The sequence below is a fragment of the Solanum dulcamara genome, chromosome 4, assembly GCF_947179165.1.
Source record: "Solanum dulcamara chromosome 4, daSolDulc1.2, whole genome shotgun sequence".
In the NCBI taxonomy this organism is placed as follows: domain Eukaryota; kingdom Viridiplantae; phylum Streptophyta; class Magnoliopsida; order Solanales; family Solanaceae; genus Solanum; species Solanum dulcamara.
The window spans coordinates 37,667,118-37,739,206 of NC_077240.1; the positions used below are offsets into that span (position 1 = coordinate 37,667,118).

The 72,089-nt window shown below is 35.1% G+C and overlaps 2 protein-coding genes across 2 annotated transcripts; one reads left to right on the forward strand and one right to left on the reverse strand.

The window, feature by feature from the left end:
• The first annotated feature begins 13,636 nt into the window (after window positions 1-13,636).
• Window positions 13,637-17,726, forward strand: LOC129887329 (uncharacterized). The gene is made up of 6 exons (XM_055962393.1): window positions 13,637-14,283; window positions 15,051-15,262; window positions 16,278-16,566; window positions 16,657-16,742; window positions 16,834-16,928; window positions 17,035-17,726. Exons 1-6 carry the CDS (start codon window positions 14,050-14,052, stop codon window positions 17,295-17,297), a joined length of 1,179 nt encoding a protein of 392 aa, XP_055818368.1. The 5' UTR covers window positions 13,637-14,049; the 3' UTR covers window positions 17,298-17,726.
• Window positions 17,727-18,395: 669 nt separating this feature from the next.
• LOC129887330 (protein DEHYDRATION-INDUCED 19 homolog 4-like) lies at window positions 18,396-24,467 on the reverse strand. The gene is made up of 5 exons (XM_055962394.1): window positions 24,203-24,467; window positions 23,308-23,450; window positions 19,760-19,837; window positions 19,316-19,575; window positions 18,396-18,665 (listed from the first exon to the last, which is right to left on the reverse strand). Exons 1-5 carry the CDS (start codon window positions 24,261-24,263, stop codon window positions 18,557-18,559), a joined length of 651 nt encoding a protein of 216 aa, XP_055818369.1. The 5' UTR covers window positions 24,264-24,467; the 3' UTR covers window positions 18,396-18,556.
• Window positions 24,468-72,089: the final 47,622 nt, after the last annotated feature.

Genomic DNA, 72,089 nt, shown 5'->3' on the forward strand with positions numbered 1-72,089 from the left:
CTCAGTTTTTTTGGTACCATTGTTTACATCAGTCTGTTTCTTCTCTAATACCATCTCCTCAGCCTCACAATCATCATCAAACATAACCACCTTATTTACATATCTTTGTGCAAGCTCATCAATCTCAGAAGCTGCATCCTTTGTCTGCTCAGTCTTATAATAATAGGGCCAGAAAGTACCTTACCACTTCTCGTTGTCACTACCATGCATTGCCCATCTTTCCTAGGATTTTGCACCGTGTCGCTAGGTAAAATACCAGTCTTCATTTGATTTAATGCTACTAACGGCTGTCCCATCTAATGCTCCAACTGTTTGATAGAGGTAGAGTGTGAATCCACTAATTGGTTGATATTAGTCATGTTGCCTCGCATATTCCTAACCCCATACTCAGTCGCCTCAGCCTTCTGTAGGACCTTTGTCATTATTTCTTCCAACTTAGAGTTACCATTATTATTTTCATCCTGATATCTGTTCATAAGTGGCACATTTCCACTTTTGTCATTTTTGAAGTTGTCTTTGTTCTGCCAACTTCCTTTATCATGATTTCCGATCGATCATAGTAGTTATCCCTTTGAAAGTTCCAACCTTGGTTCCAGGAGTTGTATGTTTGGAAACCTCCCTTCTATTAAAAAACTTGGTTTTCTCCTCATAATCAAAATCTGGCTCATCATATCGACTTCCAGTAGCGACAACTTTCACCTTCTCCATCCCTCCACCTAACAATCGCTTGGTCAACAGATCCTTTTGCATCCTCATGTGAGCCATGTCTTGATTACACTCCTCTTCCTTTCGCCTTTTCTCTACTTACATCTCAAATGGAAAACCAAAACCTCTCATATCAGTATCTCTAGTGTACCAGGCTCTTTTATTCTTTGCGAGCTGATCCAAAATTATTGTGGCTTCCTGAAATGTCTTCGCCATGAATGAACCTTCACAAAATACATTAATAACTGGCTTAGTCACATAGTTACACGATCTGCAAAACAACTTCTTCAAGTGCTCATTTGTCAGATTGTGAGTTGGGCATTGCTTAAGCTTCTGGCTGATATCTCCCAAGTCTCATGCACAGCTATAATAGGTAGTTGCCTATGAGCATTAATCTCATCCTTGATTTGCAGCTTCTTGGATGGTGGAAAGAACCTCTTCAGAAATACTTCCCTCAGCTCCCTCCAGGTTATGATAGAGTCATGTGAAAGCTCATTCAACCACTTCAATTTCTCCCCAGACAGAAACAATGGAAACAGACGTAGTCATACGGCTGATTGACTAACCCTAGGGATTTCAAATGACTTGCAGGTGGAGATAAAGTTCATCAAGTATTGGTTGGTATCATCACTTGCTGCTCCTCTAAATAATCCTTTTAGGTTTAACATTTGCATCATGGTACCAGTGATAGTGAACTTCACACCTTGAGGTAGTGATGGGAGGACTATAGCTCCAATAGCTCCCGCTCCATCTGTATCAGCATTATCATCAACTAGGAAAAATTTCACAGGTCTTTGATCTCTACCCCTCACTACTTCATTAAGTTCATCCATGTTGCTAGCATCATCCCTAACTTGATTTTCAGTAAGCTCTCTCAGCTTTTGCTCCTCACGCTCTTGCACATTCATTTTTTTGAATTGACTTTTGCAATTTAGGATCATAAAAAATAGTGGTTCACCCTTACTGCGGATGTTTGGCATATTACCTATTCCCTTCAAATATAAAAATAAGAAGCAAAAAATAAAATTAGGAAATAGAACTACAAACTGAAATAATAACTAATAGCATATTTCAAAGTTGTTTCCCCGGCAACGGAACTATTTTTGTTAACGTTCAAGTATACCTCTCGAAAGAAACATAGACGATCATTAGAAATATATTTAACAAACTAAGAGTCGAGGTTGATCCCATAGAAAATAGGTTGAAACAAGTCTATTAGCAATCACTTTTCAGTTGTAATTTCTACTTTCCAAAAACAAAAGTGCACAAAGTAAAATGGAGTTTTGTTGATTGATTTAGTAACACTAAATGATGCAATAGCAAGATAACTAGTAATTAGGTTGTGAACAATGTGAGAATTTAGCTAGGATTGTGTTTCCCATGACGTTTAACTCAGCATACTAATTGTGTTAGTGATAACATTTCAATCAGTTTCATGTAAAATCTAGCAAGTTATATAACATCTAATTCACCTCCCGGTCCTTTTTAGATGCATTTCATTCATCTCCCCTCGGTCTCAAAATGTGTGTTTTACTAATCCTTATTTTGGACCTCAGAGTATTATCCCCTTTCGGGCTCAAGTAACTTAGACAGAGTTTTGTTTCTTTGAATTTCTGTTATGATAATCTTTTCCTAATCACTACCTCCCTCTCAGACAAACAATGAATACGGGCAGGTTCCCAATGTATGCACTCATCAATAAAGACTTTTAAACAAAGAAAATTATAATACAGGTAAGACATCAAACGAAAGTCACCCTACACATTTGCCTACTTCATTTTGTCATGGTTTCCACAACCCTCGTTATGGGCTTAGCTACTCATAAATGTAAGTAAAGGAACAAGAATTTGTGTAGAATTTATGAAGTAATACCTACATTAATGAAGAACTAAACTTTGAATCACACACACGAACCACGAATCAAGAATAAAAATCAAAATTATATTTTAAAAATCAATCTCAAGAAGTAGTGAAATGTGTCTTCTTATGTCGTTCACAATAATCACCAAAAAAATAATAATATTGTGTAACCCTAAAAATATAATAAATTTGGGTATTTATAGAAGTACAAAATCTACTCCTAAACTAACTAGGAAAACTTAAGTAGGGACAATTCACGCCCACGCACTATGGACCGTTCTGATCTTCACAGTCCGTGGTCATGATCTGTGGTATTTGAATAGGCTCCACCATTGTGTGGCCTTCATATCTTCACACGCAAGAACCACACCTCATGGTACTGACTAAGGTCCGTGCTGGAGTTTGTAGTGATTGCCTTTGCAACATTCTCATTCTTTCTCGGCCAGCCTTCACGAGCTATCATCACAGCCCATAGTAAGCTCCATGACCCAGGAAGGGTTCCGTGGAGTTACACTTGGTCAAAATTTCAGCATCAACTTCTTCTTCACATCAGAATACGCGAGCCACCATAGCCCGTGCAAGGCACTATGGTCCGTGGTGAAGCTCGTGGTCCTTAGTCCTCAGTAAAACAACATCTCAAACCCATAAAATCATCCAAACTCATGTGTGACTTAATTTTTCTGCAAAATAAACAAAATACACATCATATTTACAAAAACATGCTTGCAACGCACACTAATTCACCGTTTTAAGCATCAAAAGTATCGTAAATATGCGATACATCAATAGGGAAGAATGTTTCCACAAGCTAACTGCTCACTTCTTGGTTATCAAGAGACTTCCTTTTTCTTCTTTGGTGTATGTGTGAAGGAAGGTTGGAGTTCTTGAAGCACAAATATAGAGGATAAATTTTCAGAAGATAAGGTAAGGCTACTGCCCAATTGTTCCTCTCCTTAAATACAAGTTTGGGAGGAGAATTTTGTATGTATTTGTCAAGATCTCATGGATGGTTAGTGGCTCCTTTATGTGTGTTGTTATTGGGAGCAGCTTTGGTGATATTGACAAAGCGTGTATAAAGTTATGTTGATGTATAGAAAGATGGTGCGGTGATTTACCATTTGTGTAAGGGTTGTATAGACCTACTGTCCGCCAAGTATTTAGATACTATTTGGTGAGGCCAACAATGTGATAAGCTACTAATATTAGTTTCATCATGACTTATATTGTAGATTAACGCCTAAAAGGGAAGCTGAAACGTGATAGTTATATTGATTAGAAAACAAGGTATGTAAGGCTATTTTGATTCCATACTTTTTGGCATGAACCTAATACTTGCAATTACTATTAACAAAGTGAGTTCCTAAGTGTTATTCCTAGTAAAAACTACATAGTGGCAACATACGATCTTCAACGTAGCTAATGATGTCTTCCCATGTCCTTAGGGTGTCGAATTACTTCAATGTGTGTTTATTATTAGAATCTGTCTTTCTACTCTTCCAAGTACTAGTATGAAAAAGGTAGTCTCAACAACAAGCTTTGCGATTTCTCCTCTTGACAGATGAGGTCCATTGTGTCATTAAAGCTCCTAAGTAATTTATTAAAGTTATATTTGATCATTGTGTCATTGTTACTGCCTTAAGTGCATATTCACATGTCTTATATTACGAGTTCATAGTTCCAAATCTCAAAAATGATCATGAACACCATAATAACAATCTCAAAGATTAAAGAACAATATGGAGCAATCTGTATAGTTGCGGGTGACAGTCCAAGGGCAAAAGCCTTGTATCGGTCAATCCCAATCTGTATAGAAGAGTGGCAGTCCAGGGACTAAACCCTAACATGGGTCGATCCTAATTTGTATACGAGGATAGTATCCCAAGGGTTTAAAATGCCTAGCATGGGTCATCCTCTTTTACCGCTGATCAACTGGTCATTTGTATCATATGTCTTACAAGTTTATGAAGTAAAGTAAGAAAAGGAAAGCGAAGAAGTGAATGTAATGTATGTTATCCCACAAGTGTAAGCAAATGTGGTCTTTTATTTTATCTATACACACACATTGATACCTGATTTCATTTGAGCTCTTTGTTTACACATGGTCATTTTATGCCTTACATATTTAGTACATTCTTTCATACTGACATCCCTCACGGGGGGACGCTGCATTCATGTTGTAGGTACAGGTACTCCGGCTAGAAAACCTCCTCAATAGGAGCACACGACACTCAGCTGATTTTGGTGAGCTCCAAATTAATTTAGGGTTGTACTGAGTCTTTAGTAGATGCATTTTGGTATTTTATAGTAGTTAAGGATACGGCGGGGCTATCCCGACCTAGATTAAATTTTTCTATCTTATAGAGGCTTTGTAGATTCATGTATAAAGTGAAAGTATGCTTGGTTCCTTAACAGTTGTGGCCTCAACGGCCAAGTCATGTACATAAGTTTTGTCCCTATGTGTGTTAGTAGTGTATCTTATATATATATATGTCAAGCTTTATGATTTTCATAGTTATACGCATGGTAAGTACAGTTGTAAGTTGGTTCTCTTGGGTCTTGAAGGCATTGGGTGCTTGTCCATCTTAATGGGATTTGAGGCGTAACAAGTCACGCCACCGTAGCTACCCAACCCATTAAAGCGCCTTATTGCCCCACTATACCACCTGAATACCTGTTATAGCGCCTAAACAATTGTCCCACTGTAGAGGGATGACGCTCGCTATAGCGGCTTGCATGGGATCAGAAACTCAGATACCTTATTGACATTCAATTTTGACCCTCCTTTTTTCTAATTCATTGTTTTAGAGCTTCTAAATTAATAACGTATCAAATTATATTATTATTTTATTTTATTTTTCACAGTTATTTTATTACTATGGCTATTTAGGGTTACTAGTGTTATCTTCGTTGTCATATTTCTGTAGTTACAAATAAAATTATATGTTTTATTATTGAAATAACTATTATCTGTTTACACCTCTTTTTTTAAAACAATGAATTGTCGTCATCTTATTTCATGTTTCGTACTTATTAAATTAATTATAAATCGATATTTTGTATTCATATTTTATATTAGCGGAAGGTCGTAATATCAATATTTTATATGTATATTAATTATTAGTTGCCATCATAAAATATATTGTATTTGTATTAAGTTAGAAACTCAAAATAATTTAAAGAGAAGAAAGAAAAAGGCCAAGAAAATTTGACCAAAGCCCAAACGTTTAGGCCCAAACCCATGTCTTATTCATCAGTCAAGTCACCCAAAATCAAAATTAGGTCTTTATATCTTCTCTTTTTGTCAATACTGCTCTTTCCTCCTCCATTTTTGGCGAAACTTCATCTCTCTTTCACCATTGATAGGAGCTCACCTCTCCATTTTCGTGAAAGCCTTGATAACACCATGAGCTCTCTTCTTATTTTACTCTTTGTGGCAGATTTGTCCAAAGAAGAGGACAAAACTTGTACGATTTCTGATGGAGAAGTCCAAAGATTTGATTTTGAAATTCAAACGGCCATTTTTCAATCAAGATCCCGGCCAGAACACAAACCCTAGCTTTATATTGCCTATAAATACTCGCATTCTGCTATCATAAGCATTTTAAAAAGAATATCATATAATGCCGAGAATCCTATTTTATTTTTCATGTGATATTTCGTTGTATAGTTTAAATTTGATGAACTCGAGGATTAGCTAGTTTACGCTTAAAAGACACGTGTTATGATTTAGCTATCTTTTCACAGCGTAGATGCCCTGTTTTCGTTGGATTAACACTTGTTGAAGATCTATCTAAGTCACAGTTTGATGATTTCCTTTAGCTTCAAGTAGAGTTGTTTCTTTGCAATGTAAAAGAGAAACAATAGTGGTTGAAAATGAAAGACATGGAATTTGTATCTTCTTTTCAGTCATCTCTCTTGTGATGCATCCAAATGGAAAGGAAAGGGAAGGGAAGCTTAGGACCCCTCTCGCTCTTGAAGTGAGGAAAGAGGGAAAAGAAAGGACATTTTTAGCTTGTTCTAATAATGGCTAACTTTTTATTTTCTTTACTTGTTTCACTTAAAGATTATTGACCTTACTGCAGAATGGGTTAATTAACATAATTTTCCAGTATGTGTGGAGCTCAAAAATAATTCTCATAAATTAAAAAGAAAATTACTTTTCTAATCGGTTTCCTTTTGCTTTAAATAAGTATTTTTTTTCTTTGATCTAAATCTTTTTAAGATTAATTTCTTAAGGCTAAATCTCTTCTTTTTTTTAAGAGAAAAGACACGAAGTTGTTTCGTTTTTTTAAAAAATATATTTTAATTTTGCGTGCATTTTATTACTTTTTAAAATAGTTTTAAAGTAATACTATTACATTATTTTTTTATCAACCCCATTTTTGAAAAAAAAATAGTAATGTTATGCCTTAGTTATTATGTGACATGTGTAAAAACAATTTTTAAAAAATAATTTAAGCCTTTCTTTATTTTTTTTCTCTCTTGCTTTTTGACTTTTCCACCCTACCCACCCCACATTCCAGCACCTCTCTCAATTTTCTTTCTTTCTTTCTTCTTCAACCCCCACCCCTACGTTCAAGCCCTCCTCCTTTTTTTTCAATCAACTTCCTTTTTTCTTGATGCCACATTAATTAATAAGGTCATATTAATTAATATTATAGATAAAAAAATAGTGAAATAGATCATAAAAATGGAGAAAAAATTTAAAGCATTTGTTATCGAAAAATATTTTTTCGCCGGATAAAATGGTGACTAGTAATGATCATCTCCCTCTTCATTTTTTCCTTTGATGTTTTATTATCTTTTCATCATCTTTATCGAAAAAATTAAACACCAACGACAAAATGTATTACCAATGTAGTGCAAAAAGCATCTTTTTATCGTTAGAAAATAGTTTTTCACCGGATAAAATAGTGATCAATAGTAACCATCTCCCTCTTTATTTTTTCTTGTCATTTTTATTACCTTTTTATCATTCCTATTAAACACGACAACGCGTTGAAGAAGATCAGAAAAACAAAGAATTCAATAGAAAATAAAACTTAAAAAATGAAAGAAAAATAAAATAAAAAAGTAATGAAATGATTGGTTTTGGGAAGAAAAAATGTTGTTCCCGCGCGTTAGCTGCGTGTTAACAAACGCTGGACCATATTGCGTTAAAATATTTTATTTACAAAGGTATTAAATAGTTTTGTGGGGTAAACACAAAATTTAAGATGTCTTTTTGAAAAAACGAAATAACTTCAATTGTGTCTTTATGTCCTTTTTTTTTTTAATAAAGATTCAAAGTTTAGGATGCCTTCAAATGACATTCTCAGGCTTTGCCCATTTTAATTTCAAGTATCCTTTCGAGAGTTTAATTATTTAAAATTTAAAATTTTATTTTCTTTTATTTTCAATTGACATGCAATTTTACCATACAAGTTTTCGACAGAAAATGCATTCGCTTTCGATTTTCAATGATTTTTCAATGCTTAATTAATTAATTTAAGCTGGGCCGATTAACTATTTTTAATGAATTTTAAAGAATGCTTAATCTCTTTCCTTTATGATAACTAGAACCCCTACTTAGAATCACGTAAGGTTTAGTAGACCTTAATTTAGAGGTAATCGAGCATTACCTTAACAAATAGGTGTCCTAATTTACCTTTAAAATATTAGGTAGCGACTCCTTAAGTTAAATAATTTAAGAATCACCAATATGTTGTACACCGTTTGACCTCGAGTTAAAATGGAGGTATAACAAATCTTTTCAAAAGCCTCTATTTTGCAACACACCTTCAATTCTTGATGTTCCAAACCAACGCTTTCACACCAAGTTCGATTTTAGGAGTTTCACTCACCTGAATTCGATTCCAAAAACTCCTATGGACTCTTTAATGTCTTAAATACATGAAAAATCAACCCAAGACTAGAGATTATCCCCAATCCATTCTCGGATTGTCCTAAACCTCACCTTGCTCAGATTTTGTCTAAGACTGGCCTAGCTTAGAATTTTTAAGTCACCACCCAAAAAGTTTCCTGGCCACAATTCTTTCATCATTGGCCTACCCATAATGAACAGAATGGGTCGTTATAGCTTGGATACCACATCTAATACAGGTTACTATATGATTGGCTCGGGTACTACGTCTGGTACATGTTTGATTGTTCTCATGTGTGTTGGTTCCTTGAGTGAATCAGACTTGTTTGTGATCATGTTGGACATGTTTCGTGTAATTGTTAAGTTGGGATTGATGGCTGAGAATCTTGTTATATTGCTGACTTATTTGATGCATGTGTTGTCCTATATTTACTATGTTCTAGTAATGTGTTTGCATTCGTATCTTAGGAGCTAGCCGATGGTCCTATCAATACAGTGTTGTTTTAGTGTACTGATGCTGCACTTGCTCTTTTTTTTTAGTACAGGGCATACTCAGGCGGCTACTACGCGACCTCAACTATGAAACCCACGTTCTCTGAATCCAAGTTGAGCTGCTCTCTTTCGGGCTATTGTGAGTTTATCTCTACCTCTTAGTCCATTTGTTCGGACCTAGATTCTTGTTCATATGTTTGGGGTTGCATCTCCATATTTTAGACTATATAAAATTTTGATACACGACTTTCGGGTACAAGGGGGAGTAATTTTCCGCAAATGTTTTTGGATAATGATTTCCAGTTATGAAACTTGATTTTTTTATTGCTTAGACTGTTATTTTAGTTGCTAGTTATTTACGGATTAACTTGGGTAATTGGTTCTCTCACCGGAGTTTAGTGTGGTGCCTCTCATCATGGTTTAAGTCGTGATATATATATATATATTTTACTATGATACTCATATTAATTGATGTATTGTGTCTTAATGGACTTGAAAAATAATTTAGAATGGACAATCTATATATAATAATAAAGCTGAATATAAAAACGATGACGTGACGTTCTCTAAGAGCTTCAATCATATTTATCTTTTTTATGACTTTTTTGGCCATTTTTCTAATTTTAAAAGACAACAATTCACTAAAATATTTAAGATAGTCATATTTAATTCTTTCTTCATCAATAGCTATATTTAATTATTTTTTACCATTAATGCTATTATTCTCTTTTTCTATAATATTTCTTAATTTCTTCTTTTACTATTTTCTCCTAAATTTAATCATTAATGATATTCATATCATTTCCTTATATTACTTCTTTTCCTTTCTTTCTTTCTTTTTTTTGTTTGTTTTTGTGTTTAATTTACTCAATTCAAGAAATTTATATCTCTATATAATATAAAAGTATTTTTTAAATCTCTTTTTACAATTTTCTTCCCTAAATCTCATCATTAATGATATTTATAACATTTCCTTAAATCACTTTCTTTCCTTTCTTTGTTCTTTAATCACTTTTTTTTTATTCAATTCAGGAAATTTATATCTCTATATAATATAGAGGTAATTATTTTATCTTCTTTATTTGTGTTTTTCCTTCTTTATTTATTTTTAAAGTTTCACCTCCATAACTTATATCTATTAAACTTCTATCTTAATAATATCATTAATTTTATGACTTTTAAGATTTCATATTCATAATCCTAATTTTAAGATACTTTATGATATTTCTCTATTTTTGTCAATATATATTCACAAGTTTTTTGTTTCATGAAATCCCAGCTCAAGATTATTTCTTATATTTCACTAGTGAAACTATCCGCACTTTGCGCGGTTATAAAAAAAATAATTTATAAATTATTGTATTTCATATATATATAATTTCTTATTTTAAATGAAATATTATGTAATATTTATATTTAGGTTAGTAGCAGAGAATACAATATAGATCTTTGTCTTCATTCTGGATATGATAGTTCATTATTTATTTTAACGTACAAATCTTTCATATGTACACAATAAAATAAAAAATTAGAATATATGTGTGGTGAAGTAAATGAAATAATTAGAGGTTATATTTTGAAATAATAATCTACTGTATTAAGTTGAAAATAATATTTTTTATTTTAATTTTCAATATCTTTTGTTGGAGTACTATCCTCTATGCATACACTGATTTGTTAAAAAAAAAACTTTTGAACTTTTACATTATGACTTTATTATTACATATGTTTACTATAGTCTTTTACATATTAAATAAATATTTTTAAAATTTATGAAAATGAAACAATTAGGAGTTATGAATAATATTTAAGAATAGAAGTTATAAAGAAAATAAATATATGAGTTACTAACAACTTGAATGTATAATATTATTAGACATTAAATATATTAATTATTATGCATTAATTTTTTTTGTAAAAATAAATATGAACAACAAAAATAAGAGAGGAAATTAAATAATAATAATAATAATAATAAAAAAAGGATAAACGATTTGACTGCATAAGATGTGTTACATGGCTACAAAAATCACAATTAAATAACACATAGACAGATTTTTATAGTTATGTATATAGTTAAGACATACAAAAAAAAACAATATATCCTATTACATTCATAATGTAATAAAAAGGAAAAAAATAAAGTTATAAATACATTTCAACCAAGAAAAAAAAGTTAAAAAAATAAATTGTTACATACGTAAAAGAATAAATAATGATATTATAGAATAAATTATTTCATCTTTAATTTTCTTCGCGAGAAAAATAAATATAAAACTGATCTTCATAATTCTTTTGGTTGAAATAAGATGATTATATAAATTATGCTTCATAGGATCGTTGAGAATTTAAAAAGTAGTATTGTCAGTAGGTGTAGCTATAATTCTATTACAAGCCAAAACAAAAAAAACTCCAGCAAAAATAATTTTTTATTATGCTTCAAAAAGTTTTCTTCTAGGTCTTCCATTTCAAGTAGATCCACCACCAGGTTTCGCTTCCTGAATTTATATCAAAGTTCTCGTCATATGCTACTACTGAAAGAAATTTAAACTATACAATACATCTGCAAAATAAAAATAAATATCGAGTGTATGATATTTATAATATTTCTATTCTAATATATCAATTCAAAAATAATTATATCAAAAAGGGGAAAGAAATTTAAACTATACAACACATCTGCAAAATAAAAATAAAAATCGAGAGTACTAACAATTCAAAATCATAATCTCTTAAAATCTAACAAATATTATAATCGCTACACTTTATAATTATTAAATTAGTGTTAGACGAAAATTGACTTTTCGACCAACCACACAAAAATGATGCATTAAAAATATCATTGCTATCAAAATTACCTTAGTATGATTGTCGTGAAGATTTTTTTGATCATATATATATATATATATATATATATACTAGCTAGGAGGAGGATAACAAATATATAAATAAGTATATTCTAAAATTAAGAAAGCACAACCAAATACATAAAAATGAAAAGAAAAACTTGAGAATAAAATATTTTTTGTCGTCATATGCCCATTTCTTGTTGTTAATGCTAAACTTATCTCCTCATTACATGGTTGTTAATGCTTTTCAATTTTGAAAGAAATTAGTAAAGGAGAAGACATGGAGTGGGCTTTTCAATTTTTTAATAATTTATACAATAATTAATATAATAACTTATATACAATTAATTAATATGATTGTTAAAAACTTTAATGAAACTTCATAAATAGGATAGAATATGATTAATTCTTTAATTAAAAAATAAAAAAATAGAGGAAAATATCAAAAAAGGAGAAAAAAGATAAATATGAAGGTGGCCTTAGAGAGGTGCCACATCACTTTGTCTACATTTAGCTTTATATTATATATAAATTGTTCTTTGTAGTATTATTTTGTTATCACAAGTTTTTTGTTTCATGAAATTCCAACTCAAGATTATTTTTTATATTTCATTGTTCTTTGTACTATTATTCTGTTATCAAATTCATGCTTTAACTTGACACGATGAAGAAGACTCTTCAATATTGATTAATTTGTCAAAGAGTGCGTCCGCCAAGAGATTCAAAACGTGGGCACTTATTTTATATTCTTATTATTTTTTAATCTATTTTCTTATGATAAAGTCCGAAGAAAGATGTTTGTGTTTGTGTTTTCTCCATGTAACTTCTTTAATTTGAATTTTTATAATTTTTTATTATTGAAGTCTGTATTTTTGTTTAGATGCAAATTAGTTATTGTAACTTTGTGTGTAATAATAATAACTACTAACCAAGATTCATCAATACTATTGTACAGAAAACTACATATTTACTATTTTGTCCTTTCATTTCTTCCGTGAAGAATAAAAATATCTTAAATTAATTGATAGTCATGATATTATTTAGGTATTCATATTGTAGTTCTACAAATAAAGACATTGTAAGATTGTGTAGAAATGATTACATTAGAGTTATTATATTTTTGGTATGTACTTCTTGTATTCATGTTTTAGTTTGACTTGAATAATAAAATAAAAGTTATTGAATGGTGATCGGCTTGTGAAAATGAATGTAGACAAGAGTTTAAAAATTTGTGCCTTAATTTAGTATTTTTTTTCTTTATTTTTTTAATGATTAAGATTATAAAAATGATGTTGCTTAATTTATTTATTTATTTATTGCATGTTCTCTCCATATTCTTTTTTGTTTTATATTTTATATGAATTATTTTTATTATCGTAAGTTTATAATTTTTTGGGGTCCAAATTAACAACTTATGACTTTGTTGGGAGTCATATAACTAGTATCCAAACGTTTTTCTTTATGAAATCAATTATACGTCTATATGTATATATATAAAATATGCATATATTTAATATCTCTTCTATCTATATTATATGTATAATATAATATATAATTATTGACATCTTGTAATCTTTTTTAACCGCGTGAAGTGCAGATAAGTTCACTAGTTCATATAAAAAGCAAAACATGAAGGAAAAAAATCTCTTAATACACTAAATTAAAATTTTATTTTTAGTATAATGGACAAATAGAAATGAATGAATTGAGTAACATTTTATAGGACTTAAAAAAATAATTAGGAGGAGTAATTAGTGTAAAAGGTACAATGTGAGAAAAATTGTTTGAAATGTGAAAGGGAAAATTTATTTTTAATACACAATAGGCAAGTAAAAATGAGATGAGGAAATAACATTTATTATTTGTGATAATAATAATTTGTGTAAATTTTTCTTTGTTCTTGAATTGTGTAGAACGTGGTCCATGAAACTAAAGGTGGACCTTCCTTTTCAACCCTTTTTTCTCTGCCTCGACTCTTCGCGTCTCCTTCTCCCTCCACCATCAACAAACCCAAGCATCCTCTTTTATCTTCAAAAACCCTAAAACTTCATCGCTCAAAATCTCCCTTAAACCCTTTTGGAAAAATCCCTAAACTTTACCCAATTTTTCTAATACAAATTTTAAAAGAAATTGCAAGATACCCACAATCATAGACACTACAGTACTTCATTATACCAAAGACTCAAACGTTCTTGCTGCTATTCCCACTTCTTTAACTTTTAGGATCTTTGCAGATCCATTTTCTTTTTTGGGTCTTTGGAAAATCTTGCCCCCCAAAAAATGGCTGCTAATCGGAGACGGGTTGGAGATGATCGGTTTTATAGCCCGCCGGCGATGAGGAAGCAGCAAAAAATGAAAGCCAAGTCAAGAATTGAAGCGGAGAGTCGAACAGAGTCTGATGATGGGGCATCGTCAACGGCGTCGTTTTCATCGATTCGAATTGAGAATTTGACGAATTTCGATCGGTTCTTGGAGCATACCACTCCTAAGGTTCCCGCTCAAGTTTTTCCCAAGGTATGACTTCTTTTGTTTGTGCATTGATATTTGTTATTCAAGCAAATGGTCACTTATCTTGTTTGCCAATCATTAGCCATCAAATTAGTTTGTATGTCTTATCCCATTGGCATTAAGTTGTAGATGTTGGGGAAACAGGAAACTGTGCCTTGATGTAAAAGTTACTGCATTTTAGGTGTTTGTGAGTGTTTTCAGAGTTTGTATTATGACAATGTCAAAGAACATTAATGAGGAGAACTGTATTATTTAAAGCCTGTAAACGATAATCTGTTTCTCACTGAATCCTGCTTGTACCGACCAGACAATATTCTCAGAAACTGGAACCCTACCATTTTGTAACTAAAGGAAATTTATGGAATTTCACCTAGTTTCATGTGGTTATGACTTATGCACATGCCTTTTTTTTTAGATACTTTGGTTGTATCGTGTGTGTAAACCATCTGCATGAATCAGGTGTTCAAATGAAATGGTTTGTTACTTTCTTCTCCCATTTGCATGGAAGACCTAGTTGTGTATTGTGCTTATGAAATGCCAGATTTCTGTTACTTTTATGCTAATTTCTTCCTTAAATCATACGAGTGAATAATGGCTCAACAATTGTCTCCTTGGCTTGTTTATTTGAATGCCTTCGTGTAATTAAGATCTAATCTCCTCATTTGTTCAGTGGCTTATTCATATTGCAACAAAGCAGCAGTTTGTGGAAAACTAGTTTGAATCCTTTGATCTCCTGATACTCAAGTTAATCCAGTGCATTTGCATATGTGCAGACAATCATGAGAGGGATGAGGAATCTCGACAATGATTCCCATCCATACTTCATCTTGGGTGACCTTTGGGAGTCTTTTGGGGAATGGAGTGCATATGGAGCAGGAGTTCCTCTGGTTTTAAATCAGAGTGATTGTGTTGTGCAGTATTATGTGCCATATTTATCTGGGATTCAACTTTACATAGACCCTTCGAGGCCCTCCATCAAGCAAAGGTAAGCTTATTATGTGCACTTTCTGCCTATTTGCTGATGATAAAAATAGTAACTGTTTGGGCCACAGGGAAAGAAGTGTTGAAGAGTTTCCAGAATAATTTGTCTGATTTCTTCTTATTATTTAATATAAAGATGCATTCTCCATTATGTAATAAATGTTAGCACCTTATCAAAAAATATGTAATAAATGTTACTAGTTCGGGCTGAATCACAATTGTCCTCGTAAATGTTCACTTCAGTTGTGAGGATGGTGATTTTAGTCTAGATTCTGGTTAGCTTGGGATTTGGTTAATGTGTAATTTTATTTTCTTTTATTTTCCAAGATTGAATGTGATTCATTCTGTAAAATCCCAAGGTTAATGAGAAGTGGATACCTGTACCTCATGGCCCTGCCCCTGCCATTGCCATTGCCACTGCCACTGCCACTCAATCAAAGTTGAAGTGTGCACCTTCTTCCATGTGTTATATTATAGGATATAGGTTTTCTATGGTTGGTCATTTAAGGCATATTCTTAATTATAAGTTTTGTTATTGAAGCGCTTCAGGTTTTTCATAAATGAACTCTGAGCTCATGTATTGCAGAAAGAGTGACCTTAAAAAATGTTCGAGTAAACATATTTAACAGGGTTATGATGTCTTCTCTTATTGATATGGCCTTGCACAGGTTCAAGGTGTGGCATCAGATGTGCATGTATTGTCCTTGAAGTTGAATTCTGTTGTTGATTATTTGCTCAGCCTTTACTTCTTTGAAGTTTTTATTTTAATCCTTGCTTGACGACGGAGGTATCAAACTGTCTCAAGGCTTTTAATGTTTTAATTGTGCTGCTCATCTCACCTACAAGTGAAAACTAGGTTGAAGTAAGAGCAATATTCTTTAATAATTGAACCATACAGACTGGTCTGTTTTCTTAAAAGTGAGTTCATTTCAATTGATTAGTGCCTTTGCTTGTGGATAACTGGTATGCATTAGCTGCATTTTCTTTCAAATAACAATCTCGGGCTTAACTTTTTCCAGGAGACCAGGTGAAGAAAGTGATGCTGATTCTCTCAAGGAGACAAGTAGTGATGACAGTAGTGAATATGGGGCTGGAGCTTCAAGGGTAGCCAATAAAGTTCATGGAAGTTGGAATCAGCAGAATATAATTGCATCAACAATTGATGGAATCAAACATCTCTCCCTAAAGAAGGATCCTTTCTTGGAATCTTCCAGTGATGAGAATGAGATGGGGAACTCTCCTGGTCTCCTTGTATTTGAATATTTTGAGCGAAATCAACCATATGGTCGTGAACCTTTAGCTGATAAGGCAAGTATTTTATCTTCAAACAGAAGTTTGTCTGTCTTCCATTTTTTCCCGTGCCATAGCATTTACATTCTTTTGCCCATACAATTGCAGATTTCAGGCCTTGCATCTAAATTTCCTGAACTGAAGACGTATAAGAGCTGTGATCTGACGGCTGCAAGTTGGATTTCTGTGGCTTGGTATGATTTTCTCCTTTCAGCCTTCAGTGAACAAATATCCTTGTAAACTCATGTGTTGATACTAAATAGTCTTCCCCATTCCATTATGAAGGTATCCCATTTATAGGATACCAACAGGACCAACATTGCAAAATCTTGATGCTTGCTTTTTGACTTACCATTCCCTCTCAACACCTTCTGGTGGTGGTATGTCTTTCATCCTATTTCTTCTCTATTTCTGATCAATTCAATGACATGAGCCAGTTGATTGTTTTTGAAATTGCTGACTATCTATTGCTTACACTTTTTGCAGTTGCTAGGACTGACTGGCCTCAACAGCATGGCACAACTACTAGTAAAGGCATCGTCGATGCTGGTATGTCCGCCAAGCTACCTCTCCCAATCTTTGGGCTGGCCTCTTACAAATTCCAAGTATCTTTTTGGTTCCCCGATGGAGTCAATGAATGTCAGAAGGTCAACTCTCTGTTACGAGCTGCTGACAATTGGCTCCGGCTTTTGCAAGTTAATCACCCTGACTATAGTTTTTTTGTGTCTCATAATTCGTATCGAAGGTGAAGCTTGTCTTATTTTCTTTTAAGCATAACATCCTGAGATGCTTGTCCGGTTGTACAAGCTTGTCACTGGGTATAGCAAAACTAAACTTGAAAGTAGCCTTCTGATTACACAATACACGCTTTTGTACTTTTATTAGTTATCCTTAGATGCAAGAGTGGTAAGGTTTGTGGTATGGTCATAAATGACAATGAAGGTTAGCATCTTCACTGTTTCCTATAGCCACCTTGTGTACATTGGAGCTTCCTCAATCAACAGCGAGTTGCTGGATATGATGTTGTGATGACAGTTGCTTTGTCAAGCTAGCTCTATTTTGACTTAAAGTTAACGTTAATTTGAAAACTAGGTTGATTTGCTGTCTGTTGTGCATAAAGAATGGTCTGTAATACCCCCACTAGTATAATATCACCTTACAGTATATGAATTTGTATATAGCTATGTTTTTAGAGTCGGGCTTAGTTTACTAAACTCGACTGATGGGATGTCTATTTTAATTAAACACACTAAATCAGCCCATCTCAGCGTTTCAGCTATACATATTCTCTATGCACTTCTGCTTTGGAATCTAATTCACAGTTTAGATGCTAAAATTTGCTTCAATACTAAAGAATTCTAAACAAGTTGGAGATTTTACAATTTCCTACATATCCAACACAATTAATTACTTAAGTATCTATTCCTCTTTATGTTCATCAATTTATGTGATGCGATTTTTGAAATTTGTAATTTTATACTTGTCTTGGAATGTTTTCAAATACATTCTCTTTGGCAGTAACTAATAGAAAATCATTTCATTTTAAATGAAATAAGGGTGAACTCTTCGTCTGTTAGTAGCCAGCGTATCTTTTATATCACCTATCACACAGTCCCGTACTGATGAAGATTACTGGTGGCCAACAAATGTTGCTGCAAACTTCAGAATGTACAACCTTTCCGTAACTCTGTTTTCCAGAACAGGCCTTTTGCTTATAGTCGCGGAGTCCATACCTATGTAATTTCAGCTGTTCATAGCAGCGATGGTTAGCTAGCTGCTTCAACGCTTGATAATTTTAGTGAAACTAGCTATTTATACTCATATATGTTTTGTGTTGCTCCACACAATTAAATTAGAATATATATTATTAGCATGTTGCTACATTGAAGATGGAAAACAATATACACATAAGTAGGACTTTTACGAGTTCCCTCTTCCCCTAACTATTACACAGAATGGCAGCATCCTCTTCTTTTCTCTATCCATTCTAACATTGTCCTCTTCACCTTTAGACATCGTCTTCAAGAAAGGTAGATAGCAGTAGCCCTTGCACAAACTTACTCTTCCAGGCCTTCTCCTCTTGGTCTTTGTCAGATAGTGGAGATTGCTGAACATTTCTGTTCAAAAGAACAACAAGATCAACCTAAGACACAGGTAAATAGAAACGGGGCCAAACAGGACTTACAGGGAAGTCCGAAGTCCAAAAACAAGCGCTAGTAAACAAAAACTCGCTGCCATATATATTGACGATCATGAGCAGCTTCTACAGCTGACAATCTCCCTTCAACTGCCCTCCCTCCCGGGAAAACAATTGACTTATATGTAACAATAGAGCCTAGCGCAAACAAATGACCATGGCTTCCTTGACAGTTATCATTAGTTTCCTTTTGTCAAGTATCTGCAGGAGTACGTTTAACCCTATTGACAAACAAAACTAGCATACAACGTGTAGATGAGGTATGTATTTTTTAATAGCTCATGAAATTTGCATGTTTAACTTGAAAATAAGCAAAAAAAGTAAAAGGCTGTCCGTCCAGATAAAAAATAATAATTCTACAACTCAATCATGAGACAAAAAGTTTAATCAAGTTAACCAAAGACACATGCGATCAACAAAACAAGGTTTAATCAGGTTTGCCACTCAAACATACAATCAAAGAGATATGAATCAAGAAACCCCAGGGAACTAGGGTAATACACATACGAGTAGGCATTTGAGAGGAAGAAAAAAAAAAGAAATAGAAACAAAAGTAGTGATGCGCCATACCTTTCAGATGAGTTATCAAGAGTGCTTTCTTTTTTTGAACTTTGTTTAATAGAAGAAAAGGGTTGAACATCAAGAATTTTCTTAGCCAAAGGTGTATTGTGAATGAATGAAGATAACAAGGGATCTGGATCTGAAGAGGAGGAAGGAACCAAACGAGATGATCCCCCGAGGATGGACTGCAAACTCCCTTCCCTTAGCTCTCTTCTTAAAATAGAGAGAGCTGAAGTACCACCTCTTCGAAATCTTCTCTTGCGCTGCACCTGTAATGCAGTCAATGATAAATACCATGCATCTGTAGACTAGTAGTTAAACTAAGAGAAGACTGACATTAAAGCTTTAAAGAATTCTGATATACTGCACATTTGGTACTGAAGGAAACCCAAAAAGAGGTCTCAAGATTGAAGCTCATGAAAATCACCGATGAAAGATAACCAAAAAGGATACCTTTAAAATATTTCCATGTTGCTGAGTAATATGACCAACCAAATCCATTCCAACCCTTTTTGCACAAACCGGGCATATCTGCATATACAAACATGTTAATTAGCATCACCAAAAAACTTGACAAAATGGTTTGTGCTCTTCAACACCCTGATAACTTGCCAGAGATGCAACTGACAACCTAGTAGCATAAAGCGTTCAGATTTCCAGATTTTATTCAGAATAGGAAAAAAAAGTTATACAAACATGAAGTGATTTAATTAAATAATCATCAAAAAAAAAATTACTCTCTATTGATTCTAGCCTGTGTAATCAAAATCTAAATTTTTAGTTCTAAGCTTAATATCATATTCTCAAGTTAATGATGCTGAGTCTTTGACTAAAAAAAGGTCACATGTAAAAAGCACAGTATCTTTGTCAATACAGAAGGTAACAAGAATGAAACTAAACATAATTTAGACAACACATGAAATAGATTTTGTTTGTTGAAAAAATATTATTCTGAAACTATTCTGCGTAACTAAACATTTTCAGATACAATCCCTAAAATACAGGAGCTATTATTTGAATTGAGTGACATTTTAAACGAAGTTGCTTAAACCACACTGACTTTTTGGCTAATTTTTTCCCCCCAAAAAAGAGAATTAGAAAAAAAGAATAGTTACTTTGCTGCTTAGCATGTGCTGGCGAAGAATTGGTTATAGATTTGGCAGTTCTTCAAAAGCCATTAAACATTTAGGCAGCCCCCTTTCAGATTCTACAACAGCCGCTATTCAGCACATTTTCAAGAAAGCCGCAAATCATAAGTCACTATCCAAACAAGTAACTTTTTGAACCCTGAGCCACTGACACGCAAAATACACTTTGCATTCTTCGGCGAATGAGCCTTAGAACACCTTAAGTCTCTGCTCACTTAAGTGACTGATTTTTTTTCCATTTTCTGGTTAGTGAACAACACAGTATTTTCAATCCTATTCAGCAGATAAGAAAGGCACTTTTTCATTAGCAGACTCTTATAGTTTTGGAAATTTTATGACATGGACAAGGAAACTAAATTAAACATACTATATTTTAAGCTAAAACTCCATATAATAACACATCAACGAAAAGCCATTACCAGAAACTGGAGATCTGCAAAATTGACAAACAGTAGCAAAGCTACATCATTCTTCTATTTATAATCAAGAAATCTCCAGAGCTATTGTTGCACAGTTTGAAACACAGTGAACACTGAGTCCATCACTCTACCATTCTCCACTTAAATACGAGGCATTTGTATACGGCAAGATTCGGTGCATTTAACCCATACTAGACCAAAGTCCTCGGAGTCACTACTATAATTTTTTCTTTTTTAATTAAAAGAAGGGAGCTAAAGCTGACTGAAGGAGTAAACAAGGGGTATCTAAACATAGTATTCTTTCAAATTTCCCTTTTATTCTTTATCTCGACAAGAGGGTGAATGGTGTGCATAGCCTCCCAAAAGTGAGTAAATCTCCCTTCCCCTCTGTAGGCTATAGCCTCCTCATTCCTTCTATCAACATAATTGCCACCTCTCTTGCGTCAAGAGAGAAAGATGAGGGCTGAGCTTCTGCAGTTCGGAATTGTCAAGGAAAGAAACAAGATAGAATTGAGAACCTTGACTCAGATATGATAATCCTAATGAATAACCTGGATATGGCTCCACTTGCCTTTTCTTTATGAAATGAGCTTCCAAAGTCTCTTCTTATAGCTTGGGAGTAGGAAAAAAAGGTGTAACCATGTTAATACTTTGTATTCATTAAGTTGAGACTAAACATAAGATGTAAACCAAGAGTCATCATCTACCCATCAAACGTCAAGAGAGAAAGATGAGGGCTGAGCTTCTGCAGTTCGGAATTGTCAAGGAAAGAAACAAGATAGAATTGAGAACCTTGACTCAGATATGATAATCCTAATGAATAACCTGGATATGGCTCCACTTGCCTTTTCTTTATGAAATGAGCTTCCAAAGTCTCTTCTTATAGCTTGGGAGTAGGAAAAAAAGGTGTAACCGTGTTAATACTTTGTATTCATTAAGTTGAGACTAAACATAAGATGTAAACCAAGAGTCATCATCTACCCATCAATCGTCAAGAGAGAAAGATGAGGGCTGAGCTTCTGCAGTTCGGAATTGTCAAGGAAAGAAACAAGATAGAATTGAGAACCTTGACTCAGATATGATAATCCTAATGAATAACCTGGATATGGCTCCACTTGCCTTTTCTTTATGAAATGAGCTTCCAAAGTCTCTTCTTATAGCTTGGGAGTAGGAAAAAAAGGTGTAACCATGTTAATACTTTGTATTCATTAAGTTGAGACTAAACATAAGATGTAAACCAAGAGTCATCATCTACCCATCAATCATCATATCCCATAACTTGGGCCCTAAATCCCAAAATTCATCTGGCACTTTAATGTATTGAAAGTGAAGTTGACTATCAACTAACAGAAATAAAACATTCATTTCAAGGTTTGCTGGTAGTCAAACTGTTGCAAGAAGTCAGAAATGCAAAAGGTTAACTTTCCATTCGTTCAATATTACCTCAAACCGGAAGCTCCAAAAGTTGAATGACAGAAATTTAGAAAGGGGTATCATTTGTTTACCTTTTTTTCCCAGAGAAGAAGGTGGTGATGTCTAACAATTGAACAGAAGAAGCGGGAGTCGGGGGAGAAATAAGTAGAGGACCTTTTTATTTTTTTAAAATTCTACTAGTATTGTGTGAACCATCACAATACTAGAAGAATGAAAAGAAACTAGCAGCTCATATTTCAAATATATATTGCTACACCTCACTTTTTTCTACTTTTATATTTGCTGGGAACGTTGTCCAGTGACTATTAGCTTGATTAATTTAAGTGGAACTTTCGCAAGTTTGTGAAGATAGATTCTTATCACTCAGTCTCATGGTTGATCCAGATGTTACAGAATTTTATCTTTAAAGTTGAACAAGGGGAGCAGGTGATCAGCTGAAACCACTGTGCAATGTAGCACCAGAGTTACTTGCACATAATGCTGCTGATATTTTAGCGATATTGTTTGCTTTTGTATGGTATATGAATTACAAATTTATGTATCTCCATAATTTGAGGGAGAGAGAAACCAACACACTATATTTTTTTTAACACACAGACACAGGTAAGGGGAACAGAAAACTATTTCACTTCACTACTTTGGAATTTGAAGTTCAAAGCTTCACACAACCAGTGTGATTCACTGCTGTGAATTTTTAAGTCGAAGCCTCTACAGACATAAACACAGGTAAAGTGTTGAAGGTAAAGGAACATTTCATAAAATGAATGCCATATTGGATTGCCAATGCTTATTCTCACAAACCCATTGGGTTCACAGGAAGAACCGTAAGAGAGAAAACGAAAGAAACCAATTCCTGAACAAGGTCACTGTAAAGATGGCACAACAAATTAGAAAGGTTTTATGACGGTCACCCTGGTTTTTAAAAACTTAAGCATAACCTACATTTGATAACTGATGAAAACAAATTGGGAAAGAAGTACTAGTTCTAGAGATATTGTACCCCATTCTTAGCCTCAACAGCATGCTCTTCATCGATATGACAACATAGTCCAACAATATCAAAATCCTCCGCACAGAAAGGACAGAGAAACTCTGGCCTCAACTCCTCTTCACAATCATACTCCTCTCCTATGTTACGGATTTCTGCAAAACACACCAAAAGTTCACTTCCATCGAACAGGAAAAGCTATGAATTACCATTCCCAACCATGTTTTGAGAAAATGTGAGAAAGGATAACTAGAAATTCAAAGGTAAGTTTTTTCTTCTCCCCGTAGGTATCTTCCAATGGAAAACATACACATCCCCCAAATGACAATGACTGAATGGATAAGAGTTGATAAAATGAAAATATAACCTTCACATTGGGATCATTTTTGAGCAAGGAAGTCCCTCAAAGAACTCAGTGACAGAGCCAAGAATTTGATTAAGGGTGTGCAAGATCAAATGTACACTCATAATAGCTAATATTTCACCTCTGTATACCACACAATTTTCCAGCTACGGATGTGCACCGGACCACCCTTTGCCACCAGGTTAGTTTCCGGGAATGGAAATCAATAAACAACAATTTCTATTTACAATACTGCTACTGAGAAAAAGCAAAACCCAAAAAAGCAAATGTAAATTTCTTCATTTCAGGTAAGGAAATCTACTCCACAAAAACCCCAGCTCAGGATTTTTTTTTTGTTATCTTCATTCATTTCTAGGCAATGAACAACAAATCAAAGTACATTCTAAATAAAACTGCAAGCTATCAAATGCAAATGCAATTTTTTTTCTTTCATTTTCTTGCAAAAACACGTCCCAAATATTTGGGGGAGGAGGGTTGCAATTTTTTTCACCTGAATCCTTCTGGGTAAGCCTAAAAAGTAGATAATAGTACCATAATACTGACCTGATCGAGGTTGGTAACGCCTTGAAGAAGTAAATAGACGAGTCCAAGAATCTGAATCCATTGCACACTTAGAAACAATTTATGATTAAATCTTTAGATGAAACCTTTTTTTTTTTTTGGTATGAAAATAAAAAGGAACACCCAGATTCAGATAATTTAATCAAGACTTAGGACGAAGAAAGGTGAAAAAAGAAGAGGCCAAAAAAGGGGCTGTGAAGTTTCGGAGAAAGAAGAATAGGCAACAAATTTGACGGTGGCAAAGGTGCTTCAAGCTTCTTTTCGTTAAATACATAAGCAAGGCTTAAACTTCAACTTTATTGCAATTTTATTTCACTTTGGACCCACTTATTAGATGTGGTCCATCATAAATGGATTTTTTAAGGGAAAATTACTTATTTGCATATGTTATATTATCATATTTATTAATACTCTCTACTAGTTGAAAAAATATCAAAAATTTCTTTTTTTTTAATTCTCTCACTCTTTCACTTATACATCACTTTTACTTTATATCAATTTTTCTAAATTCTCGCCTATTCTTCAGCCTCATCGCTGACAGTTTCCTTTTTTCAATTTCAGTCCATCTATTACTCAATTTTAAGCTTCTAAGTAAGGTATATTCAAGTTTTTCCTTTACTGGTATCTCACTTTTTTCTCACCTTATTCGATTTCCTCTGTTTTCTTCTGTAATTTTTTTACTCATATTGTTCACTGATACATATGGAATCCGCTCCATCTTTTAGTGTTGGTCTCACTCAATTGAATAAAAATCAAGAAATTCTTGTTTCACCGGATGATGTTAGATCCAAACATCATAACGATTCATCAGTGATGGATAAGCTACGTGAGAAATCGAAGTCGAAATCCCAAGTTCAACATTCGCCCAAAGAAGTCGACAAGAAGATGAAAGGGGTTTCAACACACCCTAATCTCCAAAGGTATGAGTTCATATAAGATGTTTTTTTAATGTTGTTTTTTTATAAATATTTACTGCTTCTGATACATATAATTTTATGTATCAGATTCGTATGTATCAACCTTTAATACTTCTGATACATCGTGGTTTTGTATCAAATGCTCATGTATTAGGATTTACTGCTTCTGATACATCTTATTTATGTATCAGATTCTCATGTATCAAGCTTACATGAGATTCTGATACATCTTGTTTATATTATTTTTTTTAAAATGTCATTTTTCTGAAGATTTACTGATTCTTGATACATCTAGTTTATGTATCAGATTCTTATGTATCAAGCTTTAATGTTCATGATACATCATGTTTTTGTATCAGATTCTCATGTATCAAGCTTTAATGTTTTTGATACATCTTGTTTATGTATCAGATTCTCATGTATCAAGCTATAATGCTTCTGATACTTCCTATTTTTGTATCAAGATTAAGTTATATTTAATCAGTTTCCATGTCAATGCAGGGAATGAAGTACGTCATCAAGAAAATTCCCTCACACTCCTTGAGATTCGGCACTGTTACACCCCACCCTTTTTAAACTCGGAATGTCTCATAAGTTCCTTGGACATTATCATGTGAGTCGGATACGCTACGACACTATCAAACGACTTTAAGGAAGGGAGAATGTGATACCTCATAGTAGAAAAGGTTGGAGATGAAGTCATAAGAATTCGAAAGGAATTGGAGGCCAAGTAATGAGTCGTAGGACTCGATTTACCTACGTAAGGTACTAACTTGGAGGTCTTACATACTTAAGCTATTAGAGTACGTACCAAGCTTGTGTAGCATGGGTTACATAGGCTCTTAAAATAAGACGAGATTACGACTCTACAAGAGGGAGCAAAAAACTAGTTTCCGAACTTACGAAAGTGAAGCAAGCAGGTGACAAGCAAGCACCTCAAGCAAGCAGGTGACAAACAAGCACCTCAAGCAAGCAGGTGACTCACCTGCCTGCTTGGAGGGGGACCCCGCTGCCACATGGCAGCATATGATTGGCCGCATGGGCTGCCACGTGTCACCCTAGGGGTCTGCCACGTGTCACCCTAGGGGTCTGCCACGTGTCACCCTAGGGGCTTCCACGTGGCACCTTCTAAAGGGGTATACATGTATATATTATGATGACTATTAAATCAGTCCTCATCCAAAATTTCAGCAACATAAGAGAGGAAAAACGTGAGGAGAAGAAGGGAGCAGCCATGAGCTTGCTTGGAGAAAATTAAGGTAAGTTTCCAAGTTTTTCTCCGTGAATTAATTATCTAAGGTGTTCCTCAGTCGCGTGGAGGTATATATATGTATATTATGATGACTAATAAGTCATTTATTCACCTGTACACTTATAAAAGTTGGGCAAAAATGTGAGAAAAAGAAGAGAGGAGGGCTACAGCCTAGGGGCTGCCAAGGTATGCCTCCGAGCTTCACTCCATAAATTAATTATCTAAGGTATCATACGATGAATTTAGGGTGTTAATAACATAAATTTACTGGTTGGGGCAGCAAAGAAGTGAAGCAAACAACCCCACCAATTTTCAGCACATCAAGAGAGGTTCTAAGTTGCAATTTGGCAATTTTGGCCAATTTCGAGTAAGATAAGGCTTCTCCTTTCAAATTTGACTTTATGGTATTGTTATGGAGTGTATTATACACCTTGTGTGTGGATGGAAATGTGAAAATAGTATAGGAATGCTTGGTGTTGAAGACAATCCAAAATGTAGTCGTTATAGTCGAATTGTCGTCAAAGTAAGGCGTTGTTCTTGTGAGTTGCTGCTGCAGGGGTGTGATGTGTTGTTGCAAGGCCTAAATATATTCTAATGTGGGTTAGGTTGCTGCTGGTTGAAGCCACATGACCCCCCATTGCGTATAATTAAAGGCGTTACAAAATAAAGGCTAGACACCCTATTGTGATATCATATTTTTGAATAAGTCGTTTGGAGTTTATGTTGTATATTTTTGGTGTGAATTGCTTCAGGTTGTTGGTGTTGGTTGGCTGTAGGTATTAGGGACCTAATTGGAAATTTGGATAGAGCACATTATAGGGGAGGTGCTGCCCAATTTTCAACGACGCCTTTGCAAATAACAGAACTAGTCGGGGAAACGACTAAGGAAATAGATTCCATTAATACTAAGGTGTAACCTAGGGTGTTGGAAAGTTAAGAGGGGTTGATATTCATATTACTTTCATGTTGAATAGGTTCAAAGGACGGCGAGGCAAACAGGATAAGGAATAATTCAGACAAGGTATGTGAAACTTCTCTCGGTATGTTTTTGGTATAGGTATGTAAAGCCTATCTTTTCTCTTTTGGAATGTCTTAGATGTAAGCAGGATATGATATGAGCTTTGGGGGTAATTCCATTCCTAGGTTCTGAATATGACTTCAGGACCCTCACTCACTTTTGAATGTTAAACTTTAAAGTAGTAAGCTGCTATCTTCAAGTCTTCTATATGACTGTATAACAATTGATTCGACTAAGCTCTTGTTTGTAAAAAAAGAAAGGCTCTGAGATAATCTATGCTCGGACTGCTATAAGATATTTTACATTGGTATATGTCTAAGATTTCCAAAAAAACTCCTTTTTACATAGTCCTTAGTGACAGTTAGAGAGTATACGTCAGATACCTTCTGCCCTGATCCCCAGGTGATGGTTCACTTGATGACTTCATTGAGTCTCAGATAATAATTTAAACTGTGTTTTGTTTCTCACTACTCTACTTGTGTATACTGTAACACTTCTTCTCTGAGTCCCGGGTTGGTTAGCAAATTCGTGCAATTCACTGCATTGTTCATCGAGTCCCTCGCTAGAGGGCCGGCATCCGTATGTATATATATGATGATGGTGTGTGGTAATAAGGTGACGATGGCCTGGGGCCTGATACTAATACTATGATGATGTGTTGTAATAAGGCGACGATGGCTTGGGGCCTGATACTGATACTATGATGATATATTGTAATAAGGTGGCGATGGCACGGGGCCTGATACTGATACTATATATATGATTCACCGGACCCCTGACGGGGCCGGCTATATTAAAAATTTGAGCATGCATGTTTTTGTGATTCACAAAGTATTGGTACATGTTTCTGATTTGATAATTGGTTCCCCTGCTTCCCTATTTTGGATATACCTCCAGTTGTACTATGTTACGTTTTACATACTCAGTACATATGTCGTACTGACCCCCTTTCTCGGGCGGCTGCGTTTATGCCCATAGGTATAGATACAGGTTTTGGGAGTCCGTCAGCTTATGATTCCACGCAGCTCAGCTCGAAGAGGCTCCATTGTATCGGGGCCTAGTTTTTGATACTATCCACTGATGTATAACATTGTTTTATCCATTCGGGAATACGACGGGGGCCCTGTCCCGCCATATATTGTCATTTATATTTTTAGAGGTCTGCAGACATGTATATGTGGGTCGTGTATGTCAGTTTGATTCAGCTGAGTCTACCTGATATATGATATACGTGATTATGTTATGGTATCCTTGTCGGCTTGTGTGCCCTGTCATGTTGTGATACAAATGAAAAGGGTTACAAGTTTATAAAAATATTATTGCCCAGTGGGGCTCTGTTACATGATATTGTCTTATTTATGATTCAATGTGACCACAGCTAATAGATATGTGTACGGGAGGTCCAGGTCGGACCCCAGTCGCGGCTTACGGGGTTGGGTCGTGACAGGCACTGCATATACGACTAATTTTATTGATGATTTCAAATCATCAATAGGTGATGAAGCTATACAATTATTTCGACAAACCATATTTGGTCACTATTTAGGTATGCCACAGTGCAATTTTCAAGGGCAAATCATCAAATGCCTCTTACTTCTTGAGGTAGAGCAAAAAAATAAAGAGGAATTGCACAATCATCACATGCAAGGTAATATACTCATATTCACAATAAAAAAATTTGCTATTATTACTGGTTTGCGATGTACCGGTAATATCAATGATTTTTGGTATCCAAATGCACCAACAAGTAGATTATTGTCTAAATATTTCCCTGGTGCAAAAAATGGGGTAAACAAAAGATGTTTTATTCAGCGTTTTCTGATTGGAGGATGGGAAACAAATGAAGACGCTGTTCAGATGTCCATTCTTTACTTCATCCACACTTTTATTTTTTCTCAACTAGGTGATTCACCTATTTCTGTTGATGATTTTAAGATGGTAGAGAATTGTAGGTATGCGCAATACCCATGGGGGAAAATTGCATTTTCCAAATTGATAAAAGGAATTAGGCAGGAGTTTTCAAATGCCAAACAAATGTATCGTTTGGGTGGCATGCCATACGCTCTGAATGCATGTATCTACGAATGTACATCTTAGGTGCCTTTTGAAATTGCTGTAAGAGTGGGCCATCGAATTTCCAAAATTCTTAATTAGCGTGTTATTGCCGTTAAGCCAAAATTTGAGACCTTCATGTCTACCATTTTCAGTGAGGTATATTTCATGAAATCATTTTCATAATTATAACAAATGAACATACCATCTCCTGCTTATTAAATGTACTTAAAGATTACTCATGTATGCACTGACTCATTATACTTAACATTTAAGATACACTCTATAGTCTTACCTTTGATATAATAGAATTTGTTCTGATACATATGATTCCTCTCATGAATTTTTTTGCAATATCAATGCTCCAATATTGTGCCATCTCAAGATGAAATTGAATCACTTGTCATTCCTGGCAGTGAACATCATTATGAAGCTGATACATCAATTGCCAAGGTTAAATTCACAGAACCTCAAGAAGTCCCCGAATTTAAGGACTTTTCAACAAAACCACCCGCAAAATTATTAAGAAAATCCAGTCATGTTGCTTATACATCTTCTCCACCTCCTCCCAAAAGAATGAAGACTACCCCTGATAAAAAATACATTCAAGTAGAAAAAACTAAAATGAATAAGGATGTCATACCACCAAATCCATCAGAAAAGCCTATTTCTACTTCTATAGAACTTGCGGCAAAGTTAGGGGTAGGCGGTGAATCTTCCGGTCATTCAGATCAAATTATTCATGTGGTATTCAAAGCATTAAAGAAGTCTATAAAGAAGTCTCCAAAAAATACGTAAGTTATTACTATAAGAACTAAGACACACAATATACTTTTAATAAGTTGATACATTATGTTTTTTCTTATTATTGTATTAGGGTTGACCGGAAGTTCAAGTGATTAGAGAATAAAATTAATTCAAATCACACTGATATTTTGAAAGCCATGGACAACATAGTGCACCACATGACTGGCACATCATTTCCAATTAAAAAAGTAGATTTTGTTCAACCATTCCATGTGGTGGAAGAACAACAAGCACCTACTGTATTGGAGGAGCATAATGATCCAAATAAATCTGATCTCCCTCCAGCAAATGTCCAATCTCATGTCCAGAAAGATATTAAGGTAGATACATCACGTAATTATTGATATTTATATTTTGTTATACTTTTAAACTATTGGATACATTTCATTTTCATCTATCAGATATTCAATTGTCATTGTATTTATCATTCTCATAAATATATGTTATTATATTTGCAGGAAGCAGAACCATCCAACAAGATACAAGAGGTGGATTATGTATCTGGGCATAACACTGTATCAGATGCTGCAGAATATATTCAACAACATGTTTCAACTGATACATTAAAGGTAATGTATCAAAATCAAACATATTACCAAGCTGATGCTTCATAGCTATTGTACCTGCTAAACCTGTGATGCTATATAGATCTTGATATGTTTCATATTCATATATCATAAGTAAATGTCATTATATTTACAGGAAGTAGAACCATCCAACAAAATACAACAAGTGGATGATGTATCAGAACACAACATTATATTAGATGTTGCAAAATCTCTTGAACATCATGTTTCAACTGATACATTAAAGGTAATGTACCAGAACCAAAGTTATGACTAATCTGATGCTACATAGCTCTTGTATCTGCTAAACATGTGATGCTATATGGATCTTGATACATTTTATACTCATATCTCATAAGTAAATGTTATTATGTTTTGCAGGTAGTTGAACTATCCAATACGATACAAGAGGTGGATGCTGTATCAGAACATAATATTGTATCAGATGTTGCAGAATCTTTTCAACAGCATGCTTCAACTGATACATTGATGGTAATTTATCAAAACCAAAGTTATTAAAGATAATGTATCATTTCAGTAGTCATTTTCTTAAATAATTGTTATTATTACATTTGTAGGAATCAGAACCATCATTTATTCCACAACAATCAGAGGATGTATCAGCACAACAGATGGAACCAACTAGAGCAAATCATTTTCAAGTGATTATTTATTTTGATACATTAAATGTAATGTATCAAATCAATTATTGTGATACATTAAATATTAATAAGTTTAGTACTGACATTATACATTAAATTTAAAATAATGCCATGAAAGACGCGAGAGAGGCTGTTGATAAGACTGATCAATATGAAGAGCATGTTCAACAGATTGATAAAGAAAAAATCAACCCAAGTGTATCAGTAATATTCCTCAATTGTATCTGATTCATTAAATTTAGTATATTTTTTTATACTAAAATCATAACATTTTCATAATTCTTAAAAAATAGGATTCCACAACTTCAACCTCGATATCGTCCGAAACTCGAGAGGTGATAGATTCTCTAATATTCAGACTTTCATTACCGGTCACGCCATTGATTGCCATTAGTCATGATCAAGTAGTTAAGGATGAATGTCTACTATGTGATAGCCAGCTACCTACCACTCTTCCATCAAAACCCAATGTATTTCTAGATGATGCGAAGACACCTCTTCCAAGGAGTAGGCTGGCTTCTAAGATCTTACAATCACCGTATCTAACAAAATTTGAATCGAGTGAAAAGGGTAAGAAAAAAATGACATTTATTAAGCATCAAACACACCCTTTTGAAGGTTTTGGCATAAGCTATCAACCCCCAACCGAGCTCACTTGGGAATACACCAATGGATAGATAAAAAACTATTAAAATTGCATGCCAACAAGTAAGTATGACATTTACAACTTATATCAACACAAGATATTTATTATTTATGTTTTGTCATTTTAATATAAGTTGTCATTCAGGAAACCAAAGGAGGAACATTACAGATCCAAGTTCTCTTCATTTGGATTTGAAAAAATGGACTTTGTAGTGGCATTTCCTCGAGATAAGAATTGGTTCTACCTGATGTCACAGTCGAACAAATGCTGGAATGATGAGGTAATCATTTATTGATAGAGCATCTGTTACATGTCAAACACAATATCTGATACATAAATACTATGTATCAGATATATCCAGTACAACAGTTTCTACTATGTTTAGTGACTATGTATCAGTTGTATGACTAATACTTTCTTAAAATGTGCAACACATTGATGAAATATTTTACTACCTTCGAAAGAAATCTAAGATGCAGTTGGACAATCGGTATCAATACACAACAACAAACTATATTTTCAAAATTTTCATCGAATCTGCTTACACAAGATACTATCACATTCCACCTAATATTTCTACCCAAAAAGATAGGGTAAGGCCTCTGTTGTAGCTCATCACAAGAGATCTGTGAAGAACATAATAAGAGGTTTCTCAATACCCGCAGGATTGCCCTGATATTTAGTAGATGAGGTATACATCCCGGTAAATTGTGATGTGGATTTTCATTGGGTTCTAGTAGTAGTTGTGTTGAAACAGAGGTTGATACGCGTCTATGATTTATCATCTAGAAGAAGAAGTAACAACCCTTCCCCAGAGATTCAAAAGATAACAGTAATGCTACCTACATACCTTCACGATAGTGCTTTTTTTGAGAAGTATGAACGTACTGATTGGTCATCGCTTGATTCATACAAGGACAAATCACCCGGTAACATGCTTGAAACACATCACCCTTTTGGTATTGAATATGTTGAAGGAATTGCGCAACAAGGAAGCGATAGCTTGTGAATATTAATAAATATGCATATTTAAATCATTACTGTGTCAAATTTAAATTTTTTAAAAGTTGTGTATTCATTTTTTTCTAGGGATTGTGGTGTTTTCATCGTTATTTTTGTTGAATATCTTAGTGATGGAATTTTTATTCCAACTACTAGACTACATGCTGAATTCTTCCGTTCAAGATATGCCGCACTATTGTGGAAGTATGGTTGTCGGAAGGCCAAGAATGGTTATGTTAGTGACAACAACAATCCAAAAAAACCTAAGAGAGATTTCATATCTCCTGATCAAGGAGAACCGATCGACGTTGAGTAGTTTTTTTTTAATTTTATAGTAGTAGAATGTTCAATTATGTTTTTGCACCAATAGTAAATATTTTTTTGGCTATTCAATAATTTAGCAGACTTTTAAGTTTTTCTCATATTTATGTATCATATTCTGATTTATCAAACTTGAATGCTTCTGAGACTTCTTATTTATTTATCAGGTTTTCATTTATCAATCTTTAATACTTATGATACATCTTATTTTTGTATCATATTCTCATGTATCAAACTTGATTGCTTCTAATACATCTATTTTATGTATCAGATTGTAATGTATGAAGATTTAATAATTCTGATACATATAGATTTATGTATTAGAATCTCATGCATCAATCTTTACAGCTTCTGATACATATTGTTTATGCATCAGATTGTAATGTATCAAGATTTAATGGTTCTGATACATCTACATTTATGTATCAGCATCTCATGTATCAAGCTTTAGAGCTTCTGATACATCTAGACTATGTTTCAGATTATTATGTATCAAGATATAATGATTCTCATACATCTACATTTATGTACCAATTTATCATGTATCAAGCTTTACAGCTCTTGATACATATATTTTATGTATTAGATTCTCATGTATCAAGCTATAATGCTTCTTCTACATCCACATTTATGTATCAGATTATCATGTTTCAAGATTTACAGCTCTTGATACATCTACTTTATGTATCAGATTCTCATATATCAAGCTATAATGCTTCTTCTACATCCATATTTATGTATCAAATTATCATGTTTCAAGCTTTACAGCTCTTGATATATCTACAACCTATATCAATACAACAATTTATGTATCAACCACAATTCAGTTGAAAACTAATACAATAACCTTTAAAGTATCAATCCTTAATAAGTCGAATGTTTATGTATCCGCTATTCTCATGTATCAGATTCGAAATTACTATCAATACCAAGTAACTTACAATAAAAATAATTACCAACCATTCATGTATCAATTATTGATATTCAATTCATATTCTGATTAATTGATATATGTATCAAATACAACTCTGTAACAACCCCTAAAATGTTGTATGTCGGTATTTCAATTCTCGACGAAAATAATACAGTCTCTGTATTTTGGGCATAACTTTTCATAGGTTGGTCCAAATTAGGTGATTCCAATTTCTGGGTAACCACAACATCCTTACCTACAACTTTCATGAAGAACATATCTTAAGATTCAGAGTATAAGTAGGTCAAATAAATTAATATTTGCAAGATATAGTACTATAACGGAATTGAGTGTTTATAGAAGAAAATTCATATCTCCCTGTAGGTTGCTCCAAATTGGTTGATTCTTGAACGATATAAAACTAGACTTCCATATCTACAATTCTTATGAAGACACCAAATCCTAATAAGGAATTTATCTTATTCAAACGCAGCTCTGAAAAAGAGTATTCTGTTAAAAAGAACTCATCTTACCTACCATGGAAAGATCTAGATACATTTGACATCATTCATGACATAAGTTGTCCTCCATTTAACATCATCCATGACATCAATATATTCCATTAAATTTTCAGATTTTTCTTTATAATTATTTTATTTATTGTTAGGTCACTCTTTCCCACCTATAAATACCCACCTTATTTCTTCATTTTATTCATCAAGCTTTGTTAAGCATTTCTTCTCTCTATATACTTCTTCTCAAATATAGTTTTAGTTTTAGTAGTATAAAAATACTACTCCAATTATTCTTATACTCCGGGTAGTACACAAAATGCTCCGGCGATAAGAAAAGGCTAGGGGTCCAAGAGTGTTCCAATTCGGAGTAAACCTTCGGATTTAAGGTATGTAAGGCTTTCATAGCATTGGATTGAGTTCGTCCATGCGCCCAATATTTAAATTCATTATAATTGCGTTATAATTGAGTTTTATCCAAATCTTGAATTCTAAATAAATTAATTCTTCTTCTATTGAGTTTGATATATTTATGCATTAATATTATTATTGTTATCTCTCATATTATTGGAATTATTATTCATGGCTACTTTCCCATGAATCCTAATTGATTTGATGTTCATGAATATTTTTATACATGTTTCGAGTAAAGATGTTGGCTTTTTATTATTTTTATTGATAAAAAGAAAGTTATATGAATTAATACTATATATGTATTTTATTGAGTTTTGAAAGAGCAAAAGAGTTGAGTTTGAATGAATTTGAGCAAATGATATTTTGAGCAAGATGTTTTGATGAGATATAAATGATGTTTTTGGAAGTATAATGATTGATGAACATGAAATGAGATGAGTTTGATGATTTAAATTAAAGTCCAATGAGACTAGATGATGAGTTTAATATGAGCACATATTTTGGGAGTAGTATTGAGCATCGAGTTGGGTAGGATGGAGGCTATGCCTCTTAAGTCCCAAAAAGAGGACTTTGATGAGTGGATCCAAGATGGTAATGTCCTTTACCCTGGCAAGGTATTGGATGAATGTGGAAACGACATCGCTTCGTTGTATCATCGCTAGCTCATAAGTGATGGTTGTCGGTTAGAGAAACTCCCAACTGAGTAAGCATTACTTATTACTATTATTTTTATTATTATATTTTAAACTTGCATTACATATTGATGTTGAGATGATGTTGAGTTCTGAGCTGAGTTTTATTGAGAGGAGTTTCTTGATATCTGTCCTTACCTTCCTGCCATTTTACATACTCGTACATTCCACGTACTGACGTCATTCGACCTGCATCGTTTTATGATGCAGATACAGGTATTAGAGATCCTCAACAGGCGCATCGTTGAAGATCATTTCTTTTCGACTATTTGGTGAGTCCTTCTTGTATTCGAAGGAACTCCTTATCCTTTTATTATTATTGAGTGTGATGTTTCTTTTGAGGTAGCCATGGACATGTCATTGGCACCTTCTAAGAGTATTAGAGGCTTCATAGACAGAGTCTGATGATGTAATCAGAGTAGTTCTCCTTAGAAACTACTTCTTATAAGAATTATCTATTTTTCCTTTGATTATGACAAGCCCACATTAGTATTCTTAAGTCTTCCACTGATGAATAAATAAGAAATGAGACCAAGTGGTTCTCTCGGAAGCCAGAAATGGTTTCTGAGTGCCGGCCACGCCTAGGGTACCCTCTCGGGGCATGACAAACTTGGTATCAGAGCACAGAGTTCAAGAGTCCTAGGGTGTCTATGAAGCCGTGTCTAGTAGAGTCTTGTTTATAGGTGTGTCATGCACCACACTTATAATCAGGAAGCTATAGGACATTAGGAATTATTTCACTTCTTTCATAATCTGAGTTCGTGCGATAGAGTTTAACTCTATAAAATCTTTCTTTCTAATTCGTGCATTTACACGTTTCAGACATGCATCCTAAACGTTCAGCTAGTCAGAGGGATGCTGCCAGCACTGAGGTTCCACAGTCAGTGATGCCTCTACGGAGAACTAGGGGCCGACCTGCAAGGTCTACTGAGGTACCCCAAGTACCTACTGTTCAGACCACTCCTACTTCTGAGGAAGATTTTCGAGGAGCGATTGCTATGCTCACCCAGTTGGTGGCTGCTCGAAATAGTAGCCAAAGTTCACCAACTCCTAGCTCTAGTTATCAAGAGCCGTCTGCTGCCACGAGGATCAGAGATTTTCTGAGAATGAATCCGCCGGTCTTCATGGGTTCCAACGTTGATGAAGACCCCCAAAATTTCATTGATGAGATGTGGAAGATACTAAAAGCGATGCATGCTACAGAGATCGAGGGGGTTGAGTTGGTGTCTTATCAACTCAAGGATGTGGCAAATGTCTGGTATAACCAGTGGGAAGAAAGTAGAGGTGAGGATGCAGAGCCTGCTCTTTGAGATGAGTTTGAAAGAGCATTTCTTGATAACTTCTTTCCCCAAGAGCTACGTGAAGCAAAAATTGAGGAGTTTGTGAACCTCAAGCAAGAGAGTATGACTGTGAAAGAGTATAGTTTGAAGTTTATTCAATTGTCCAAATATGCCCCAGAAATGATTCCTCATATGAGGTCTAAGATGAGGAAGTTTGTCTCTGGCCTAGGCAAACATGTAAAGAAAGAATGTAAGGCAATGCTAATGATTTCTGACATGGATTTTTCTAGATTGATGGTGTATGCTCAGCAGGTTGAGGATGACAAGAAAAAGGACCAAGAGAAACACCTAAGCAAGAAGGCTAAGTCTGCTGGGCATGAGAATGAGCAGAAGCAAGGGAAGGGTAACAAATCTTTCTTTCAGAAAAGGTCTTCCAATTATGCACCTTCCCCAACAAATGCTTTTACACCTAATACCAGGTATGATCAGAGATCGCTAAGTCACCAAAACTTTCGATCTCAAGGTTCTCAGTCCCAATTAAGTATGGCTCAAGGTTCTAGAGGGAAACCACCATATGATAGATGTGGGAGGCTCCATTTGGGAGAGTGTCATGTGGGCACCAATGCTTGCTACGGATGTGGAAAGACAGGTCACTTCCAGAATGAGTGTCCTTTAAAGAGGCAGGGAGATGGAAGTAGTAGAGCTCAATTTTCTTCTATAGCTCCACAAAATAGAGGTAATCATAGAGGTGCAGCTTCAAGTGCAGGTGGGGGAACCAACCGTCTGTATGCTATGGGTAGTCGACAAGACTAAGAGAATGCACCCGATGTTGTTACTGGTATGCTTCGAGTCCTTTCTTTTGATGTGTATGCATTATTTGATCCGGGTGCTACATTATCTTTTGTGACTCTTTACTTGGCTAGTAAATTTGAGATCCTTCCTGAGTGTCTTCTTGAGCCTTTCAACGTGTCTACTCCAGTTGGTGAGTCTATCTTAGCTGAGAGGGTCTATAGAAATTTTACTGTGTCAATCTATCATAGGGATACCATGGCTGACTTAGTTGAGTTGGACATGGTTGATTTTGATGTGATTCTTGGCATGGACTGACTTTATTCTTGTTATGCTTCAGTTGATTGTAGGACCCGAATTGTCAAGTTTCAATTTCCAAATGAGCCTATCTTAGAGTGGAAGGGGAATTTTGTAGTGCCTAGGGGTAAATTTATTTCCTACCTTAAGGCCAGAAAATTAATCTCTAAGAGATGTATATATCATATAGTCCGAGTCAAAAATATTAATGATCAGACTCCATCTCTTGAGTCAGTTCCCATTGTGAATGAGTTTCCTGAAGTCTTTCCTGAGGATCTACCCGGAATCCCTCCTGATAGAGAGATAGACTTTGGTATTGATGTCCTTCCTGATACACAACCTATCTCCATTCCTCCTTATAGGATGGCTCCTGCTGAGTTGAAAGAGTTGAAAGAACAACTGAAAGACCTCCTAGATAAGGGGTTTATTAGGCCAAGTGTCTCACCTTGGGACGCTCCTGTCCTATTCGTACGAAAGAAAGATGGGTCCCTTAGAATGTGCATTGATTACCGACAACTAAACAAGGTCACCATTAAAAACAAGTACCCTCTTCCCAGAATAGATGATTTATTTGACCAACTTCAGGGTGCCACATGCTTCTCTAAGATAGACCTCAGATCAGGCTATCACCAGTTGAAAGTGAGAGAATGTGACATCCCGAAGATGGCTTTTTGAACCCGCTATGGTCATTTTGAGTTTCTTGTTATGTCCTTTGGATTGACAAATGCTCCAGCAGCTTTTATGGACCTCATGAACTGAGTATTCAAGCCATATCTAGATACGTTTGTAATTGTCTTCATCGATGATATTTTGGTCTACTCTAGAAGTAAGAGTGAGCATGCTAATCACCTTAGGATTGTCCTTCAAACTCTTAAGGAGGAGGAGTTGTATGCTAAGTTTTCAAAGTGTGAGTTTTGGCTTGAGTCTGTAGCATTCCTAGGCCATATTATATCTGGGGATGGAATCCAAGTTGATACTCAAAAGATTGAGGCAGTTAAGAACTGGCCCCGACCTACCTCTCCAACCGACATAAGGAGTTTCTTAGGTTTGGCTGGTTACTATAGGAGGTTTGTTGAGGGATTTTCATCCATATCCTCACCATTGACTAAGCTGACTCAGAAGAAGGCTAAGTTTCAATGGTCTGATGCTTGTGAGAAAAGTTTTCAAGAGTTGAAAGCTAGATTGACTACTGCTCTAGTACTATCCCTACCCGAAGGAACGGATGGTTTTGTAATCTATTGTGATGCTTCAAGAGTTGGGTTGGGATGTGTATTGATGCAGAAAGGTAAGGTCATTGCCTATGCTTCCAGGCAGCTTAAGACTCATGAGAGGAACTACCCCACTCATGACTTTGAGTTGGCAGCTGTGGTATTTGCTCTTAAGATCTGGCGTCACTATCTTTATGGTGTACATGTGGATGTGTTCACAGACCATAAGAGCTTACAGTATGTATTCAGCCAGAAGGAGCTGAATTTGAGGCAGAGGAGATGGCTAGAGTTGCTCAAGGATTATGACATGAGCATTCTCTACCATTCAGGTAAAGCAAATGTAGTTGCTGATGCTCTTAGCAGGTTATCTATGGGGAGTACAACCCATGTGGAAGAGGAAAAGAAGGAGTTGGCAAAGGAAGTGCATAGACTTGCACGTTTGGGAGTTCAACTTATTGACTCTAGTGAGGGTGGTACAATTGTATGAAATGGAGCTGAATCATCTCTAGTTGCAGAGGTGAAAGAAAAGCAAGATCAGGATCCCATTCTTCTTCAACTGAAGGATGAGGTTCACAAGCAGAAGGTAATGGCTTTTACCAAAGGGGGAGATGGAGTGTTGAGATATCAAGAAAGATTATGTGTTCCAAGTGTTGATGGTGTTAGGGAGAGAATCATGAAAGAAGCCCATAATTCTAAGTATTCCATCCATCCAGGTTCAACAAAGATGTATCATGACTTGAGAGAAGTATATTGGTGGAGTGGAATGAAGAGAGATATAGTAGAGTTTGTGTCCAAGTGCCCGAATTGCCAACAAGTTAAAGTTGAGCACCAAAGGCCTTGTGGAGTGGCTCAGAATATAGAGATCCCGGAATGGAAGTGGGAAATGATCAATATGGACTTCATTACCAGTTTACCATGAACCCGCAAACAACATGACTCTATTTGGGTGATTGTGGATAGGATGACTAAATCAGCCCATTTCTTGCCAGTTAAGACTACGAACACTGCAGAGGATTATGCCAAACTGTATCTTAGAGAGATTGTTAGACTGCATGAAGTTCCTTTGTCTATCATCTCTGATAGGGGAGCTCAATTTACTGCTCAGTTTTGGAAGTCATTTCAGAAGGGCTTGGGTTCAAGAGTGAACCTTAGTACTGCTTTTCATCCACAAACAGATGGCCAGGCAGAGCGTACAATACAGACTTTGGAGGATATGTTAAGAGCCTGTGTCATTGACTTCAAAGGTAATTGGGATGATCATTTACCTCTTATTGAGTTTGCATACAATAATAGTTTCCATTCGAGTATTCAAATGGCTCCTTATGAAGCTCTGTATGGGAGGAGATGTAGATCACCAATTGGTTGGTTTGAAGTTGGTGAAGCTGAGTTGATTGGACCAGACTTGGTTCACCAAGCTATGGAGAAGGTGAAAACCATACAAGAGAGGTTGAGGACTGCTCAAAGTCGCCAGAAATCCTACACTGATGTTAGAAGAAGAGATTTGGAGTTCAAAGTGTACGATTGGGTATACTTAAAAGTTTCACCCATGAAGGGTGTGATGAGATTTGGAAAGAAAGGGAAGCTTAGTCCCCGCTACATTGGTCCTTATCAGATTATGAGGAGGGTAGGTAACGTAGCCTATGAATTGGAGTTGCCTCCAGAATTAGCTGCTATTCATCCCGTGTTTCACATCTCTATGCTTAAGAAGTGTTTGGGAGATCCTTCACTTGTTGTCCCAGCTGAAAGCATTGGGGTGAAAGAGAGTTTGAGTTATGAAGAGATTCCAGTTCAAATTCTTGATCGTCAGGTTCGCGAATTAAGAACTAAGGAAGTGGCATCTGTCAAAGTCCTATGACAAAATCAATTTGTTGAAGAGGCTACATGGGAAGCTGAAGAAGATATGAAGGCTAACTATCCTCATCTATTTATGTCTTCTGATGACGATATTTAAGGTAATATTCCTTACTTCTACCTTTGAGTCGATGTTTATTCTTGAGTTTGAATCATTGACCATTTGAGTATCGGAGTTGATGTATTGATGATATTCATTCTTTATGTCTCCTATTTTCATCTTCATACGAGGACGAATGATCCCAAGGGGAAGATATTGTAACAACCCCTAAAATATTGTATATCGGTATTTCAATTCTCGACGAAAATAATACAGCCTCTGTATTTTGGGCATAACTTTTCATAAGTTGGTCCAAATTAGGTGATTCCAATTTCTGGGTAACCACAACATCCTTACCTACAACTTTCATGAAGAATATATCTTAAGATTCAGAGTATAAGTAGGTCAAATAAATTAATCTTTGCAAGATATAGTACTGTAACGGAATTGAGTGTTTATAGAAGAAAATTCATATCTCACTGTAGGTTGCTCCAAATTGGTTGAATCTTGAACGATATGAAACTAAACTTCCATATCTACAATTCTTATGAAGACACCAAATCCTAATAAGGAATTTATCTTATTCAAACGCAGCTCTGAAAAAGAGTATTCTGTTAAAAAGAACTCATCTTACCTACCATGGAAAGATCTAGATACATTTGACATCATTCATGACATAAATTGTCCTCCATTTAACATCATCCATGACATCAATATATTCCATTAAATTTTCAGATTTTTCTTTATAATTATTTTATTTATTGTTAGGTCACTCTTTCCCACCTATAAATACCCACCTTATTTCCTCATTTTATTCATCAAGCTTTGTTAAGCATTTCTTCTCTCTCTATACTTCTTCTCAAATATAGTTTTAGTTTTAGTAGTATAAAAATACTACTCCGATTATTCTTATACTCCGGGTAATACACAAAATGCTCCGGCGATAAGAAAAGGCTAGGGGTCCAAGAGTGTTCCAATTCGGAGTAAACCTTCGGATTTAAGGTATGTAAGGCTTTCATAGCATTGGATTGAGTTCGTCCATGCGCCCAATATTTAAATTCATTATAATTGAGTTATAATTGAGTTTTATCCAAATCTTGAATTCTAAATAAATTAATTCTTCTTCTATTGAGTTTGATATATTTATGCATTAATATTATTATTGTTATCTCTCATATTATTGGAATTATTATTCATGGCTACTTTCCCATGAATCCTAATTGATTTGATGTTCATGAATATTTTTATACATGTTTTGAGTAAAGATGTTGGCTTTTTATTATTTTCATTGATAAAAAGAAAGTTATATGAATTAATACTATATATGTATTTTATTGAGTTTTGAAAGAGCAAAAGAGTTGAGTTTGAATGAATTTGAGCAAATGATATTTTGAGCAAGATGTTTTGATGAGATGTAAATGATGTTTTTGGAAGTATAATGATTGATGAACATGAAATGAGATGAGTTTGATGATTTAAATTAAAGTCCAATGAGACTAGATGATGAGTTTAATATGAGCACATATTTTGGGAGTAGTATTGAGCATCGAGTTGGGCAAGAGTTTAATTAACTCAAACTCCAGAACTACGTAGCCAGCGTAGGATGGAGGCTATGCCTCTTAAGTCCCAAAAAGAGGACTTTGATGAGTGGATCCAAGATGGTAATGTCCTTTACCCTGGCAAGGTATTGGATGAATGTGGCAACGATATCGCTTCGTTGTATCATCGCTAGCTCATAAGTGATGGTTGTCGGTTAGAGAAACTCCCAACTGAGTAAGCATTACTTATTACTATTATTTTTATTATTATATTTTAAACTTGCATTACATATTGATGTTGAGATGATGTTGAGTTCTGAGCTGAGTTTTATTGAGAGGAGTTTCTTGATATCTGTCCTTACCTTCCTGCCATTTTACATACTCGTACATTCCACGTACTGATGTCATTCGACCTGCATCGTTTTATGATGCAGATATAGGTATTAGAGATCCTCAACAGGCGCATCGTTGAAGATCATTTCTTTTCGACTATTTGGTGAGTCCTTCTTGTATTCGAAGGAACTCCTTATCCTTTTATTATTATTGAGTGTGATGTTTCTTTTGAGGTAGCCATGGACATGTCATTGGCACCTTCTAAGAGTATTAGAGTCTTCATAGACAGAGTCTGATGATGTAATCGGAGTAGTTCTCCTTAGAAACTACTTCTTATAAGAATTATCTATTTTTCCTTTGATTATGACAAGCCCACATTGGTATTCTTAAGTCTTCCGCTGATGAATAAATAAGAAATGAGACCAAGTGGTTCTCTCGGAAGCCAGAAATGGTTTCTGAGTGCCGGCCACGCCTAGGGTACCCTCTCGGGGCGTGACAAACCCACACTATAAAAAAGCTATGTAGATGTAAGGACATGATCCAAATAGAATGTATCCTGACATAACAAAATATCATTTCTCTTTGGGCATGAAATTACAAGTCTTTCTGTTGTGACTTTCATGGCCACAACGATACAAGAATTTGTGCTTGTTCTTATCTTCTCACTAGAGTACTTTTTTCTTTCTTTCTTTGGTATTCCTGGCATCCTTTTGTATCTTGGTGGCAAGACAAACTCTTCCAAAATTTCTTTCGAAACAAACTAATCTTTCTTATCTGGGATTGGAACCATTGACAATTCATATGTATTTGCCAATGCCTCTGGCTTGTAGTAATTGGAACAGTATGGGTGCATGTCTGTAATGTTCTTTTGCTCTTCAACACTGTAATTGCGTGTGGACATGGTATCTCACCTAGTTGAAACCTGCCACAATTGCATGTTTTTCTTTCAAGACACACAATGTATCTTATACCTGACTCATAAACAGAATAAAGGTATTCTGATGAATCAATAACTTGCAGTAAATAATTATCACAAATATGTATCAGAACTGATGTATCAAATACAGAACTAATGTATCAAAATTGATGTATTAGTAAATAATGATCACAGGAAATACAGAACTGATGTATCATATAGCTATATATCAAGTAGATATCTACTTAAAAAAAATAACTGGTGTGTACGTTCATTCGCGAACACTTCATTGAGTTTGATACTAGGATATTTTTGAATTTTCTACCCAAAGTATGTTTTGTATAAGCTGCTATTTCCCTATTTTTACAGTTTCAAGCACCAAATAATATTTTCGTTTGCTCCAAAAAGTCAATTATAGGCAGCTCTCGTGCTTCAACAAGATATCTATTAATACATTCTGCGATGTTAGAAGTCATCATTCTCCCCCTGTTGACAGTTTCATAAACTCTCGACCACTTTTTGTATCCCGCATTTTTCAAATATTGTGTCACCCGGTGATCAATTTTTTTTAACTTTTGTCATTAATTTTTTGAATTCGTCTTTTCGGTATGCCTTGGCCATCGAGTAGAAGAGGTCACTTAGTATAGTTTTTCTTCTCCTGTAATTAGTACACATATTTTTCCATATATGCCATATGCATGAAAAGTGAGGGACATTGAAAAATACCATGTTTACACTCTTGATTATGCTTTCGTTTCTATCTGATACAACACACATATTGTCCCTCTCACCAAATGTATTTTTGAAGTTCTGAAAAAATTACGTCCATGATGAATCATTTTCTGTATCAACAACACCATACGCCAATGGTAATATGCAACCTAAAAAAATATTAATAGCGATAACATATTTATTAGAATTCATCAGATTCACAATAAATGTGTCAAATTAGATGATACAATGGTATTCAATATATAACAGTAACAAAAAGTAAGACCTGCCCCATCAAGTGTGCTAACTGATACAAATGTCCCTTTATAAGGTCCATCAAGATGAGAACCGTCAACAACAACTGCAGGACTGAACCCCCCTCATCAATGACCTTAACGCTATGAATAAATACATGAACTCATCAGTTGGTGACTTGTGCATACTTATGTATGAATTTGGATATACGGTTTTTAACATATGTATGTATACAGGCAGTTGTCTATATTCATCAGTAGGTTTCCCCCTTAACATCTCCAAAGCATGTTCTTTTGCACGCTATGCTTGTTGATAAGTAATATCAATTTCATACGCTGCTTTAATATCCTCTCTCGTATATTATTAGGGGTATGAATTCTTTTATGATTAACCAATTTAGGTGCCGTGAATGCACTTAAAAAAGCCTTTGTAGCATGAACTTTGTTGAAAATTCTATCTCTTAATGCACATGAATGCTCACTATTGAAATACCTCACTTTGAATATATCGGATTTTTTCCAACAAGATGCTTTCATTCTCCAACAACAGTCATCTGAATAGCATATTAACACATAACTGCATAATTTTAGAAAAAAAAGTTAACATGTATCAAATATACTTAGTATGTATCGTGAGTATAAACAACAAAATTAACTTTACAAAATCAACAGTACATCTGGAAAAAGTATTGAACTGAGTTATATACATAATATTATGATGTATCATGATAGGTAAAATAAAAAAATATTAACATGTATCAGATACACAGAGATTCTTATGTATTTGATACATTATTACAATAGTTTTTTAACTGTTGTACTTGATACATAATACTTAGTATGTATCAGTATGTATCGTGAATATAAACAACAAAATTAACTTTACAAAATCAACAGTACATCAGGGAAAAGTATTGAAATGAATTATATACATAATGTTATGATCTATCATGACAGGTAAAATTAAAAAATATTAACATGTATCAGATACACAGAGATTCTTATGTATCTGATATATTTTTATAATAGTTTTTTTAACTGTTGTACTTGATACATAATACTTAGTATGTATCATGAATATAAACCAGCAAAACTAACTCTACAAAATCAATAGTATATTTGGAAAAAGTATTGAAATTAGTTGTATACATAATGTTATGATGTATCATGACAGGTAAAATAAAAAAAAATATTAACCTGTATCAGATACACAGAGATTGTTACGTATCTGATACATTCTGAAAGCAAGTTTTTGAATTGTTTTACTTGATACATAATACTTAGTATGTATCAGTATGTATCATAAATATTAAACAACAAAAATTAACTCCACAAAATTAGATTTCCAAATTCAGCAAATGCACATACCTTTTACTGTCAAATCTTTTTACTTTGAAATTGAATTCATTATCAATTTTGTATTTGGCCTTTAGATCAACTAGTATTGCTTTGACCTTAAACAATTGATTCTCCTTCACTTCCGCACCATTTGTATTAGTTATGTAGTTCGTCATATCAAATTCCGGTATATAACAAGCTGCAGCATTACCAAATTCCACTAAACCAAAAATTTGTGACTCATTCGTGTTTGGTTTGGCACAAACAATTGCTCCAGATGTAGCGTCGAATGTTTGTAACTCATGTCTCTTTCTATCAGATGTTGTTATGCATAAGAGATACTTTACGAATTCGGCTCATTCTTTTTCAACTCTATGTAAAGATTAACACCCATATCATTACGAATAATCATTGGCTACGCATTATCTTGAACTACGTATCAGATTTTAATATTTTTTACTGATTCATCTATGGTCAATTCAACAGCTATTGCTGCTTTTAGAGACGAGTACGATACATTGTCGCCCACTACGATTCCATCACTTTTGTATAGTTCATAACTCACCTCGGATTGCCAAACTCCAAAATGTCTCAGTAGTATCGCGATATTCATCTTGATTCGCTTGATGAAACTCGAAATTTGGATTGAATTTTTTGTTAGAATTTATGCTCTAGTTTTTCTTCATAGTCAGAACTGTTTCTTTTTTTAAAGGATTCTTTGCCTTAATTAGCACGGTAATTGATTGAAACAACCAATCATAGCTTGAATTACATTACTACCCACAAATAACCCAACAACATTAATTGTTTTACACCCAAAATTTGATGTATCAGCATAGTAAGTAATGTATCAGAAATTTTAAAAAAAAAAGAAAATCGGGTAATTTAAGAAAAGTGAGGGATACATTGTAATTGGACCTTTTCACTATGGGATTTAGGTAAAGTTTACATTTTTTTAATAGGAACTAATCAAAATATAAGAAAATTTGGAACTCACAATGGTATTATGTTTATTTTGATAAAGTTATGCAAATTTTTATCGTGATTTTAAAATATATTTAATCATTACTTTGTTATTTTATGTATTTTGAAAATATACAAATTTATTTGTAATCAATGTCTAGAATCTTCTTCTTATAGCTCGACCTAGTAGTAGTGTAGTACTTTAGCATTTAGCAACAAAGCATTACTCGGATATATGTTTTTATTCAAAATATTTTAATTATTACCTTAATAATTATTTTTATCATTGTCTATAATACATGAATCAAGCTGACAAGTCAAGTGTGAATATAATACATGAATCAAGCTGACATGTGAATATTTCAGTAAATGGTGTCGCGTAGAATTACAAAAATTGTTATGAATCTAATATCATATGTACATTTTTTTTAACAGTAAACTTGAAAGTCTTTAAACAAAGCTTGCAATTGTGAAATTGACTCCAAAGGTCCATAATTTGGCAACTGGCGAGAAAGGACATCAGCCTATGAAAAGGATTGATTAAAATTTATGTGCAAACCATGTGAAGGTTTTACCGCTTTATCATCCTTCTAAGTAAGCATTTGAGCCAGATAATTTTTGCAAAAAATTGGGAACTAGTGTTTGTTCATATAATTTATCATTATTTGACAAAAGTTTTAAGTTCTAGAAAAAACTAAAATTTGGGAACTTGGAAAGTTTTAAAAATTACCCAAACTTTTATATTTTATAAAAACACCCATCATTTATTAATTCCACTAAATATTTATCTACCATCTTACTCCATTAATATGGTCAACCAACACCATTAAATAAAACTTATCTATAAAAACATTTGGTGCCTGAAAAGTAGATTCAGAATATTACGACAAGGCATGAACAACTATGACTTAGACATGCATGTGAAAATAGTAATTGTTATAATTTTTTGCGTGAAAATCAAAGCAGTGATGGAATATTCACTGAATATGAAAGTGATGATATGATCGTTGATGAAAATGATGAACAATCGACTCAGAGTAATAATATTGCTTCGTTTTCTCGGTCATGTGATTTAGAAATGAAAGTTTGTCGGGAAGCGATTGTTCGTACAATGTGGGAAGATTTTATAAAAGAATAGTTTGTTATTACCTTCGCCGAAAAGGAATAGTTTGAGTCACAAGATTGGAAAAAAGAACAATTTATTTTTAATTCGATTAATGTATTACTCTTGCTCATATTGTTATTTTGTTGTTGTTGATTGTTATCAATTATGTTTTAAGGTTTTTTATTAACGCAATATGTTCATTATAAAATGATAACACAAACTTATGAGTATTTTTAATAATTTTTTGAATTTACAAGTACAAAATAATATTTTTTGAAACTTCATCAAAACTTGATAAAATTTGTGGCGAAACACAATGTGAAACTTTACCCAAGAATATTTGGGAACTTGAGGCCAAACGACACTTAAGTCGTATAAATAAAGGGAAGGGCATAGATTTCCCTGAACTTGTTCCGAAAAATTAAATACATAAACTATTACGACGATCTATTACATATTTTACTATTTAAAAGTGAATTTATTTATACCCTAAAATTGACGTGAAAAAAAAATAATTAAAAACAACAAGCGCCTCAATTTTTTGATGAGTTGCCTCAGGCCACCATCTTACAGGTCTCTCAATTCGACGTCGGTGGCATCAGCCCCATGCTTCTAACTTATACTATTCAATTCCAATACAAGCAAGTACAATTCTTCACTCTGTGCAGCTTTTTTTTTGACTCGTTACTAGGTTAATTCCCACAGATTTGTTAGTGAATAATAGATGATTTATCTAAAAAAGATTAATTGTTAGAAAATAGTTGGGTTTTTGGGATTATAATTGGACGATAACATTAAATGTGAAATTTTTTACTAAAGGAAAAAGCTGAAAAGAATTTTGGATATCATAAATAAATCATTAAGTTATGTTTAGGTGATTTTGGTGGATTGATTCTATCTTTTTCATTTTTTGACTTTGTTAAAGAAATTTGGTGTAATGACCCCTTCTGGTCATTATGGGAAACCAGCAGTGAAAGAATTAGGGCCAAATTTTTTTTGGGTAGTAACTTAAAAATTTCATGTTAGATTTGTCTCAGACAAAATATGAGTAAGGTGGAGTTTAGGGCAATCCGAAAATGGATTGGGGTTAATGTCTAAGCTTGGATTTGATTTAATAATAGATAAGGCGTTAAGGAGTCCGTAGGACTTATCGAAAGTGAATTTCGGTGAGTAGAACTTTTGATATCGAATTTGGCGTGATAGACTATTTTAGAACGTCCAGGTTTGAGGTTGTGTTGCGAAATGGGGGTGTAAGACCCAGAAGTCGAAAAATTGGAACTAGGGAGAAATTCTTAATTTTTGGACTGACTTCACATTTACGAGTCACTCTACGACTCGTAAGAGTGAGTCGTAGAGTGACCCTCAGAGCCTGTTCAGGACCATGTTCAGGAGTAGTCCTACGACTCAGCAGGACGAGTCGTCGTCCTGTTGACCAGTCGTACGGACGACTCATTGCAAAACTTCAGAGGCTCGAATATGCAAGTTCTAAGGACCTGCAGGACGAAAGGAGATTATGATTCGTAAACTCGAAAATGAGTCGTAGACACGACTCGTACAAAAACTTCAAAGACTCGAATTCAAGACCTTTTCTCTAACCTGCATGATGACTCGTCACCTTTTGTACGACTCATAGAGTCAATCCGTAGGGATCAAATTCGGGTTTCAATGAAAGATACGTGTGTCTTTTCCCAAGTTAGATTCAATGAACCTAGACACTTTTATGACCAAGTTCAAAGTCTATACATACCTAATTCTTCAAAATTCCCCCTATTCTAAATCATTCACCTAAATTCTCCTAAAGCAAGACTCCAAATTCTCTCAAGGTTCTTCTCTAAGTTTTAAGCTAGGGTTTCAGATTTTCATCAAGGTTTCTCTTCAAATTCTAAGTGATTTCAATTAAAGTATGTGGGGATTGATCCATGGGTTCCTTTCACCCATGGAGTCCTAAGGTTTTATCAAAGTTCGTTCAGTTTTCAATTGTTTGTTAACCCTAGTTTTGATGAATTGCATTGGGTTATTTCAATTTCGTTTTTAGATGTTATCAATGATAATTACAAGCATGTTTTCATATGAATTGCACGATTTCAAGTTGAATTATGAATGCCCATGCTTAAAGCTACTTTCAATTATGATTATGAAGTTAAAGATGATTTTCATGAGTTTACTATGAATTTAATGATGTTCAAAGAAAGTTTTCATGAATGAAGTTGGGATTATGATTTAATGATGAAAGTTATGATGATGATCAATTATGATCTAAGAAAGTTATTATGGTGTGATAAGTATAATTCTCACACAATCATGTTTAAATATGGTGATAAGCACAATTCTCACCGAAGTTATAGATTCTTATGAATTACTAAAGTTAATGAGCTACTCTTATTACGTTTTATAAAGATGGATTGATAGGTAGTTACTATCTTTCCCCATAATGTTTATGATCATGTTTTAATGAATTTCGTTGGGATATTGACTAAGCACCGAGAGAACTTGTAGATGGGGTTCAGTCTGGTAACGTAGTTAGTTACCTAAGGAAATTCTAGTAGCTACCTAAAGTCCCAAACTACGTTGTCCACGTAGGTTGCCTTCATGGCTTAGCTAGGGGATCCACATATAGCTATTGAGTTAAAGTTGTTTCTCACGGAGTCTACCTTGATAAGTAGCCTCTCTCTTCTCGATGTGGGAGTTACATCAGATTCCATGTTATAGCTCTCATTGTCTTAGATGTCGGTTAAAGGTCTTATCCCACACAAATTATATGAAAAGATGAAAGGTTTATTATGAAGTTTTATGTGCATTGACCATAAGTTTTATTATGTTTTCAAATGCTTTTAAGACTTATTCATCTCATTATGTTGGTCATGCATCTTATGTCATATTGCTCACGTTCCCTTTACTTGTTCATGCATATCTCACATACTTACCTTCTATGTAGTAATGCATATTTTGCCTACATTGTGTCATGATGTAGGGACGGACGTCAACCATCCTATTTGTGGTTAGAGTTGCCTTAGTTGTCAAAGAGTTGGTGAACCTCATATGTCACGACCCGAATTCGGACCATGATGGCATCTACTATAGCCCTCGAGTAGGCAAGCCAAATCCAAGTCAAGCGGAAGACAAATCTCAATCTAATTAAATAATTAATAACATAAGAAGGTGAAAGCAAAATAATATATCCAAAGAAAAGTCGGACCAAGATATAGATATGTAAATATGATACAAAATATACAAAAGGCCCAATGGTGACCAAAAGAAATGACGAGCTGACACTAGACCAAACCCCAGACCTGGAGTCACCTATATAGGAGCTACTAAGTACAAAAGCTGATAATATATATATAAATATACAATACAGATCTCACTGTCCAAAAGTACAAAATACAAGTTAGAGAAAAATAGGGAATGTAGCAAGTCTCTGAACGCCAGGAGCTCACCACAATCCGGAACTGACACTACTATGGATGATCAGGCGCATGATGAGGGTGGCACGACATGGGAGATGCATCCAAAAAGATGCAGAAGTGCATTATGAGTACCTAAACACGGGGTACCCAATAGGCATCATAGACCGACTGAGCTTAGAAAGAATAAAATATATAATAAGTAGCACGATGATACTAATAACATGAGAGAGAAGCATAAAGTCCATGATCTCGGGGAAAAGGGTACGGGGAGATCATACAATAATCAAGTAACCCAACAAAATAGGTAATCACATCCATAACCTCAACTCATAAAATACCAGAAGAATGCCCAAATATAAACTCGTAATTACGGCTCAGTATTCTCTAAAGTATCATAAAGCGCCCCGAAATTACCCTTCGAGCTCCCCAAAAATAATAATGATAGTAATAATAATAATAATAATCCGAGATATGTATCAACGGGCCATCCAGAATTCACACCTCGAGTTTCTCAATAATAATAATAATAACCCTATATATGTATCAACAGGCCACCTGGAATTCACACCTCGAGTTTCTCAAAATAGTAACAATAATAATAATAATAACAACCCAAAATATGTATCAATGGGTCGCCCAGAATTCACGCCTGGAGCTTCTCAAATAGGAAATCCCATAAGAAAAATATCGACAGTATTTCCTTTTTAAAACCTTAGCCTTATTCATCAATCAAAATCTTAATATCACTATTTTATTGTTTCAAAGAAAGGGGATTTTTGACATCGGGGGCAAATCAATACGAGTATTATGTCAAAATCATATATCACTCCCTGAGAATTCGGTGTATCGGAGACACGACCTCAGGCCCAATATTTTAATATTATAAGCAACCAAAGCATAAACATAAGTCAAAAATTCTGACAAGAGACCAAACGACATCAAGCAATTCAAACACGCGACATCCTAAGCTCAAATCACCTAGGAGCAATTTCTAAGGTTTCTAAACGATGTGAAAAAGTCAAGAAATCACCAAAACTAAGCATTTAACGACTAAGATCTCAAACTAGTCACTATCGATGATCATCGTTTCCAAAACCCCCAGTGTAACATCAACACCTAAATTGTCATCCTAATAATGCATTACTACTAAATATATACCAATTCTCACCGAACCAAGTCTAACAATAGTAAACTATAGCCTACCTCAAAGCTGAGACCGCACCCGAATCGCTAAATTTGAGTCTTTCCTTTTCGGGCCATCTCCAAACGATGCCACTCTATCAAAATATCGAAGAACACATCAACAATCTCAAACCACAAGATGTACGAGGAGTGAATGAATAAACAATGGAAAATATGAGAGGAAAGAGAAAACTTGAATCTTCTTGGAGTGAAACCCTAGATCTTTTTTTGAAGATGAGAGAGACTTGAGAGAACTTAAGGAGCTAGGGTTTGGGTCTTAGAAGGTGAGAGAGAGTAAATGAGAGTGGAAAGACTTCGGGGTCTTCTAAATAGGTGAAATCTACTTCAAAACGACCTTATTTTGTGTTAAAAACACAGGAAAAGACCAAAATGTCCCTTAAAAAGTCTGGCCAGGAATGACTTCATGGTGACCCTTCATGGTCCGTGGTGCTCACCACGATCCTTGGTGAGGTCCCATAGTAAGGGACTTGGAAACAAATCTCAGAAAAAGGCCTGCAGGGTAGCCTCTAAAGTTTCTTCACGGAGACCTTAACGGTCTGTGAACATCATCATGGCCTGTGAAGAGTGGCCGTGGTGTAGGTCCTGCTGAGGTGCCCTTCACGAATCACACCATGGTTCATTAAATGCTTAGTGACTTGTGGTGGTCGTCCGTGGTTTTTGCCTTTGAATATTTTTTGAGGACTTTGAGGATGGATTACCATGGAGGTATTTACGGCCCGTGTTGATCACCACGGTCCATGGTCCTCCTTCGTGGTCTTAGCCTTTAAATCACCACCACGAGGGATCACCACGAGGCGTGGTGCGTTACATGGCCCATAATCACCTTCCATTGTCGGTTCCTGGTGCCATTTTCCTGCATTTATCTGTACTTTCATTCTTTGTTTCTATTTTGAATAGGAACTTCCTGAATTCTCCCAAGGTCTTACACCAATCAAAAAAGGCATTCCAGAGCTAACCGTGCTGATAAAATTTTTATCCGAGTGTGTTAACTCAAAATATTGACCGAAGTCAAACTTGGCCAAAACTTTAAAGTTAAAATGCCTAGTCGCATAAACTCAAAATGAAGACTCCAAAACCCAAATCAACCTTCTTTCTAGACCAGAATGGACCTTCTAGAGCTGATGGAACCGTTAGAATTCTCATGCGACGCATGAATCTCTGGATGTTGACTAAAGTCAACTCTTTCAAACCTTAAGCCTCCAAAATGTCCAAACTACCTCAAAACTCAATCGGACACCTTAGGAAGCATATCACCCATCCCAACATCACATATAAGCTATAAAAAAGCTACAGAAAGGGGTAGAATGGTAAAAGCATGCAAAAGCATGAAAATGACCTTGGAGGTGATTACAACATCCACTACTAAAAGGATTTTTATCCTCAAAAGTCAAGGAAGAAAGGTACATGGTGCCTCTAAAAGGTGAAGATATCGGGTCACGCCCTTCATGGGAGACACTCGCAGGAATACTTAGTCTCTAACCATAAACTCCAAAGGCCGCACCCTCCGATCAGCATAACTCTTCTGCCTACTCTGGTCAGTACGGAGCCTCTCCTGGATCATACGAACTCTGTCTATTGACTCACACAGTAAATCAGTTCTCCAAGATGTAACCTTAAAGACATCAAACCAGTCCACTGGGTAACGATATCTCCTACCATATAATGCCTTGAAATGTGCCATTTCGGTGCTCGAATGGTAGCTATTATTATATGCAAACTCTGCCAATGCCAAAGACTGATCCCACTGACCTCCAAAATCGATCACACAGGCCCCTAGCATATCCTCCAAGACATAAATAGTCTTTTTTGACTGGCCATTGGTCTAGGGGTGGAAAGCTATGCTGAGCCTGACTCGGGTGCCCAACTCTTTTTGAATAGACCCTAGAAATGCAAAGTAAACTGAGTACCATGGTCTAAAATGATATATACTGGCACCCCATGCAATCGGACCACCTCTCGAATGTAAATCTGAGCCAACTTCTATGAAGTGTAGGTAGTCTAGACAGGTAAGAAGTGAGCAGACTTAGTCAATCGATCTACAATGACCCAAATAAAATCAAAACCTTGGGAGGTACATGGTAAACCCACCATAAAGTCCATAGCTATCCGCTCCCACTTTCACTCTAGAATGGATAGTCACTGGGTCAAACCACTTGGCCTTTGATGCTCGAACTTGACTTGCTGACAGTTCAAGCACCTAGTTACAAAAGCTACAGTGTCCCGCTTCATCCCACACCACCAGTAATGCTGTTGTAGGTTGCGATACATCTTTGCCGCACCGGGATGAATGGAATATCTTGAATAATGGGCTTGCTCAAGGATGAGCCTAACTATATCCCCAACTCTATAAACACAAATACAACCCTCAATCCTCAAAATGCCCTCCGAATCTATGGTTACCTTTCTAGCCTCCCACTAAGTACCTTTTCTTGAATCACCCTCAACTATGGGTCCTAAACTACTGTGCCCAAAAATTCTCCATCAAGGAAGACCTCGCCTCTACACAAGCAAGTGCCCTACCCGACTATGAAATATCTAGGTGAACTCTGGTTAGCTAAGGACTGAATGTTTAAAGCTAGAGGCCGCTCCTCAACTGATAAGAATGCCAAACTTCCCATACTCACCACCTTTCATCTTAAAGCATCTGGTACCATATTTGCCTTGCCCGGGTGATAGAGAATGGTGACATCGTAGTCCTTCAATAACCCGAACCACCTGCGCTATCTCAAATTAAGATCCTTCTAGCTGAATATGTACTGAAGACTACGGTGGTTAGTGTATATTTCACAATGGGCTCCATACAAGTAATGCCTCTAAATCTTCAATGCAAAGACTACCGTTGCCAACTCTAAATCATGTGTGGGGTAGTTCCTCTTATGCATCTTAAGCCGTCTAGAAGCATATGCAATAACTTTACCCTGCTGTATCAAAACATAACCCAAGATAACACCTGAAGTATCATAATACATTATAAATCCCTGGCTATCAACAAGAAGAGTCAAAATTAGAGCTGAAGTCAACAAGGCTTTGAGCTTCGCGAAGTTTGCCTCACACTCGTCAGATAATTAGAAAAGAACATTCTTTTGAGTCAATCTGCTCAAAGGCGCTGCAATAGAAGAGAATCCCTCCACAAACCGTCTATAATATCCTACCTACTCGATGAAACTATGAACCTCGATAGGAGAAGTAGGCCTAGACCAATTACGAACTATCACTATCTTCGCCGGATCTATCATAATTCTATCTTCGGACACCACGTGCCTTAGGAATACCACAGACTCAAGCTAGAATTCACACTTAGTGAATTTGGCATGCAACTGCTGATCCCTCAAAGTCTGAAGTACTATTCTCATGTGCTGCTCATATTGCTCTATGCTCTCGGAGTAGACTAGAATGTCATTATTAAATACCATGACAAAAGAGTCCAAGTTGGGCCTGAAAACACGGTTCATCAAATCCATGAATGCTGCGGGGGCATTAATTAACCCAAAAGATATGATTAAGAACTCATAGTACTCGTATCGAGTCTTGAAAATAGTCTTAGGGATCTCTGACCCCCTAATCCTCAACTGGTGATACCCTGACCTCAAGTCTATCTTAGAGAACACTGCTGTAGCCTAAAGCTGGTCAAAGAAATCATCAATCCGTGATATCGGGTACCTATTCTCGGTGGTCACCTTATTCAGTTGCCTGTAATCAATACACATGCGCATGTTATCATCCTTATTCTTTATAAACAGAACAGGAGCACCCCAAGGAGATATACTGTGCTTGATAAATCCCTTACTTAAGAGGTCCTGGAGCTTTACCTTAAGCTCCATCAACTCAACCGGAGCCATCCTATATGGTGGAATAGAGACTGGCTGTGTACCCGACTCAACATCAATGCTGAAATCAATATCACGCTCAGGAGGAAGGCCAGGTTGATTGATAGGAAATACATCAGGGAACTCTCGAACTACCAAAACAGAATCAATAGAAGGAGTGTCAGCACTAGGGTCACAGACATTATCAAGATAGGCTAGACACCCCTTCCCCACTAACCACTGAGCCCTAAGGAGGGAAATCACACCACACAGTACATGGCTAACTACACCAGCTGACACAACTAGAGGGATACTAGGCATACACAAGGTAACAGTCCTGGAAAACCAATCTAAAATCGCATGATAAGTAGACAACCTGTCCATGCCTAGAATCAAGTCAAAGTATACCATATCTAGCACAATTATATCTGTTCTAGTATCATACCCCACAATAGTCACCACACAGGGTTGATACACTCAATCTAGTACTAAAGCATCACCTACGGGGATAGCTACATACATAGACATAAGCAATGACTCACATAAAACATCCTATTGAGTAGCATAATGAGCAGACACATACGAGTAAGTAGACCTCAGATCAAATAAGGCATAGACAGACTGCTAAGAGACAGAGATTGTACCTGTGATGATGGCATCTGATGTCTCCGCTTCTGATCTACACGGAAAGGAAAACATATGACTGTGTCCACCCTTACCACCTATCTAGCCTGCCTGAGGACCACCCCTAGTACCCTGGGACTCACCTCTGCTACCCTGCATAATCTTCCATCCTTCTTCAACTACCTGTAATCAATACACATACGCAAGTTACCATCCTTCTTCTTTATGAATAGAACAGGAGCACCCCAAGGAGATATACTATGCCTGATAAATCCCTTGCTCAAGAGCTCCTGGAGCTTTACCTTAAGCTCCCTCAACTCAACTGGAGCCATCCTATATGGTGGAATAGAGACTGGATGTGTACTTGGCTCAACATCAATGCTGAAATCAAGTCACACTCAGAAGGAAGGCTAGGTAGATCTTAAGGAAGTACATTAGGGAACTCTCGAACCATCGGAACAGAACCAATAGAAGGAGTGTCAGCACTAGGGTCACAGACATAAGCAAGATAGGCTAGAAACCCCTTTCCCACTAACCACTGAGCCTTGAGGAAGGAAATCACACCATACGGTACATGGCTAACTACACCAGCTGACACAACTAGAGGGATACCAGGCATACACAAGGTAACAGTCCTGGAAAAGCAATCCAAAACCGCATGATAAGTAGACAACTAGTCCATTCCTAGAATCAAGTCAAAGTATACCATATCTAGCAAAATTATGTTTGTTCTAGTATTATACCCCACAATAGTCACCACACAGGGTTGATACACTCAATCCAGTACTAAAGCATCACCTAAGGGGGTAGCTACATATATAGACACAGGCAATGGCTCACATAAAACATCCCATCGAGTAGCATAATGAGCAGACACATACGAGTAAGTAGATCTTGGAACAAATAAGGCATAGATAGACTGCTAAGAGATAGAGATTGTACCTGTGATGATGGCATCTGATGTCTCCACTTTCGATCTACACGAAAAGGAAAATATATGACTGCATCCACTCTTACCACCTGGCCTGCCTGCCTAGTGACCACCCCTAGTACCCTTGGACTCACCCCTGCCACCCTTCACAATTTTTCTGAGTGGCTAAACTGGGGCCCTAGGGGCCTGAACCTGCTGATCCTGTTGACTCTGGTACATCTGGCGTCTATAATGTGTAATAGTAGGACACTCCCTAGAAAAATGGCCTACCACACCAAATTTATAGCAAGGTCCTGAATGAACCACCCCGTGATATCTCAGCTGAACCTGAATGGCCACCACGACTCGAATACCTAGAAGTTTAACCCCCAAAAGACTGACCCAAAGTATGGCTGCTCTGACCATCGGCACCTTCTAATCCTTCATCGGTAAGCTGTAAGGATGCCTGTACCAGTCTATTGGGTTGATACCACTGTGAATGGCCTCATCCAAAAGAACCCCTACCGTGTGATTGGTGCCTACTGAAGCTGCCTTTGCGGCGGGACCTCTTGTCGCTGCCTCTGTAGGCCTCACAATGTATAAACTCAATAGTACGAGCATGGTTTACTATCTATAAGAATGAACAACCCGATATAATCATCTACTCTGTAGCCTACCTTAGAGAAATTGATAATCCTCTAACAAACTGGTGTATCCGCTCCTCATCTGTCGGCATAATCATGGTAGCTTTCCTGGAGAGCTCATAGAAATGAGACTCATAATATGTGGCCATCATCAATCCCTGTACCAGCGATGTAAACTTATCTCTTAACCTCTCCCTCAAACTACGGGGTACATAATTCTCCAAGAAAGGCTTAAAAAATTGAGTCTATGACATCGGTGGCGATCCCATGGATCTGTAGCTAAGATAATATCTCCACCACTGCTTCATTGGTCCATATAGTTGGAAAGTAGTGTGATCGACCCCGATAGACTCTACCAACTCGAGGTTATGCAACATCTTCTGGCAACTAATCAAACACTCATGAGCATCCTCGCCCACGACATCGGAGAACCTGGGAAGCCTCAATCTGATAAACCTCCCTAATATCTTCTGTTCCTCTATAGTCATAACGGGCCTAGCTGCCATATGCTGAATAACCATAAGAATAGGCCGAATCATCGAATGGAGAGCTGTAGTAGTAGGCTATAGAACTGGGGCTGGATTATACTATACCCCTACCTTCCCTGAAGTCTGAGCCTCCTCTCGAACATAAGGCTCAACTGAAGTGAAGGGTAGGGTCCATACCCTCCATAAAGCTGAGGATCTGGCCCAAAGTATCTTGTAACACTGGTGTGGCCACGAATCTGAGTGGTGGCTGGTATGGATGCTCCTCCGCTGGCTGAGGCTTGTACTGCTCAACCTCTATGTCTGGCTCCGGCACTAGTGCTGTGGCCTGAGCTCTACCCTAACCTTTGTGTCATCCTCAACCTCTACCCCGATCTGGGGATCTATCTGTAAGTGTAGGGGGTCCTCGTCCACCCCGTCCTCATCTAAAAAAGAGTGAAACAACTTCGATTTAGAGGTGTTCATCATCATTATCTCATGATAAGAAACAAGAATAGTGAATTAATTCCTAATAATGTCCTATAGCCTCCCAAAGATTGGATATGGATGTCATCGTACCGATCTGTAGGACTCTACTAGACACTTGCTCCTGCAATGGTGAGATCGGTGAATCTAAGCTCTGATATTGCTTTTACGCGACCCGAATCCGGAATATGATGGCACCTACTATAACCCGAGTAGGCAAGCCAAACCCAAATCAAACGGAAGATAAATCTCAATCTAATTAAATAATTAATAACACAAGAAGGCGAAAGAAAAAATTTATATCCAAAAAAAAGTCAGACCAAGGTATAGATATGTAAATACGATACAAAATATACAAATTACTTGATAGTGACCAAAAGAAATGACGATCTAACACTAGACCAAACCATGGACCTCGTGTCACTTATACAGAAGCTACTAAGTACAATAACTATATCTATCTATCTATCTATATATCTATATATCTATCTATCTATCTATCTATCTATCTCTCTCTCTCTCTCTATATATATATATAATACAAATTTGACTGTCTAAAAATACAAAATATAAGTCAGATCAAAAGAGGGAATGTAGCAAGTCTCTGAACATCGAGATCTCACTATAATTCAGAACTGGCACCGCTATGGATGGTTAGGCACACAATGAAGGTGGCTCAAACTGGGATCAACATCCAAAAAGATGCAAAAGTATAGTATGAGTACTAAAACATGGGGTACCCAGTAGGCATCATAGGCCGACTAAACTTAGAAAGAATAAAATATATAATAAGTAGCACGATGATACTAATAACGTGAGAGAGAAGCATAAAGTCCATGATCTCGGGGAAAAGGGTACGGGAGATCATACAATAATCAAGTAACCCAACAAATTAGGTAATCACATCCATAACCACAACTCATAAAATACCAGAAGAATGCCCAAATGTAAACTCGTAATTATGGCTCAATATTCTCTAAAGTATCATAAAGCACCTGGAAATCACCCTTCGAGCACCCCAAAAATAATAATGATAGTAATAATAATAATAATAACCCGAGATAGTAGTAGTAGTAGTAGTAGTAGTAGTAGTAGTAGTAATCTTAATAATTTTACTAATAGTGAGTAGTCTCATATAACTCAAAATTCCAATGGAAAAATATGTATCCAATTTGCTGATAAAAAAACTCCGATTTATAAATCCTCTGTTTATTACAGACGATCATTTTTTTGGATACAGATCTTTGCCTGAGATCCAACATATTTCTCCTAATTCCTCTGAAGTACCTATATATGGTCCAACCCATAATAGAGCTTTATATTTATATATTCTAAGTGATACTTTAAGTGAAAAACCGGTTGAAAGAGAAAAAATTGACCCCGTCACTAATATTGTACATGCTACTGATAAATTATCTGATCTAGATCCAACTGCATCTGAAATGGATTTTGACCCTAATGAGGGCAATGATAGAAATAAAATTTGAATAATGATGACACACCAAATAGATTTTAGTCTAGGATCCCTGGCACGATAACATATTCAAAAGGAATTTCATCAAAATAAATGGAACATGTTTAAAACTTGGTTTTTTGAGACTTAGAGTCAAGAAGATTTAAATAGTATTTCTCAAGAATTTTATGAATCTTGTGCTCTACATAATCAAATTATGTATTTTGTTCTTTGGTTTATATCCACCCACTTACCTTTGTATGTCAAGGTATTAGAACAAAGGACATTTCAAGATGGAAGTGGTAATCTTATTAAGGCTGTCTATCCTTCTCAAAATCCTTTTATTTTATCAAATAATACTGGTCTCACATTTTCAACCTTTTAAAAATTCATTGATAATGATGTTGCTATAATTAGTATAAGAGAAATTAATAATCTAATTGCTCAAAATAACTATTTAAGCCTTTATGTTAAAGTTCTTGAGGAACATATTAGTTCTCTTGATATTAAACTCGATGAATTAATTTTATTGGTTAAATCCATCAATAAAAATCAACCATCAGATGTTGCCTCTACATCCAAAAATAAAAAACTTCTTCAGATTCCTACTCATATTCAGCGACCTATAGAGGGAAAGGAATTCAATTCTAAGTCACTAACTGATTTAGAAGCACTCCTTGATAAAAAGTTAGCAACTTGAAATGCTAAGCCTATTGGAATTATAGATAAATTTACCATTGAGGAAAATATTTCTTAACTCAAACCATTTTGCTCTAAAAGTTATCAAAGAGAAAAAACAAAACAAAGTCAAAATAGCAAATATGCTACTAAACCAGCTATGTTAACTTACTATTATCCGCATCCTACCCCTCAATATGTATTAATAGAGGAAAGAGATTGGATTCAGTCTAATATATCATATAGCGGTGATCAAATTTATGAATGAAATATTGATGGCTTAACTGCTAGACAAGTCTCCATTCTTTTATATAGAATGTTGATGTACGCTACTATTTGTAAATCCACAAATCATAATGATGATCATACCACTTGTAAAATGATAGTGGCAGGATTTACAAGCCAACTACGAGGTTGGTGGGATAATTTTTTAATAGACGATGCTCGCACTTCTATCACTTCTTCCATAAAAAGGGAAGTAACTACTTAGGCAGTCGTGTCTGAAGAAGGAACGTCTCAAAGACCTATCGAAAATATTCGACAAGATGTCGTTTATACATTGGTCCTAACTATTTTAGAATATTTTAATGGTAGATTAACCAACCAAAATAAAACATTAAGAACCTTTCTAAATAGATCCTTTGTAGAAATCTAGGAGAATTTAGATGGTATAATGACACCTTTTTAAGTCGTGTAATGGACTTACCTGAAAGTAATAGTGTTCATTGGAAGACTAAATTTATTGATGGCCTTCCCCCTTTTTTTGCAGAAAGTGTTCGAAAAACTCTTAGAGGAAGTCATTCTGCTGTTCCTTATGATGTTTATACTTATGGTCAATTAATTGGCAGTTGCACTCAAGAAGGATTAAATTTGTGCAATGAGCTTAAATTAGCTCAACAACTAAAAGCTAAAGGCAAAAAGGGAAAATCCCAATTAGGAAATTTTTATACTCAATTTGCTGTAGAATGCCCTTCTCATAAAATGGATAAAAAATCTAAAAAATATAGTCACTCTAGGGAAGATAGACCCTATAGAAAATATCGTCGCTCTCATAGGAGTAAAGACAAGCGTGAAGCAAAGAAAGCTCACCGTAAATCTACTCGATTTATCAAAAATTATTCTAAAAGAGATCTTAGCAAAATAAAGTGTTATGAATGTGGTCAATATGGGTATATTACTCCCAATTGTAAACTGCAAAAACTTAAAAGTTTAAAACTTGACGAAGATGTTCATGATAAAGTCTATGGTTTATTATACACCTCTGGTTCTAAATTAGATTATTACTCTTAGTCCGAATCTAGGTCTGAAAAATCTGAAAATGAAGTTAAACTTATTGATTTTTCCGATAATGAAAATGATATTTCATCTAATTGTGGCATTAACTGCACAGGTAATAACTGTCCATGCAAAACTGACGAGTTTTATAAACTCAGTCTCAATTTCAAGATTTGAATGTTCATACCATTACTTCTAATAATAAAGATGATTCTGAGTCATTACTTCCCATCAATAAAGGGAAAGGTATGATTGATGACTTAAACCAAGTTGAAGGTATTAATAAAGAACCTTCTTCTAAACAAAACTCATTTATAGAGATGTTACAAATTGTAACTGCTCATCATTGATATATTAAATGTACCATTCTAATTAATAATGAATTTACCATTACTAACACTGCCATGATTGATAACGTAGCAGATGTTAGCTGTATTCAAGAAGGATTAATTCCTTCAAGATATTTTGAAAAAAACTACTCATGCTGTTAAATCTGCATCTGAACATACTTTAGATATAAAGTATAAATTATCTAATACTTATATTTGCCAGAATAAAATTTGCATTCCTCATTTCTTTTTATTAGTAAAAGATCAAATGCATCCTCCAATTATACTTGAAATCCCTTTTATTAATACAATATATGCTTTTTCAAAAATAGATGCAAAAGGATTCACTGCCAATTATAAAAATAAAGAAATATCTTTTTTCGTTCATAACTGAACCAGTCACTAGAGATATAAATGCTTTAATTCATATGAAACAAAAGTATATAGACTCTTTACAACTGGAAATATACAATTTAAATATTATGATACATTAAAGTCTGCTAAAGTACAGGAAATGATTAAATTAATCTCTGAACAACTGACCATTGATATTTATGCCGATCATCCCAGTGCCTTTTGGAATAGAAAAAGACATATTATAACTCTTCCATATGAAGATGATTTCTCTGAAGATAATATTCCCACTAAGTCACGTCCTTGTTAAATGAATACTGAATTAGTGGAATTTTGTAAAAACGAGATTGATAATCTTTTACAAAAAGGTTTGATAAAGCCATCAAAATTGCCATGGTCTTGTACTGCTTTTTATATTAATAATGCAGCAGAAAAGGAACGTGGTGTACTCAGGTTAGTAATAAATTAGAAACCACTAAATAAATTCTTAAAATGGATTAGGTATCCTATTCCAAACAAAAGAGATTCATTATTAAGATTATATGATGCCAATATATTCTCAAAATTTGATTTAAAATCAGTTTATTGGTAAATTCAAATTTTTAAAGAGCATACTTATAGAACTATTTTTAATGTTCCCTTTGGGTAATATGAATGGAACGTAATGCCTTTTGGATTAAAAAATGGCTTCTCTGAATTTCAGAAAATTATGAATGATATCTTTAATCCTTATTTGGATTTTGTCATTGTTTATATTGATAATATAATAGTCTACTCAAAGACTTTTGAAACTCATATCAAACATTTTGATATTTTCAAGAAAATTGTTATACAAAATGGTTTGGTTATATCTAAATCAAAAATGTTTTTATTCCAAAAACAGGTTAGATTCCTTGGACATAATATCTGTCAATGTAAAATCATACCTATTCAAAGATCAATTGACTTTGCTTCAAAATTTTCTGATGTTATAACAGATAGAACTATGCTTCAAAGATTTTTGATATGAGTTTTATTACCATTATATGAATGATTAAAAAAGAATCATAGATCTCCTTGGACTGATAGTCTAACTGAATTAGTAAAATCTATTAAACAACGTGTTAAATCTTTACCTTGTTTAACATTGGCTAACCCATCTTGGCCAACAATAATTGAAACAAAAACTTCCAATATTGGTTATGGAGGAATACTTAAACAAGTAAATTCCAATGATAAACATTAATATCTTATAAAATTTCATTCAGGTAAATGGACAGAGGCCTAACGAAAATATGCAACTGTGGTCCATGAAATGTTATGTATTGTTAAATGTGTTTTGAAATTTCAGGATGACTTATACAATCAACGATTCCTAATCAAAACAGATGCCCAATTAGTCAAATATATGTTTGAAAAAGATTTTAAACATGGTGCCTCAAATTTAATATTCGCTAGGTGACAGTCTCAATTGGCCCCATTCGATTTTGATATTCAATATAAAAAGATAATTGATAATTTCTTACTTGACTTCGTATCTAGGGAATACTTAACCAGTTAAAATGCATTATTTCACAGCCTTCTTTGATGATAAAACCCTTATAACAATTCTAAAGGCAATTCCTTTAGGTCATGGTATTCAGGCAAAAATTCTTGACCAAATAATCGAAGATATAATCAGAGAAGAAATTGAACCATTTCATTCTCTATTCATTCTTATGAAGATGATGATAGTCCCTATTATCTTGATATAGATGATTTTTTTGAATTTTACTAATACCTTATGTGTGCAGAAATGACAAATCCACCATAGTCTATAATTCGTTGCATGTTTCATCTGACTTGTGAGTTATTACCAAGTGTAGATATGTTAAACCAATACATAATTGTTAAGTTTTCCATTATTAGTTGTTAATGGCTTGGTTATCGATTTATCTCTTATGAATAAGATATTGAATGAAAAAATCTAAATTCATTAAGCTTTCAACAACACATAATTATAAAGATAGCTTAGAATGGGATAGTAGACAATATATAAAGAATTAAAGCTAATATAGATAGTGCATACATGCCAAAAATTCTGGAGATTTGTGCTTTAGATAAGAGGGGGATCTCTGCGTAATTGGTAAAGTTGTTGTTGGTGAAATAATTTTTTTTTGAAATGCAAGGTAAGTCTATGTTACAACCCGAATACGGGTGTGATGACACTCATCTCAACCCACCGAGATAAGTCAGCCTAATACCCAACAGAAATTAGACGCGGAAGACAAAGAGATAAATCAGAATTTAACTTAATTAAAAACACGTAAGATAAACTTAAATCCCCAAGATTGGTTGTCACGTATACAAGCCACTAATAAATTAACAAAATACGAAAATAAATACAGTCACAATGTCTTTGTCTCTAGAGTAGGACTAAAACATAATAAAAGAGTAAGAGGTGTCCGCTAGATGGATGTAACAGCTACCTCAACACTCAGAATTGATAGCCTCGGATGTAGTGGAAAACAGTAGAAGATCAAGCAGGTCCAGGCTCACAACCTACACAAGTGTAGAAGCAAGGGGTGAGTATCAAACAACACGGTACTCAGCAAGTGGATAACTAAAACTAAGCAAAGCTTAATAGATACAAGTACTCCTGTCCTCCCAACTGAACCTCCTTAACTACAACCTGTATAAAATCAGCCTAACTCTACACTTGTACAATAACAACGGTAATGCAGTCCATAAATACTCATCAATAGTCTCATCAATGAATCATACCAAGTCAAGTTCAGCACACACAGAGCAATATGGGGGTAAACACAAATTCACAAATATCAGAAAGGTGCAGTGCAATGCAATGAAATGATGCATGTCTGTCCTATCGGTACATATCCGCTGAATCACAGTTCGGAACTCATGGGGGACATTTCTGTACATATAACCTGCCACGGAGTGTGTGTCCCGTCCCCTCAATATATATATCCTGCCACACAGCTTGTGGCCCGACCCCTTTGTTTCATAATACCTACCACGGAGCGTGTGGCCCGACCCCTTTTGTTTCATATCATTTTCAGTCTCAACACAATATGTCAGACCAATGCAATCAATTCATGTTCATATAATTCACGATAATAATATGACAACAACAATAATTTTTCCTATCTCACATCAACATAGTCATTTCACATGTCCAAAATAAATCCACAATCACAACATATCAATTCTATCAATATATGTCATTAGATCACCATATTACACCCCTCATCTCCATTTTTAAGGCTAATCATATAGTCAATAATCCAGTCTAATTCTCATTACTCTCTAGTACACATAACATAGAAATACAAGCATCTACAAGCTTAAACTGAGGTTTAGAAATTCACTTGCCTTAAATAATCGGGCAATTACTCCGGGACTTGAGTCTTCCCTTTTCGTTGGGCCTCCAAATCAATATAATCTAGTCAAATAAATAATCATCATCAGATTTCAAAACTAGCAACACCCATATTATCATATGTCTAACCTAGACCCCAAAAATTCACGCAAATCTATAATCAATTTCTAGAATTCAAGCCTAGGATTAAACCTCAATTCCCCAATAACATAAATCTAATCATATTCATATAATATAATACCCTATTATTTAATTGTGTATGCAAATTTTACCAAAATTTGAATTATAATGGTAACAAAATAAAAGAAAATACTAATAATCACTTGTTTTAACAGTTGAAGCCAACTGGTTACGAAAACCAGTGGCGAAAACCCTACAAAGATATCAAAATTTTTTGGCCTCTAAGTAAACCCATTTATACAGATACTATCATTCAATCAATGACAAGTGATTAGCCGCTACTTCTATGACAATTACTCACTATATTAATAATATATTTATACCCCTAGATACTACAAATTAGCCCACAGTTAACTACTTTTCTTTTCCACTAACATAATCTACTTGGATGCCACCAATTACATATGCATCTACTGGTTATAGAAAATTTAAGATTAGGAAATTGTTTTGCTTACCTGAAAGTTGTATCTCCGCCGTCGGTGCTGTACGAAGCCACTTTCTAGGGCAATTGTGTGTTTTTTTCTTCTTCTTGTATAATAGTTATGAATTAACAATACTAAATTTCACCAACTTATTTAATTCATGGGCTAGTTGGCATAAGTTATTAAATAAATTAACACTTTAGTCCACCAATTAAATTAATTATTTAAAGTTACCCCTCAACTAAATAACCATAGTTATCGAATAGTCCAAATTTATAATTAATTTTTTTTTCCGGAGAGAGTATTTTATGGAAGAGAGACGACTCATTCTCAAAATGACCAAAGGGGTCATTACAGTCTACATATAATAAACCCTTATGGTCTAGTCCTTCTCTAGACTCCTTGCATAGCGGAATCTTAATTTATCGGGCTTATGAAGAATTTTTGGTTCTTCTATCTTTTCTTTTCCATATATTTACCTCAAACAAATGCCCACATTTTATACTCCTAATAATGACCCATATAGTCAACTTATATCAAATTGCAGTGCTGTCACGATCCAAATACGGGTGTGATGGCACTCATCTCTACCCACCAAGATAAGTCAGCCTAATACCTAATGGAAAGTAGATACGGAAGAAAAAGACATAAATCAAAATTTAACTTAACCAAAAACACCTAAAACAACCTCAAAATTTCCCAAGATTGGTTATCACGTGTACAAACCACTAATACATTATCCTGGTTGATACAAGATAGTCATGCCATAGTCCTTCAGCGACTCAAGCCATCTATGTTGCCTCAAGTTCAGATCCCTCTGATTGAATATATATTGAATACTCCTATGATCGGTGAAGACCTCGCAATACTTACTGTATAGGTAATGACGCCATAACTTAAGCACGAAAACCACAGCCACTAACTCCAAATCATGAGTAGGATAGTTTTTCTCATATGCCTTTAACTGTCTCGAGGCATAGGCAACCACTTTCCCCTTCTGCATCAACACACCGCCTAAACCAACACCAGAAGTATCACAATATACAGTAAATCCCACACCTTCCTCGAGTAGCGTCAAATTAGGAGCCGAAGTCAATAAAGTCTTGAGCTTTTAGAAGCTCGTTTCACACTCGTCGGACCAATGAAAATCCATGGCCTTCTGAGTCAATCTAGTCAATGGAGCTGCAATAGTGGAGAAGCCCTGCACAAACCGTCTATAATAACCGGCTAACCCTACAAAACTACGAATCTCAGTAGGAGAAGTAGGCCTTGTCCAGCCTCTAACTGCCTCAATCTTAGATGGATCCACTCTAATCCCCTCCTTGGACAACACGTGTCCTAAGAATGTCACAGAATCAAGCCAAAATTCACACTTAGAAAACTTTGCATACAACTTTTCTTCCCTCAACTTCTGAAGTACCAACCTCAAATGGCAGACATGATCTGCTTCAGTCTTGGAATACACCAAGATGTCATCAATGAATACTATCACAAAAGAATCCACGTATGGGCGAAACACTTCATTCATCTTGTCGTTCTATACTTTGACGAAACCTACCGCCATAATGTAGACTTAAAATGAACAGCTTGAATTTCGAATTCCATCCATGTAACCAGTTATCTTTCAATATTAGCTCATACATTGAAGACCTTTATGAATTCACGTATCTTAGCTATCATTGATCACCTCTCTATTGATCTTATTGTATCCTTTGTTAAAATTTAATTATACCAGTTATCAAACTTGAAACCACAAAAGAACTTATTAACACACTCGAGTCAAATGCCTATAGAGTTATTTCTCAAATCTTATCCAATAATTGTTAAGCCATATGAATAACACATAACACTGCCACCATAAATAGAGCAAAATAAATAGAACCACGTGTCACTAAATTTAATTCTTCACTCTCTCTGAAGATTCATTCAACCCTTACAACCAGAGTAAATATAATTATTCTCGCCTTGTTACGAAGGCTAAACTACATTTCACTAATTATTTTTATTTTTGAATCTAGATTCTTTCAATTCTATCCGAGCAGTGTCTCAACATATTCTATGACTTTCCATACAACCATGCCACTCACCAAATAGTAGAAAACCATAATTTTATGCGCACTCTCACTAAAATTCTTAATTGCCTTCACACAAGTATACTCACTGCTACTTTCTTTATCCATAAGCTTATCATTCTGATATCGATCAACTCCTTTGGAGTTTACGGTTAAATTACAAGTCCTTACTTAAAATTTTCGAGATACACTTCACAACCTAAATGCATTAATCATACCAAAATCCACCACTAAGATCTTTCTTATAAACAATGCTTACCCCAAGCGTCCGTAGTAACAAACTAGTTGGTTTTTCAGATGTGAATGCAACATCAAATCTCATCATATGAGAAGATGATACAACTAATAACTCCTTTAGTAGTTAGTAATCACACTTGATAATCGATGTATTTGTTTTTGTATACCAATAGTACCACACCGTAAAAGTTTGGTAGATCCACCACTAGAATACATCATACCCACCGTAAAGATAATGCCTAGATAGTCTACACCTTCCTATCCATTGCGTAATTGTCATACATTACCAACATATTTTAGTCTCCACTCAAAATCGATATCACCCTTCAGTAGGTAAGGTCAATAGCAAAAGCAACATGACCCATAACCCTAACCAAATAATCATAAGTACCGCAGTAGTAGACTTATAATAACCCTTCCTGATATGCATCCACCCTATCAAATCGCTGTAGAAATTCTGATCTCGATTAGCACAAAATCATCCTCATCACACACTATGTAACTCACTCTCTTATGACGAACTTCACGGTTTGTAGTCTCCGAAGGCATAGTGCTCACAACATAGTCATTCTCCCAATTATACCATTCTCAATTGTTGAACCACTTCAAACATCGGGTAGGCCAAACAAGCATCATTCTCGATGCTTAACCACTATCCAAAAATTTAAGACGTTAATATAATCCTCCAAACCATTGTTCCTCTTCCTATACTATATCCTCAAAGTACATTATTGAACCATAACCTTACTCACTCTTTTAAAATCACCGTGCATTACAAGTCTCACCATACACCCTTTCCATAAGTTTATTACTTCCACCTCCAAATTAGATCTAGACCACGTGATGATATTTCAACTATACGCACATAGAATCAGGCAAGAGTTACCACTATATATGAGAGTACGGAGTAAGGCAATAGAAAATAGATCAAATCAAGGACGCACGATAGATAATCAAAAGGTGAAGATATTTCCTAACAGTCTTCATAGCCTCTCGAAGATAAGTACAGACGTCTCTGTACCGATCCTCAAGACTCTACTTAGATTCGACTTGTATACACGTGAGACCTATGAACTTGGAGCTCTAATACCATTTTTTCACGACCCAAATATGGGTGTGATGGTACTTATCTCTACCCACCAAGACAAGTCAGCCTAATACCCAATGGAAAGTAGATGCGGAAGAAAAAGACATAAATCAAAATCTAACTTAACCGAAAATACCTAAAATAACCTCAAAATCCCCCAAGATTGGTTATCACGTGTACAAGCCACTAAAACATTACTGAAGTACAATAGAAAATATAGTCACAATGTCTTTGTCTCTAGAATAGGACTAAAACATAATAAAAGAGTAAGAGGTGTCCGTTAGATGGATGTAACAGCTACCTCAACACTCGGAATAATAGCCTCAGATGTAGTGGAAACACTAGGAGATCAAGCAAGTCTGGGCTCACAACCTACACAAGTGTAGAAGCAAGGGGTGAGTACCAAACAACATGGTACTCAGCAAGTGGACAACTAAAACTAAGTAAATCTCAATAGATACAAGTACTCCTGTCCACCCAACC

Excerpts from the sequence above, each read along its gene's own strand:
- LOC129887330 (XM_055962394.1), bottom strand. The coding sequence starts at position 24,263 with ATGGATTCAGATTCTTGGACTCGTCTATTTACTTCTTCAAGGCGTTAC. Across the intron at positions 19,838-23,307 it reads CTGTTGAGGCTAAGAATGGG|ATATGCCCGGTTTGTGCAAA; the intron begins GTACAATATCTC and ends TTGTATATGCAG. Across the intron at positions 18,666-19,315 it reads CTTGATAACTCATCTGAAAG|AAATGTTCAGCAATCTCCAC; the intron begins GTATGGCGCATC and ends TCTTTTGAACAG.
- LOC129887329 (XM_055962393.1), top strand. The coding sequence starts at position 14,050 with ATGGCTGCTAATCGGAGACGGGTTGGAGATGATCGGTTTTATAGCCCG. Across the intron at positions 14,284-15,050 it reads CCGCTCAAGTTTTTCCCAAG|ACAATCATGAGAGGGATGAG; the intron begins GTATGACTTCTT and ends GCATATGTGCAG. Across the intron at positions 15,263-16,277 it reads AGGCCCTCCATCAAGCAAAG|GAGACCAGGTGAAGAAAGTG; the intron begins GTAAGCTTATTA and ends AACTTTTTCCAG.